The following is a 72,089-nucleotide window of genomic DNA, read 5'->3' as shown; positions in this document are numbered from 1 at the left end:
GGCCTCAGCCTTTTGCACCTGTCTTGGGTCTTGGATACTCTTATGATTCTCTATCTAGGACAGCGTGTATGTTGCTATCTGTGACATAGCTAAACCAATGCCACGCGGGAATATAATTAAATGAACATTAGAATAGTTTCTTTTTTAAGTATATTCACGTCCTCTGGAGAATAGTGGTGAGGGGGCGCTTTCATGTGAATTGACTCTCGAATGGAAGCGCCTCGGGGCACGTTTGTTTGCGCTTCCCTAATTGCTGAATCGTTTGCTGATTTCTGTGTTATTAAATTCCTGTTCAAGCCAAGTTGACCTCTGCTGGTCTCAACAGTGACAAGGGAACGCTATAGGCTGCTTTACGTAGGCTGTAGCCCTATCGCAGTTTCTTCTCAATTTATCAACGAAAGAAGATTATAACCTGGCCTTTTGTCTTTATGGTCAGGCTATGAATATCCAGATAAAACTTCAACGGCAAAACAAAAGGTAGCTCTTCAAAGCAACGTTGAAAAAATAACGAAAAGCAATAGGCTATACATCGAAGGGCACTTAAATATACTGATCATGTGTCCCATAAACAAATATTTTTTTGTCATATTTCCTGCAGCGTTATTTGCTAAATCATGAATTGGTATTCTCAACAGAGACTGGAAGAGCCGGCGATTGGTGAAGTTCATCACAAGAAACATCAAACGTTCTTCCCATTCGAGGATAGAAAAACGGCATAGTTCAGTCGTCCACCATTAGATTTCGTAATTAAAAGCTAACATACAGATAAAACAATGTATGCTCCCTCAGGCGAGGGACTAAGGAGGTATTCGCACAGCCACCGCATGGCAAATAATTTATTAAGGGGTTGGATTGAATAGCATAGTGAAGAGCAGTGATTTTTATTGGTGCATATCATCATATTTACTATTGCAACATTTGTATGAGTTAGGCTAGTATTAGGGTTTACATTTCCTTTTTCGTATAATTTATTTGGAAATAAGGAAAAATAGAACATGTATTAGGAACACATATATTGCATCGAATTACGCAAAGTACAAAATCATTGTTGAAAAAAAACTTTCGGAATAATTGATCATTGTTATTGTACCTTGCCTACGTGTGCTCTGCTGTTTCAGCTATATGCACATCAACAGTATTGCAAACAGCACCCACGTCCAATTTAGCACCAATAAGGAGACATTTTTATTGTATGCATGGATTCTAAACATGATTTATTTATTGCTCTGTGCAAAGAATGGGAGTGCCATTCTAATTCCTTAATAATAAGCCTTTCAACCCTATCTGAATTAATAGTATGTTTCCTCTCATAGCCTATAGTCAGCCATTGCACCCTTTTCTCATGTCGGATCATGCAATTGAGATTATCCTAACATTGACAAAATATTCATAATTTACAACAAATAGCAAGACATAGTCAACCACTTATGCTGGCCTGACTAAAATATAAATCAATGTTGATTAAAATGCTTCCTTTTTCGCATTATTATTAAATTGACCTACACATGTTCACAAGAACTTGAGTATAAAATCCCTAGTGGCCATGCAGACAAAATACAAAGTTGGCAGAAAGAAATTAACTTGCCGAAGTTCCCCGTGTCGCCAAGAAAAAAAGTTTCAAAGATCAATCAATCTGTACGCTCAACATTTGTATGGCTCAAGTAATTTTGTTCTGTTGAAACATTCAGTTTTATTATTCATCTAAATGCATTGCACCCGAGGCCGACCGCCCATATGAAATCAGCTGCACAGGGGCATTATAAGCCAAACAGAACTGCATTGCATATTAATACCAATTATGATATCCACATAAATAATTGGAGTATTAGCTGATTTGTAACCTATAGTTGTGGTAATTTCGTTCATCTAGCTTTTGATAAAGGTAGCCTGGATAATTGTCTTGAGAATGTATTGTTGAGAAGGCCAAGCGGTTAGTTTGTTTGTTGGAGAGGGCCAAGGGAACGGGTGTTAAAAAATAAACGAAGATGTTCAGGCCTTTCATTGCCATGAAACACATTGGTCAGAACAGAACAGACGGGTTACAGAAGGCTGGTTTATTCTCGTTGCCTCCAGGAACCAACAGCGAAGGCCCTCTTTAATTGCTGCTGTATTTGCCAACTGATGTAATGGCGGGGATATCTTAGTCATTATCTTAATGAGGTAACACTTACGCTCTCTTCGGCCCTCTCATTACCACGCCACGTGCGTCACTCTCTTAACACGAATATATCACCAGATCGTTTTTATCCCAAATAATACAAACACTTCTCCAATAATTAGGCGCCCGAGACAAGCAAGGTGACTTAGTTGGATCTTGGATGGTGGTGTGGTTGGCTTTGACTATTTACGCGCACAGTTCAACAAACAGACTAGGAATGGATTGTGTGGTGATTTTTTTTTTTACTTGTCCTATTTTTTTGTGTCCTCCCTCAATTATCGTTGGTTGGATCCTTAATCTTGCCCGGTGGTGATGGCTGGGTGTCAAAGTGATGAATGTAAGATGATGGGTTGTCAACATGTGCGTTTTCAAAGCTGGTGGATTTGGGAAAATAGTAATAACAAGGTTAGATTCAGGCGAAGTGTGAATTGGGATTTATGCAAAGAGGCTGTTATTGTTGGCAGTCGCTGTGGTGTAGGACCAGGGCCAGCTCTAGCCTTTTGAGGTCCCTAAACTAGATTTTGTTGTGCCTCCCCCTCCTGGCAAAACATTTTAGTGGCCCCCCTTTTGACAGTGGAGAAAAACATTTACGTTTTAAGTTCATTTCCTGCAGTTCTACACATTTTGCCATGGGGCAGAGAGAGAAAAAAATTGCAGTTTACAGCACATCTTCTACAATTCTACCATTATTGTCATGGGGTGGAGAGATGTTTTTGTAGTTTTAAATCTAATTTCCTGCAATTCTACACATTTTGAAATAATTTATGCTATCTTAATATGATATCTGGGTGAGAATGACTAACAAAATCAATGGGGGCCCCTGGAGGTTAAGGTCCCTGGGCATATTCCCTGCAGGTTTGGTTCGTATTCGGCCATGATTACTACAAGTTAGATAGTTGGCTAGACTAACTACCAACCTAATTTAAAAAAAGCTTACATGGCTAATTTAGTGACATGACAAGAGAAAAACTGCTAATGCACAACCAAATGTCAAAATTGCACCCGGTGTATTCTACTATTGTTACTCTCGACAATAAATTGAGATCCCGACTGAGTCCCCCACCCAAATTAAAAAAACAATAAAAACAATAATTGGGCCTTGGGCCCCCTGGTGGACGGGCCCCTAAGCGAAAGCTTATGTTGCTTATGCCTGGAACCGGCCCTGTGTAGGACCTGTTGCATACTCTCAAACCATATAGGCCTACTGCCATAGGTGTGAAATGAAACAATATCGTCTAAGTGAATAATTAAAATATTCAGTTTTTGTGTATAGGGTATGTAGCCAATATAATCATAAGGGGCAAGAATCTGCACATTGTAGGTTATGTCATTTGAAATATTATTTAGGCTGGGGAGGGATTCATTTAGGCTTCTGTTCAACAGGTGAAGTGAGACACACACCAGACATACAGTACATCTTAACCTTGTGTGCTCCTTTGCCATTGTTAATCTATGATATTACCAATATTGATATTTTCAGAAACTCCAACATTGTCAAATTGTGTCAGACTGATAAGCATTGTTGAAAAAAATACATCTCCAAATGTTTTTTTTCTATGGACTTACAATGTAACCTTAGTCAGAAAGGAATAAAAGATTGATTAGGAGCAGCGGTATATCTATACCTGAGCTTTCCCTGCCAGCTTCGTTCAATTAGGCCTGACTTTGATTGTGCTGCGGCTAATACAAATTGACAAGCAGGTGTGTTAAGTGTAACATAATAAGGTGCGTTTCAGTCTATTAGTGTGCTATTAGATTTCCACCCCCATCAAGCAGTCCTTCCATCAGAAACGGATTGGTTGGAAATATAATAGGCTCAAATGTAGTTGAAGCCTGCTTGTAATATGACCTTCTGCTGAAACTGTACAGTTTGTCACATTGAGTCAAGTAGATTTTTAAGTAGACTACAATACAGTCAATTGTAATTCGTATTTAAATGGGTCCATATCATAAGTATATGGAACTTGTTTATCTGCAGATGGCATATAGCCTACTGAATATGAGTGTGTTAGTGTCTTCACCATGGTCATAGACATGTAACACACAGGTTGCAACTTAGTCTCATGAGCTATATGTTCCATTTCAATGCTTTGAGAAAGCACATAAGTCATCCTCCATCCCATAAACACAACCTAGTTTCCTAATCTATTCGTTCAATTTCAACGTTTTTCAACATCAATAGGTCTTCCCCAAATCAGTATGGACGTCTCTGACAGTCCTGTTCAATGACGCTGTAGCCAAGTCCTATCATGAGGCTTGAATGGCCTCATCATTTCAGCACATCTCTTGCTCTCTTGTTCTCTTGTTCTCTTGCTCTCCTGCTTGCTTTCTTTCTTTCTTTCTTTCTTTCTTTCTTTCTTTCTTTCTTTCTTTCTTTCTTTCTTTCTTTCTTTCTTTCTTTCTTTCTTTCTTTCTTTCTTTCTCTCTTTCTCTCTCGAGCGCGCACGCTCTCTCGCGGTCTCTCGCGGTCTCTCGCTCATGACAGCTGATGGTGGTGAATCTCCGCTACCTTTCATGTTTTCAAACCCAACCATGCTGTCACATGCGACCGGATGAAGGGGGAAGAGACGAAGAGAAAAAAGTCTGTCAGCAGTGATGTCAAAAGCTTCAATTTTCTCCGGAGCAATTAAGGGTTTCATCACAGCGGAGTGATGTCAGGATTCATTACAGCTCAACAACAGCTAATTGGTTCAAGGTTAAAGAAACAGATCTGACAGCATTATATTTTAAGTGACAGACTCAGTTTCTGGTGCTGGCATTTTTACAGAGCACAGCACTGACATTAAGAAAGAGATGGAGGGAGGAGGAGGGGGTTGAGAAGCAATTGAAATTACTGCACATTAGGAGTGTGATCGGTTAGAACTAACATACTGTATCTACGTAGCTCTCAAAGGGAAACTGCACAGGGACTGGTGGCTGGGTCCACTAACGGGAGAAATGACTAATACTGTAGCAATGAATCATGCACCACTTTCATGGCCAAGTAGTCTAGTACAACTACAAGCTAGATTTACATTGGATGGACGCATGACTACTAACTACCATTTCACATGTGAATTAGAATCCAGAGCAGTTTGACCATGTGTCTGGTGTCTTTCTAACCTATTCGCCCAGAGATTCTTGTCACTCGACCTGCTATCGCTGTTGGCCAGCTACCCATGTCATCCAAAATGTCAAACCTTTGACTCATCTGTCCATATAACATTCTTCCAGGATTCTTGAAGATCATCCAGGTTCTTCCACTTGCTTTTTTGGCAAACATGAGTCGGTTTCTTAGAAAGACATGGGTCCCGTTTTGTCTGACGAAAACACTGCATAGTAAGAACCTCATACCAATGGTCAAGCATAGTGGTGGTAGTGTGATGGTTTGGGGATCCTTTGCTGCCTCAGGACCTGAATGATTGCCATCCTTGAAGGAACCATGAATTCTGCTCTGTATCAGAGAATTCTACAAGAGAATATCAGGCCATCCACCCAGCTTGGTCATGCAGCAAGACAATAATCCAAAGCAAACAGGCAAGTCTACATCAGAATATCTGAAAAGCAACACATTTCAAGTTTTGGAATGGCCTAGCAAAGTTCAGACCTAAACCCCATTGAGATGTTGTGGCAGGACCTGTTAAAGTAGAAGAGTATGCAATTTGGGATGCATACATTGTTACAATGTTCCTTGCCTCTTTCCTTCTTTCCTCATCGGCCTTATTATTATTATTATTAGCTCAGCGCTATCAGCCAGACAATATCATTTAGATTTTTCTTTAAATTAGGGGGCCCCAATCTGAGAAGAAAAATGGAATGTTATTGAGTGAAATTAATTATAGATTGGATCATTCATAATGTGGAGCTGCAGGAACCGTTTCTTTCAAGTGAGCAGTTGTCTACCCTTTGCCTTTCTTTCTTTTCTTTCACTCTCCTCTTAAAGTGGAAAACCTGATCCTTTGAACTGATTGTTTGTTTAACTGCTATAGCAGGTTCCCCAAGGTCTGATCAAGTGTTGATCTAAGATTGGATTTCAAATCGCCTAATGAGAAACTCTTTGGATAATTAGTGGTAGCTGGAATGCTTGTGGATAATTTGAGTACTTCGCCACCACACAGCGGTACGAAGAGGAGGGCGGGAGGGAGACGGGAATGATGATGAAAGAAGAGAGAGATCAGGGTTAATGAACATTATCACGTTGACTTGCTCTCTACCTTTCTGTTTTTATCCTTTGTTCTTCCCAGGGCTGCGTCATTATTGGTGTAACAGAACAATTAGCTGTATAGTTCATAGCAGGGATAGATGAAGGGAGGGGAGTGGAGGGGAGGGGGAGAAGGGAGGGCTGTTGTTGGGACTGTGGTAATAAGACTGTATGAAGGTGTCTGCTGGGGAGGTCCAGCAGGGAATGAGGAGATGACAGTGGGCCTATGGAGAGACGGGGACTCTCCCTCCTCTACCCTTTCTCTCTCCCTCTCCCGCTTATCTCCCTCTCCACCATCTCTCTCTACTCTCCTCCATCTTCCCTGTCTCCCCCCTCTGTTCTCACTCAGCAGTCAGCAGGAGACTATAAACAAGAGCTGTGTCCAGTTTAGACAATCATACAAGTCCTGACTGGTCCCCTTACTCCCCTATAAACCACCAGTAATAAACTGTGGCTGCTATTTTCCTTCCATGATTGATCCATCAGGACTGTGTGAAGATGGGTGAAGACTACTACCCTTGACTTGTGTGGCTAAATTCGATTTTTATCAGGTTTATAGCACAAAGAAAGGATCCGCATTGAGAGGTTGATTTGTTTCTACATAGTGTTATACAACATTATTAGCCATTCATTCAGAGGGTAACGGCACCATTCCGTCATGTTGCATGAGTTGGTGATGCTGCAAGATTTTCTGTTTTGTTCAATGTGAAAAACGACAACCCCATGTTGTTTATCTAATTTCTCTCCAGTCATTGTCTGTTTTCAGTCTGGAACCAAAGTAGTGAGAGAGAGGCCCTTTACTGAAACTAGCCTGTTTTGTGTTAGATTTAATTACATAAAAAATTAGGGTTGACTCCAGTCTCCAGTCCAGATCCATTTCTGGCAAGGACAGAGTGACAAAGCCTGGCTATTAAGTGCAATGAAGGTGTGAAGAGATGGGTGATAAGACGTTAGCAGATACCTGTGAGGTATACAAGCCTGGGCCTGCCACATGGTGAAAAGTGATTCGCGGCTAGCTGGGCTAAAGCATTATTGGCCATGTCCACTTCCCACTCCTACTGCTGCTGTGGGCATCAGGGCGGAAAACAAGTTGTTGATTAGTGCTGTATTGCCAGCTTGCAGCTTTTTCATGACATGCAACAATCAAGGCCTGTAAAGACTAGCAGAGAGACGGTTTCTTTTAATAAACTCACTCACATAAGCTTTACACATCGAAGACACATGCACACACAACACACACACACACACACACACACACACACACACACACACACACACACACACACACACACACACACACACACACACACACACACACACACACACACACACACACACACACACACACACACACACACACACACACACACACACACACACACACACACACACACACACACACACACACACACACACTAGGATATGGGCAGAAAGAATGGTACATCCAATGAAGGACCAGGGTTTGCAGACTTCAGAGTATATGTGGAGCCATAGCTCTGCCCATTGAGAGGCTCCTGCCTCCTAATACAAGGCACGGTAGTAAACTTGATCCTCATTATGGTTCAATGTACTAGTAAACACCAGAGCATTTGTTCCTACTTCTCCCAGCCAGTGGGAAAGAGGACTTACCTCCAATAGACTAGCCTGGAAACAAAACTGGTCCGTCTCTCCGTAAACTATGGGGATGCTCTTTTTATTATGAGGTTTATTATCTTCTCTGTAGCCACACACACAAAGCAATCCCCCTCAGTTGAAGCGATTTGCTGTTCACAATACGTCAGCTTAACCAGCCAGGTCAGGTCAAGTTGACTCAAAGAATAGAGACTTTAGTGTCCCACCCACCCAAGACTGCACAACTAGTCTGCATCCCAAATGGCACCCTATTTCCTACATAGTACCCTACTTCTGTAAAGTAATGCACTGTACAGGGAATAGTGCCATTTGGGACACAATATTTACAGCTTTAAGGCTCACTGTGGTGGATACCAAGCCAAGGCACAAAGTGTCACAGAGACAAAGCACCTCTTGCTCAGTGTGGAGTAAACATCTCATCAAGTGGCTGGTTGCTCATTATGTGCTTCAGCTTATGTCCTTCCTCTTTGTGTTTTTTGGTTCATAGCTTTTTTATAACGTTAAATGTAGATGTTACTTTTCCAAAGGCAACATCATTGTTTAAAGATATTTCCCTATTATTTACCATTCAAGTCTTGCAGTTTTTTGCATTGTCCAAATGGGGTCCCAACTGTGTCAACACTTACACCTATCACACAAGGATACTCAGTCATAGATATTCTATGCCAGAACACGCATATACCATCAGTGGTACACAAACACATACTTTATGGAAGCGCACACATGCTCACGCAAGCCTACTCAGACACGGATCCTCGCGGCAAACTACCCACAATGGCGTCGGTTGAGCGGGATGCAGGGAAGGAAGACGAACATCTGATTTGTCACATTCGAAACGCTAATGTTTAAACCAAAAGGAAGAGCACACAGTAATGTGTTCATTCATCTGCATAAACACCACCTGTCCCGTCGCAGACAGATCCTCAAGCACTAGAAAGTTTACAGGCAGCCTGTGCAGAGCCAATCAGAGTGGGCCCAGCTGTGGTTTCACGAAACCACATCGTTTTCAAGTGTCACAACGCACTGTGAGGACTGCTGGTGGTGCTGGAGAGAGAATATTCTCATTTCATGTCATCCACCAACGTGCAGCGAGTTGAAGAGGCTACACGATAACAAAAAGAAAACAGGGTGCGCTACGTATCACGATTGACATCCACCAGGTAATTTATGCTGCCCCTTTATTTTATTTAGTCACTCCAGCGGCTTCAGTATAGACGCTGAGGAGTTGTTCTTGAAGGGTAATTTGGAGAGCGTTTGGCATATTGGAGCCACTTTTCGCTTCAGAAATTCCCTCATTTGTCTCAGACACAAGCATTCAATGACTAAATTATCAAAATCCCCAACAGTATTGATCAGTTTGCCTTTCTTTTATAATGTTATCTCTGGAACAGCTCTTCAATGCCAAAGACCTTGTTTATTTTGTTGTTGTTGTTGTTTTTCTTATACTGAGGCTGGAATAACACTTTGTCAGTTTTCTTTCTTAACTTCACTTCCAGGAGTTGAATATGTGAATATGCCGCGTTTGGAATGAAAAGTAGAGCTTGCCTCACGACAAACGCTCTTCAATACTCCTCACCAACACAGAATGAGGAGCAGATACTTTTGCACAAGGGACTTTCAGGATAGCTGAACTCTTCCTTTCTGTAAAACTGATGAATAGCTGGGTTGCCAGCTTGAAAGCAGGACCCAAGATAGATAGGAAATCTCATGATCTCCTTTACATGAACAAAATATTAATGCATATGCTGAAATTAAATCTCTTAACACGTTTCCCCGTTCGTAAGGGAAGTTGTATATTGTCCATCATTTTCTGTGTTGTTTTCAAGTGATCAAATATTTAAAAAAAATAAACATCCAAAGTTTTTCCCTGTCTAGCTACAGTATCTCTCCTATTGTCGACTCCAGATCGGGCATTTTGGGGCACTGCATCCATTACCTCTGGGTTCTGCACTTTGTTTTTCTGTCCTTCAAAGACATCACATCAATTACCCATTGCCTTTGATAATAATAATCCAACTAGGACAATCATCTTTTTGTTGTCATACAAGTGTTGTTAAGATAATAGGTCTCTTTCAAGCTGCCTTCTTTCAAGGGTATTGGCTTTTAAAGGTAGAAATTGCGGCGGGCTAAGTAAGTCATCCTCCCGTCGCTGCAGAAATCATACGAGTGATCCGACAAGGAAGAAAGAGAACAATTAGAGATCATTTGGCAAAGAAGCTTTCCATTGCTTTCACTCTAGAGCCCTTTGTCTTTTGTGACCCGTTCTTTAAGAGCAAGGGGGGGGGGCGGGGGACTCGCAGAGAACCAGGATAGGGGCCTCAGTCACAGTCTCATGGCCTCGTCTTTCATCTAGCATCACAGTGAGAGCAGCACAAGTGCCAGTGTCTGCCAAGCCAGCCACTTTAATCAACTTAATGCAACAGATGCTGACGGTGGTGGCGGCTCGCGAGGCCCCAGGTCAGATTCAAAGAGGCCCACCGATGGATGGCGATGATGACACTGAGTGGATGCTTTTACTTTTCACTGCATGGGCTCTGTCTGTGGCTAGGGAGTACATGTAGTAAGAGTCAGGGATGGAGGGATATAAGGTTGGAGGGATGGGGGAGATGAGGGTTGGGTCGTTGGACATGCAGTCAGACAACAGTCAGACAACCTGTCAGCCAGGCCAGGCCATGCTGGTCCCTTATCCTCGTCTGTACAAGGGGATACACAGTCCTTCTGATATGAAGTGTTGGTGATGGACCTTTGTTTAGTTCAAAGGTTTATACCTCTTTATTCCAAAATCCCTTTGTTGAGCCTTGGGCTTGAAATATGTATCACTGTCCCTTTCATTCCAGCCCTCTGAGGGAAAAGTCTAAGCTTGAAGTTTCTCTCCGAGAGTCGGTTTGAAATGGAGAGTCCATCCACACAGTGTCATAATCTGGCTAACCTGATTCCCAGTGCTAGGAAGAGGTGGGAAGAGAAAGGCCAGAAGTGATGTCTGACCTTCGGATATGGAGATACACCAGACCTTTACAACACGATGATACTAACAGGTTTACCACTATGGCTGGTACCCTTATTGGACATATGTATTATTATATTGTTGTTTGCTTTTTTGCTATTTTGATGTATTGCTGAATGTTTTTTCTTCATTTAAGCTTCATGCTGAACTTAGTTTATGCACTCCAGCATATTTAGCATTTATCTTTCAACTCAACCCTTTCCATTTATTCAGACATTTGTGTCAGATAGTGCATCAGTGTGGTTAAGTGTGTGGTGATGTGGTGAGGTGAAGTGCACCATGTTTTGTAAACTGTTCAAATCTAGGCCAGTGTCAGGATCGTTTTTAAGGATTTGAAGTTTGATCCCGCCTTCTCAGAAATCTTAGTTTAATGTAACATTCTGTGCTAACGGAAAATGCAAGAATATTAAAACATTTCACAACCACATACAATGGAAACCACTTTTCTGTCTACCATACCTTCAAAAGCCCACGGTAAAAATCCCTGAGCTGTGTAACGTGACATCGGCATCTCTTAGAAAAATCTTATAATTGAGTCATAGAGAGCTAATGGTGTTTCTGCCTGTCTGTATCTCCTGTTGTAGATTAGACAGACAATTTAATTGAGCTGTGTTAGCTGCCATAGGAGAGGGCAGAGAGACATGCAGAGACACGCTGCTTCCAGGCATGACATTGTTTTGGACGTAGCAAAGTGCTGAGCTCTGCACCTGACCGAACACAGAGACAAGGAGACACTCGACCCCTGAAGGAACTGGGAACTAGCTACCCAGACAGACTAGTGAGAGGACTCCCCTTACCTTATCCAGTAATAACATAAACACGACCGAACTGAGCCGAACCAAGCCAAGCCAAGCTGGCCTGGATCCACATTCACCTTACCTTCTCGAATAACATAGTGTAATCATCCAGAGAGTGACCAAGACCTTGATATTCTAACACAGGGGGAAGATATTTTCTCTGCTTTCACAGTTCTCATCTATTGTATATCAGTACTGTTCTTTAACAACAACATCAACTAAAAGGTAAAGACATGTGTCTTATTAATAATTAATCATTCATATTTTTCTTTAACTTCAGCTTTATAAAGTCATATTTTCTATTCTCTTGAACTGGCATTTACTTTTGTTGTTCCTGGAACAACACAATTGAGGGTTTGTTTTCATCTTTAGCTAGTTCTTCTTTGGGGAGTTTCTCTCACAGGGGTCAAACCACAGATTAATAGGGCTGGGTAATGAGTTCCCTGGAGTAAGTGTCTGGGTCTACACCTCCAACCCCCCCCTTTCCTCATCCTCCTCTCCAGTATCTCCTTCTATCCTCCTGTGATGGATGAATGGATGGTGGCAAGTATCATTCACACTCACACATTTCAAAGAAAAATGGATAGGATGCTCCTTCTGTGGAGACATCAGCTATAATACTGCTGTATTTGCTCAGAGGCTGCATTGTTTTTCTTTCTATTTGTGTTTGTTGTCATCCATGTTGAACTGTCACAGCTGTCGCTCTCTTGTTGTTCGGTGTTTCAAATCCTGCATCCCAAATGGCACTCTATTCCCTATTTAGTACACTACATAGGGGAAGGGTGCCATTTGTGACATAAAGTAGGAAGTACGAGCAACGGGAAGGAATGTTAAGTTGCTCCTTTGTTTTTCTCAGGTACTTAAAGCAGCAGCTTAGTGTAGTTCCATATCTGGTAGATTCCCACCAAGTCTTTGATGTAATCAAAGCCCTTGATGCTCAGACCAGAACGCTGAGATGAATATGAAACCCATCAAGAGCAATATGAATGACAAGGTATTACGCTTGCAGATTGATAAGGCCTAATGGAAGTACAGCATTATGCAATGATACAAGGCTCTATTCCTGGAGGAGCAATAGTCTTCCAGGAATCTTCTATGTAGGAACACTGAATATGTTCTTTTGAAAAGTGTAAAGGCCATGCTGAGGTTGTACTGTGAAATCTTCAACAGACTATTGATGATGATGGAGATTGGGATGCTCAGTAAGGCTGACTGAAGTTAGTGCTTCTCTCTTTTTAGACTGGGAGTGCTTGGCCCATTATGAGATAGCTATATAATGGAGAATTGTAGATCAGTAAGCAAGTAAGCTACACAAATAATCTATTGAAAAAAGGTTATGGTAGCCTCAAGGAATTTCAGTGATGATGTTTAACACTTGACCATAGACTAATTTATATAATGGACCAAGTAAACACCCTCCTTCTGCCCCATTGCACTATACTTGGATTGATCAGCAAAATTCCTCACACATAAATTATGATTAAAATGTAAAAAGTCACCCACACAGTAATGGTAACTTAAAATGTAAAAATCTCTCTGACGAGCAATGCCGTCCTCTGAGATATGTCTAGAATCCTAAACAGTGTAAGATTAAGAGGTTTGGGGAATGAGGTTATAATCAGAGAGGTGGAGTAGACTCCCGTGGTCAGACATCTTTGTCCGGCATCATTAGCTGACCTTCCACGTGTAGGGAATAACCACAGGGAGCAGGACAGATAGGCCGGTCATCACAGGAGATACAGGAGACAGATACTGGGAGGTGATTGCTTTATGCTAAACCATGGCGAGATGCTAATGACCTCTGTGCTTTTGCATTAATGGGGATTGGGCAGAAAGGCTGCAGACTACGCCACCTGTCCGTCATAATGTATGTGTCCCAAATAGTACTTTATTCCCTATGTAGTGCACTATGGGCCCTAGTTAAAAGTAGTGCACGACAAAGGGAATAGGGTGCCGTTTAGGACACAGACATTACCATGCAGTAGAGGTAGAGGTCTATGGAGAGGTTTCTACAGCGCTTAGGCAGTTTAACCAGGGAATGGGTGGCCATTGGTACTCTGTAGAGGGAGAGTTAAGACAAACCAGTATATTAATGAATATAGCGTTGATCACAGATGTTTAAAGTCATCGGTTCATCATCATATTAGAACTGAAACAACTCTTTGTCATGTCATTGTTTCTACCCTTCCTTCTGTCTCATCCATTTATGTGAACCATGTAACTTTTTGTTCTTTGTGACAGGGCCCTTGGTCTTGTCATTCCTCTCTCATGCAATGGCTACTAAAACGTTCAGTAGATAGTTCAGTAGATAGGAATAACTTAATAACACTACCCCTCACACAAAAGACTGTTCTTAATTCTGCCATGTTCACATTGAAAGACCCAATATATATCCTGCAGAGATGCAAAGCCTTCTGTATAATAGCTTATGACCCTTTTTTCTGCGTGTGAAGGGAGATAGCTGATTGTCAATAGATCATTGGAGCCCATCACCTTTCCCTCATGTTGAACACCTGATAAAGAGATTAGAGCCCATCAACTTTCTCTCCTGTTGAACCCTTGATAAAGGGAATGGAGCCAATCACCTTTATCTCCTGTTGAACCCCTGATAAAGAGAATGGAGCCCATCACATTTCTCTCCTGTTGAACCCCTGATAAAGAGAATGGAGCCCATCACCTTTCTCTCCTGTTGAACCCCTGATAAAGAGAATGGAGCCCATCACCTTTCTCTCCTGTTGAACCCCTGATAAAGAGAATGGAGCCCATCACCTTTCTCTCCTGTTGAACCCTTGATAAAGGGAATGGAGCCAATCACCTTTATCTCCTGTTGAACCCCTGATAAAGAGAATGGAGCCCATCACCTTTCTCTCCTGTTGAACCCCCGATAAAGTGAATGGAGCCCATCACCTTTCTCTCCTGTTGAAACCTTGATAAAGAGAATGCAAATCAAGGTAGATACTGTATATTAATGGTCATCTCCCTCGCACTTTGAAACTGGGACCCACCATCCTAATAAATTGTTTGTCTTCTGCTCCGAGCTGATCTCTTCCTTATACGACTCTTGGAGGATTACAATAGGATTTGGAAAGATAATGTAGATCTCTCTGACTCATAGTTTGAATGATGAAGCCCAATCTCGGCGCAATATTTTCAAGTGTCATAAGAGCAAATAGCACGGCACTATGGGCTTTAAGGTATTCTGGTTCGAATCACTTTACTTATCCAATTTATGGTCCACTTTCTCTTATGGTGTCACGTTCGTTATAATAAGTGGACCAAAGCACAGCGTGATCTGGGTTCCACATCTTTTTTTATTAATAAGTGAAACTCACAGCAAAACCAAAACAATAAATCTCAAACGAAACGTGACACTAACAGTAGTGCTAACAGGCAACTATCCATAGTCAAGATCCCACAAAGCACAAAGGGGAAATGGCTGCCTAAATATGATCCCCAATCAGAGACAACAATAAACAGCTGCAAAACCAGCTAAACATTACTTAATCGGCTAAATATCATTTGTGAAAATATCAATTTAACATGCATTTAATAAAATGTTAATGGTGCTGGTACCAAGAACGATAATGATTAGATATTTGGGTATTACTAAAGTTTTAAAAATGAGCTCTGTTTTACTTGTTTTTTTTTGTAATCATTTCGAATATGCTACTGTTTTTTTTCACTTGTGTAACCTTAAAGGCAGATAAGCTATATTGTCTGTGCATCATTTCGTTTCACACTTTCCAATCAAGTGGGGTCACAACTTGTGTGTATGGGTTGACCAAGGTTCGGCCCTACCGATTTTGATGTCAACACAGCTCTGTCCCTGTGCTTGTGTGTGTGGTGTTTGTGTGTGTGTGTGTGTATCTGTGTGGAGCCATCAGGCCCTAAGGGCGGTTGTGCCCGATGTGCCCTCTCATTCAGGGGGTTCAACAGCCAAGGCTTTCTGGGTGCATGAATGTGATGTACACACAATTCAAGGAGCGTTGCAGAAGAACCATTTCTTCAGCTAGGTTTTACTCAGATGTGTTCAGTGTGGACCCATTGTGTTAGAGTGATGTGAAGTGTTTCAAACACACTACACATGTGCTAGTTACAGTACTTCTTTTCAATGTATTTTTCTCATTGCAAGGATACCCGCAAATTCATTGATTAAACTACATTTGTTGGACTGTGGATTGTAATCATATTTTATATTTTTGTTAGAGACAGACTGGCGGGTCTCTCTTCATACTTCTCTCTATCCCTCCATCTTCCATTCTCTCCATGTCTCAGTGGCAGACAGTAGCAGCAGTTAAATGACCGTCGTGTGATTCCTGCATCGTTAGCAGACCAGTCCAGACCCCGGCCTGGAGGAAAGTGTCGCCTTTGAATTCTACTGCCGAGACACAGGCAGGCTGAGACTAAAAGACTCATGCCCCCTTTCTCCTCCTTCTCAACTCCTCTCAACTTGCCCCTTGAAGTTTTATTTTTTTCTCCTACGGTGAAAAGAGAGAGCAGGATCGTGCTTTAAAAAAAAGTTGTGTTGTTTTAATCTGGGGAATGAGTGCTTCACCATGGAGCGGGCTCAACAGAGAGTGCCAAGCAGGGCCGCGGAGTGTATTAATATTTAAATTCCTGTCCAGATAATCAATAGAAAGGGGTACTTCTGTGTGCTGTTACCCTCAGACGGGAGGCGATAATAGGGAGAAAACCTGCTGATTAGCCTCCTTAGAAGCTTTCTGCTCTGTGTAGTACTCAATACTTTAGTAGTGATTATAACCTATTGAGGCAGAAAACTTGATCGAATATAACCTCTTTTGAATTCCTTGTTCCCTCAATGGTGTGTCCAAAAGAGCATTCAGCGGTTCAAGAAACAAAATCACCGCCTGTCTAAATTATTCTCATTTCTTCATTGCATATGGTGTGCAAGAAGAAAATACAGCACCCTTTATGTGGTAACATAATGCTTTGATATGGGTTCCATTGCCATAACGGGCACCAATAGAGAACTTATATTTTAGTCTTCTTTTCAGTGTACATAAAAAAATCCCAGCTTAGTCCTTTTTGTCTTTTGAATGCTTTGAACTCTTTTCAGCCTTTAGGGGGACTTTTTGTGCTTTGGACTGTGGTGTGCATTCACTGTAAAAGCACTCAATGACGCAATAAGACCACAAGCAAAACTGTGAGTGTCTTAAGCGGGACCACACATCTAAAGCATTTGCATAATTTAAGGAGAAAAAAGAAAAAGCAAAAAAAACAATCCTCTTCATTTAAGATTTGAAGAATTGAGGCAACGTTGCATACCTCTCTCGACCTATAGGGTTAACCGCTCCTTCGACGGTCAAACTCTGACCACAAACTTTTGGTCCAAAACATCTTGGTGTTTCACATTTTTTAGAACGCTAGTTTTATTCAAAATAAGCCATCAATTCATATACATTATCCAAGATATGAAATGCATTAAAATGATTGAACATCTTAATAAATCCTAAATGTTTGAGAGAGAAAAGGGTCAGGATTTCGGGGTTTTCGGTCTTTGTCTTGGCTTAGTTAAGGAGTCGTAGATAAAGAAAGATGGAGGGGGCCCTATGCTTGAGTCTGGGGATAATATCTCGTTTGAAGGGCCAGTGGAAAGAAAAGCAGAAGGAGCTGAAGTAGTGGTGGTAAGGATCTTGAAAGAGATGCAAGGCCAATTCTGAACTGCTCAGTTCATTTTCCACCTGACTGGCTGGCGTAATCCATCGCGGCCAGCTGCTAACAAGATTGGGTCTGAAGTTTACCTCCACAATGACATAATCAGATTAAATGCCACAAAGATCAAATAATGACCTGGCTTCAGGGCAAGTTCACCAGGCCCTTGATTGCAATGTGTGGTCCTTGAGATTTATTAAAGAATTAAGTGTGGGTTGTCTCAGAAATTGTATAATGAAAACACCATAGTGGTGGTAAACTACAGTATCTCAATTTGTTGAGGTTGGATCATGTGGTTGGGGCATCCAAAATATCTGACTAAACTAATTTGCTTTTTCCAAATCGGTATTAGATGTTTAGGATGGGAAAAAGTCTTGAAGTAATTTCTGCACAACAATTTAGAGTGATCAAGCCGTTAAATGTGGGGAAGTGTCTGGGGAAGTAGAAAAAGCACATTTGGCAATGTTCCTACAGATTAGCGGTATGCTAGCTGTCTCAAATTGTGATTTAATGATTTGGATTTTTTTCCTTGTGATTTCATCTCTCTCTCTCTCTCTCTCTCTCTCTCTCTCTCTCTCTCTCTCTCTCTCTCTCTCTCTCTTTCACTCTCTTTCTGCCTGCACAGCCCTGTGCTTAAATTGAGTAAGGGGATTATAAGGAGAGGCATAATAATGTGATTGTCTCCCAGCAGATGGTGCGCACTGCTTCACCTTTGAGAGAAGTTAATTAAGCCCACCATATTGTGTCTATCCAGGGGAAAAATGTAGATGAATATTGAGCAATCGAACTTTGTGTCTCCTTTTCAAGCCTCCGTGCAGGGACAGAGGAGGCCATTGAGGCAGAATTATGTACAGAATTAAATTAATTCATGTCCTGCCTCCCAACTCCCTACAACTCCCTTCCCACATCTCCACGGTGCAGCGCAACAGGACTCAGGAAAGTTCAGCCCCCACTAAATGGACCACACCACGGAGTCTGCCAAATTAAATTAATCTAGAAATTAAAATCTGTTGTGAGATATTAAAGGCCCAGTGCAGTCAAAATGTGATTTCCTGTGTTTTATATATATTTCCACACTATGAGGTTGGAATAATACTGTGAAATTATGAAAATTATGATAATGCCCCTTTACTGTAAGAGCTGTTTGAAAAGGCCACCTGAAATTTCAGCCTGTTTTAGTGGAATTTTTGGCCTGCCTGGTGGCATCACCAGGCGGTAAGCTAGTTAATAGGCCAATAAGAAAGAGAGCTCCAAATCTCTCTGCAAAATAATCTCTCTGCAAAATCTCTCAGCTTTTTACCCTCCCCTCTCAGACCACTCCCAGGCAGTCCTAGCAAAATTCTTGCTTGAGTAATTGCTTTGCTAGGATGCCATTTTGTTGACTTTTGACCTTTTTGATTGAAAACAATCACAGTAAGGTAGCCAGAAATGCTTTACTATTGACTTTTAAATGTGTTGGTAGGAGGGGGGTTTGAATCGTTCGAAAGGGCTCTCACTCTGTCGCCGCCATCAACAAAGTACTTTGTAAGTACCTGGCATTAAACAGAATTTTCACGCTAATATTTTTTTTAAATATTGTATGTAAAGAATGAAAATACAAATAAAGATAGACTTCCGTTGACAATATCAATCAAAACCACAACAACGAGTAACAAGAAAAATAGCCATTTCATGTATTCTAAAAAATATCAAAGAAAAAGTGTGCCTTAGAGTTCTAGAAAGAAACCGGTTCAGGGAGCGCCGGTCGGATTACGAAACCAAGTGGAGTCAGAATTACAAAATAGTGTTCAAAGTGCACAACATGGAGGGGAAAGCCAGCTGGGCGCAATATAAAAGTAGGGGTTAAGCTTATTGTAAACTCCCTCTGCTACGTTCCAAAGGTAGATGTTACATATGATTAGAGAGCCCTACTCTGTGGCGGTCTCAGCGAGGTACTTCCGTTCCAGTTGAGCTTTGCTAATTTTCTTAAACCCTTGACCACAGCTACGGCTACTTGTGGCTCTACTTTTTCACTCACTCTATCCTTTTTTTCTTCTTCTTCTTGATCTGTTTTGGGACTGGAGGATGGGGATATTATGGTAAAACTCTTGAGTCGTTTCTTCAAATATTTAATCCTGCTTAGCCGCACACAACATGTGTAAGGAAATTCCAATTGGTTACGAATTCTCACGTTTAAGTGGTAATTGAAAAGGAGTAAAACCATTTTTTTTCCAAACTTAAAGGTGATTCAATCGATTCTTCACAGTTGACTAAGGATATTTTTTACAACTGCACTTTCCTGCAAAGTCCTTCAGAGTTTTGGTAATTTTGAAAATATGCCTATCAATTACTCTGTTTTCCATTTTGTTTGTTGATATCCCACCTAAAATAGATAAGTCAAACAGGTTATTGTGGGTGTGTGTAAGGGGGATTGATGTTAACCAAGTCACTCGTTCTCTTCATTGAATGCTACTCATCCCTTTGAATGTGTTTAAGGAAAGCTGCTTGGCTCTTGGTCTATCTGTCTGTTTGTGTGCACAGTCTATAGAGACCCACAGTGGAGGTGTCATAATACCCATAAAACCTAGCGGTCAAAGAGGGAAACGGTTCTAATTGTTTTTCCACCATTCATTTTTCCCATAGGGAATTTAAAAAACTTAAATTAAGGGCTGTGTATCGCGTAGGCTTACCCTGGCGTGATGTTTTGATAACCATGTAAATCTCTCTCGGACAAGGTGACTTTTAGCCACATATTAGGCTCTATTTACTTTCAGATTCGAAAATGCTAATTAGCATCAAAGTAGACATCATGCAAGACTACAAATCCCTCCAAGCTCTTTCATGTCATCTCTAGCTGACACCTTTGCTAACAGGTTTTGTGTCAATTTAAAACTTGCACAAGACATTTCACAGAATTGTCTATATAATGAAATGTAGCCAATTCATTACAAAATGTACCTAACATTAGATAGTCAATCAAGATATTCTTACCTTTTCCTCGATTCGGCAGTCTCGTCCAGATCATCATGGCATTTGGAGTTCTTTATGTTAGCCACATTCGCAGCTAATTAGCATGGCCTTTTGGGAGGTAAATACAGGAAAATATATTGATAAAAGTAATCTTGTCCTAGAGAGATTTACGCAGTTATCAAAACGTCATGCCAGGGTAAGCCTACATGAAACACAGCCTTTATTTTAAGAGTTTCTAAAATCCCATATTGGAAAAATGAACAGTGGAAAACAATAGGAACCATTTTCTTGTTTGATCGCTAGGTTTTATGGGTATTATTACTCATACTTTGGTACTCTATACTCCATAAAAATGGCCTTCTGGCAGAGATTGAATTATTCCAGACATAAACATATATTTGGAATCTATTTTCCGTAACACTTTAAGTGGATAGTCCCAAATATATGATTTGTAGAATTCAGTAGATGTTCAACTGTCAACATAATTTAAATTAACTAACCCTATCCTTAGCTCTGCTCTGTTAGTTTTCTAAATTATTTTAATCTCTTTTATGTTAATACCTATTAATACCTATCTATGAACTAAAGCTGCCTATTTCCAGTGTATTTTTAGCTAGCTAGGTTCCTCCAGGAATGTGTAGTTAGCTATCACAAGTGGGATGAATGTGACCTTTCCATGTTTGAACATTACAACATATGCTGTCTTACCTAAACCACATAATTCAGTCCAATTAAAACATGGTATCACACAAAACGTGATTATTTCATTTTATTACCAGTAAATACATAGTTTATACCAGAACACTTCAGTAATTTTAGGGAAGACAAAAAAGGAGTACAGACAGTAACGCTTGACCAGCTGTCTAGCATATGTTATTGTCCCTCTTTTCTTTTTAGCTATGGGCATAAAATACACATGAAATGAAGAGCAAAGGCCGGGGGAGCATAGAGGGCTAGGCTAGATGGTGAGATAGATAGGCTAGATCTCAGCAATGACCATCCTATTTGAGTCATTGAGTCACGCTCTCCTCAGTCCCAACCCTCATTAAAACATAGAAGGTGAAGAGGTCTACAGGGTGGCCGTCCCAGGTTAGACATCATGCTGCTCTGTCAGCAGTAAATTGACAACATGGAGTTATCCAAATCTCTAATTGAAGTTCTGTTATCTTCAGTTACTCTGGCTAATGATAGAGGAGAAACTTGAAGGCTGGTCTCTTGGCTATATAGTTTTAATGAGACCCCCTTTTCCTTTAAAGACCACAAAATGCCACCAATTTAAGTTCTGCCAATTTCCTCAACTTCTCTCTTGAGAAGCACCCATGGAGAGGATGACATCACATTGGTGGCCGGTAGCAGATCAAGACTGCAGACTCAGACGGCTGCAGCTAAAAAGGACCCCAGCATGGGGGACCCTCCTCCCTCTGTGAAGGAAGAGAACACTAGATTAAAATCATCCAGGAATAATGGCTTTCTGTCATGTGTTCATCTCATCATGATGCTCAAACTTTTTATTAAAATAAAAAATAGTAACTTTATATGGCCACCATAACACTTAGTTTGAGAGGAGACATGTATGCGTCCCAAATGGCACCATATTCCCTATATAGTGCACTACTGTTGTACAGTGCTCTGTTAAAAGTAGAGCACAATAAAGGGAACAGAGTGCCATTTTGGACGCAACCAGGATTGTATAGAACACAGGAGAAGATAGGAGAAGACTAAATATGATATATGCCACTGAGCAGACGTTTTTATCCTAGCTTCACTTGATTTTGCAACAACAGGGCTGTTGGTAAAAAGGCCATATTTTTCTATTGCACTACAATCTCATTCTGTATCCTGTGCATACTGCCTCTCTCTCTCTCTCTCTCTCTCTCTCTCTCTCTCTCTCTCTCTCACTCTCTCTCTCTCTCTCTCTCTCTCTCTCTCTCTCTCTCTCTCTCTCTCTCTCTCTCTCTCTCTCTCTCTCTCTCTCTCTCTCTCTCTCTCTCTCTCTCTCTCTCTCAACTCTCTCTCTCTCTCTCTCTCTCTCTCTCTCTCTCTCTCTCTCTCTCTCTCTCTCTCTCTCTCTCTCTCTTCAACCCCCTGTCTATCTCCAAAAATGAACATTTTGCAGAAAAAGTAATCAGCTCTTTAAATACAAAAGGCATGATGTTGGACAGCTGGACCGATTTGATTTATGTTTGATTCAAGAGAGCAAATAAAATAAATTTTGCACACATCACCAGGGTGGGGTTCACTTCATTACTTACATTTATTATAAATGCAAATTTGAATTAATATTTTGTGTGGTGGTCTAAAAAACTCTCCTGTTCAGAAATAAATTAGGCATTGCATTGTGGGAATTGGCTTTGCCATGTTAGCATGTTAGCGTATTAAGGCTGCTTCGGTATTCACCCATAACAGTTGTTCTTCCACTCAAAGCTCTTCTCGCTCTCCACTACTGAAACAATAGGACCGAGGAGAACTTCCCTGAACACTGCCCAACTGTCTAGCCAAAGCATCATGAGGTGATGAGGTGAGGGATAAATCCCAAATGGCGTCCTATCGCCTAATGGCACCAAACACAAATACACACTCACTCACTCACTCACTCACTCACTCACTCACTCACTCACTCACTCACTCACTCACTCACTCACTCACTCACACACACACACACACACACACACACACACACACACACACACACACACACACACACACACACACACACACACACACACACACACACACACCTTTACACTCATCTTATGCTACTCTGTTCTTTATTTTAGTGTTATTATTATCTATCCTGATGTCTAGTCAGTTTACCCTGCCTTCAAATACCTTATACTCCTGCACATTGATATGGTACTGGTACTTCCTGTATATAGCTCAATTATTGTGTATTTTATTCCTCTTGTGTCACTAGTTTTCTTTTTCTATTAATTTTTAACTCTGCATCGTTGAGAAGGGCTCGCAAGCAAGCATATCATAGTTAAGTCTACACCCGTTGTATTTGGTGCATGTGATAAATAAAATTTTATTTGATATTGTAACTTGCAGTATTCATATTTGTGAATTTATATTTGCCTAACAAACAGTACTTAGAGGACTGTTTTGTTGGCAGCCATGTTTTGAGAATCAGAGGATCCCTGGTTTTGATATTATATATTTCTGTTGTTCAAAGTGCTTCTGAGTAGTCAGATGGGGGTGTCATGACATTGGCCTGGGGGGTAGGTTTATAACAGTCATAAATACCTCTTCCCCCTTTTTCCTCTCTCTACCCTACTGAGGTTACATTTGCAAAACCCTTGGTTAACATAGAGATTCTGGGAACATCAGTAGGTGGGGGGAAATGAACTATATTATGGTAATCCGAACAATTTAACATATGCGGTGGTACTTAATGAATATGATGTCAGTTCAGTTGTCATCTGAGAAATTCTCATCAATGATAAGATGACATAAACTCTACAGTGGAAAGTCTACACATCAGAGTTATCGGATTCACATGGAATTGTTGTTCAATTTACATTTTTGAATATGAAATTATTTGTGAGGGGATGAAATGTGATTTTAGCTTCTAATATGTGAGATGTGGGTTTTCATAAGATAGGGCTGCTCACTCAGTGGCCCGCCCACGTGAAGAGACAGAGCTTGTAAACTATGAAACACACCCCTTTTCTCCCTTCCTATATAAAGCCTTGACTACAATAGAACTTCCTGTTCCGGGGATGTAGGACGATGGTCCTATGTCAGAGTGGTTCAGATAATAACTACAGAACGAAGCCAACATCAGCGTGAGCTTTGGTTGCGAATGGTATGAACTTTAAACTCTTATTCACTACAGAAGTGATATCTCCTAGCCGTTGAGTTAGCAACCGCAGCTGCAAACACAGGTTAGGAAGGAACAGACAGAGTATTCCGTCTACCACACAACGACGTCACTACAACGTATCCAATTGACCACCAGAGACATTCTTCAAAGGAATCGGTTAGGCAACACGGCCTTCCATCTATCACCAACCTACCGAAGCGCAGCTCAGAGTAAATATTTATTGCATTTTCCTTTTCCAAATGGGCGGTAATTTAGAATGCATAAGATACTGTATTTACGATAGCACAGCTTCTTCCCTTTGTTCCTCAGTCTTCCCGCTCTTTCACTCAAACCCAGCCCCTTTTCTTTTGTGTAACAAGCTGTCATATCGGTTCCGCCCGCTAGGGACGTTTTCCTTTGTGACATAATTTGTAATCAAGTTATGATTAATTATGTGTATGTGTAATTCTGTGTGATTAGTTAGGTATTTAGTAAATAAATAATTAAACCCAATTTTGTATTGCTGATTCAACTTGTTAACCAGGGTTCGTGCAGATAAAAGAATTTACAACTTTCAGATGAGACTGAATTAAGATGGCGATTGATATTGATTGATATTGATGTAAAATATTACTAGGTATTTAAGAGTTTATTCGGAAGATAACAGCTCTATAAATATTATTTTGTGGTGCCCGACTCTCTAGTTAATTACATTTACATGATTAGCTCAATCAGGTGATATTAATTACGGAGAAATGATTTTATAGAATAGCATAGAATAGTCATATCACTTAATCCGGCATAGCCAAAGACACGACAGGGGGATATTGTAATACAATGTTTTTGAATTCCATAATGTAGTAGTTTATATTTTAAGGTTGGGAAGTTGTAGATAAATAGAATAAATGCAGAGCTATTTGGCTTTCGGATCACAACCTCCCTTATCGCACTTCTCCCCTGTCTCCCCTTTTTGCAGAAATGGCAAGAGAAGTGCACATTTGTAGCTTGCAGGTTGTAGTGGACTGGGGGTACAGATTGAAGCTATGATATATGACATGTGTTGCAAGCAGTCTGTGTATGTTTCTCAGGGACCTGTCACAGCTCCAGCCTATGCTGCTAAAGACTCGGTTATACTCAGCATAGTTTAATCCTCCATTTAAAATGGGGTGTATGGGCTAACATGCAGTGCCTGATATTATTCTTGCAATAATCACAACCTTTTTCCAAATTAAAGTTGAATCTCGGTTCTTTATAAATTCAGTTCCAAATACTAAACGAGTTAAAGGCCAAATGCAGTCGCTTTTATCTCAATATCAAATCTCCAGGTAACAGTTAAGTACCTTACTGTAATAGTTGTCCATTAAAATGGTCAACATTTTTGCAAAAAAAAAAATTCTAAAGAAGTAATTTTGCTAGGACTGTCTGTGAGTGGTCTGATTGGGGAGAGGAAAGGCACCAAAGCGGTCGACGGGCATAATGGGAGGGATATGTAATCTGAAAACTAGCTCTTATTGGCAGAGATATTTGTTATTGGTTTACTAATACCGCCTGGTGATGTCACCAGGCAAGCCAAAACTCCACCCATGCAAAACCTGCTGATTAGAAGGTCCTGTGTTGATTGTATTTTCAACCAGCAACTATTAGGAAATAACAATTATCAAATTTTTTCACACTATTACAGTGTTAATTTCATTAGCTGTGGTACAATATGTGTCACGCCCTGGTCTTAGTATTTTGTGTTTTCTTTATCTATTTTGGTCAGGCCAGGGTGTGACATGGGTTTTTGTATGTGGTGTGTTTTGTCTTGTTTTTTTTTTCACATGTATTGGGATGGTAGCTTAGTGGGGTGTTCTAGGTGAATCTATGGCTGTCTGAAGTTGTTCTCAATCAGAGGCATGTGTTTATCGTTGTCTCTGATTGGGAACCATATTTAGGCAGCCATATTCTTTGAGTGTTTCGTGGGTGATTGTCCTTATGTCCCTTTGTCCCAGTGCTGTGTTAGTTTACACCAGTATAGGCTGTTTCGGTTTTTGTTACGTTTATTGTTTTGTAGTGTTTGTGTTTAGTGTGTTTTTCATTAAACATGAATCTCAATAGCCACGCCACATTTTGGTCCGATCCTTGGTACACCTCGTCGTCAGAGTAGGAGATATGATACAAAACAAAGGAAAAATCATATGTTTATTGCACTGGGCCTTTTAGCATTGGTCAGTAGTAATGTTATATTGATATAAATAATCTCTGGGTAACAATTAAATACCTTATTGTAATAGTTTTCCATTAAAATTGACAAAAATGTCTTTTTAGCAAAAAAATATTTCTCAAGCAAGAATTTTGCTAGGACTTTCTGGGTGTGGTCTGAGTGGAGAGGGGAAAATGGAAAACTAGCTGTTATTGGCAGAGAGGTTTGGACTCTCTTTGTTATTGCTCTATTAACCAATTTACCACCAGGTGATGTCCCCAGCCGCCAATGTAAACAGGCTGATTAGAAGGTCCTGTGTAGATTGTATTTTCAACCAGCAACTATCATAAAATAACACTGATTAAACATTTTCTGACTTTTACAGTGTTAGTTTCAACAGCTGTTGTACAATATTATTTTTATTTTACTAGGCAAGTCAGTTAAGAACAAATTCTTATTTTCAATGACAGCCTAGGAACAGTGCCTGTTCAGATTTGTACCTTGTCAGCTCAGGGATTTGAAATTGCAACCTTTTGGTTACTAGTCCAATGCTGTAACCACTAGGCTACCCTGCCGCCCCAATATATATATATATATATATATGATACAATACACAAGAAAAACAGAATTTTGACTGCACTGGGCCTTTAAAATGTTATAAATATATTTTTATTGACCTATTTGCATATACGTTTTCTACTTTGAAATAATTTCGCTGATTGCAGGAAAACATAAGGATATCCTTATATACGTATATAGCTGTACTCTCCAGTGCATTAGCCATACACAATTAAGCAGCCTAATTATTCTCTGTTACATGTTAAGCAGGTTCTGATTGTCCCCCAGGTTGCTAGCCCTCTGATCCCATCTGATGGCTGATGATTGGGTTTGAGTTAGTCATCCAAGGTCGTGTCATTGCTAGGAGCCTCGTTGAGCTTAAACCTTGTCCAACTAACTCTAACTCAACAGTTAAATACACATGCACACACATTAAACAGCAGATAGCACACACACACACACACACACACACACACACACACACACACACACACACACACACACACACACACACACACACACACACACACACACACACACACACACACACACACACATCTACACATCCCTATACACTCTCAAACAGTGGTTCCTTCCTCATAGGCTCAGATGTGATGAATTCCAGAACTTCTGCAAAATAAACAAAGCTTTTACAGCACACCATCTCTTCCCCTGGTGCTGCCAGCCTAGCCTAACCTATATTTTCTAGCGACACCCGGGTCCTGGCTATTTATAACAAGCAAGTCGGGGGCCTTTCTCTGTTATGGCACGGCAGGTTGAGAGGAAGGGAGAGGGGGGCACATCCTCTGGAATGCAGTCTGAAGGTGTCTGACGTGGCTCTGAGGGTACAACGGGCTGTGTCCCAAATGACAATCTATTTCCTTTGTAGTGCACAACTTTTATGGGGCCCTGGTCAAAAATAGCACTCTATATAGGGAATAGGGTATATTTTTTGGGATGCACACAACCTGTATACATGACATTCTACAAGGCTATCTCCATCCATTTTGGCACGGCAACCTCTAGGCCGGGGGGTTAGGGGGTTAGGGGGATAAGAGGTTTGGGGGTTAGTGGTGGAACTGGATGAGGGCATAAGGCTCTAGATCTCCTCTGCACCACCATAGACTCAGGTCCATCTTGGAGGAGTAGCTACAGTAAACAGAGATCTAGCAGAGCATCTTCCTCCTTTCTCCAGAGCCCCGGGCCCGCTGATGCTGAGTAAGACCAAGCAGCAGTAGGATGCCCTGGCTCTAATACTCTCAGACAGTAAATGTCATCTGAATTTAAATTACACTAGGCCTGCTCACTCTCATAACCATGAGAGGCTTCTTCCTTAACCTATATCGGGATGCCAACATGGCCAGAAGAGCCTGTGGGGGGGGGGGGGAAATGTTTTTGCTCCAACCAGGGAGGAGGGCTCTGATGGAGTTCCAAATACACCCTATTCCCTACATACTGCACTACTTTTGACCAGAGCCCTATGGGAATAGGGTGCTGTTTGGAATGCAACCTCTGAAAGCGACCAGCTCAGTATTTCTGGTGGCAGATCTGGAAACGTGCGAAGGATCCATCAGGCAGGCATACAAGGTGGCTAATTTAGTAGGATTCAATTAGGATGATCATTAGCGTTGTGGACAGATGTGTCACACACCCTCCCCTCTCCTCTCCTCTCCTCTCCTGGCCAGTGGAGCGTCTCAGTATTCATTAGAGTAGGGAAGAGATGATGGAACAGACTAGGCTGGCTGTGCTGTTATGCTTCATACCCACAGCAGCTGTGTCAACATCACAATTAACTTTCATTTAGAAGAACATCGGTTACACTGATAACAACACTGTTTGGCTGTATGGGAGAAATGTGCATTTTGTGTTCACATAATTGGAGAGCTATGTACATAGACAAAAAAAAATATATGTTATACATTTACGTAGATGACAAATATAAAGGTACAGTATATTATACAAATCTCATTCAGACATTTGTAAAGAGCATAGTCCATAGTCCAAAACGAACAAATAGAAAAGATGTACTAAAATATTACGATATGTACAACTGCATTCAAATCAAATGTTATTTGTCACGTGCTTTGTAAACAACAGCTGTAGACTAACTGTGAAATGCTTACTTATGGCCCTTCCCAACAATGCAGAGAGAAAATGTAAAAAAAAATACATATGTACAACACCACTACACTTATATTACAAATGATGTAGACATGTTGTAAAATAGCACAGTCTAAAGTCTAACAGTGTCAATGTGTTGACCTTTATTTCCCATTTCCTGAGGTGTTTCTTCTTCTCTGGTGTTTTTAGCCTCTCCTCCATTCTCCTCCAGTCTTCACCTTGCCATGACTTATCCCTGGTATGTCACACGATTTTGTAGTAACCCAGATAACATGGATTCCATGAATGCCTAGAAAGCCAACAACTGTTGTGTAAACTGCCTTTTCTATCTGAGTAGGGGAGGAGTCCTACTTCAGATTGTAAATAAAACACAGGTACATTTTCAGGCCTTACATCCACTTAAAAATGCCATAAAATATGTTATGATTCATTGCCAATATCAGGGCCTGTTATAAGGTAAGTGAAGGGTTGCTTATTGGCTATTGTATGTGGTATGATGAATTAACCATCACGTTTGGCATTAGCACCAAAATCCAAACCAACTTCTCGATGTCGGTGTTAGGGTTCGATTTGGCATAATGTACAGCACGTAAAGTTTGAAGATAAGCTCCAATTTGAAAATGATTCTGGAGCAGTCAGAGATGGGAGAGGAAATGATATTAGATGTCAGCAGCATGGAATCACCTTTAGCTGAATGAACAGTAATAAGCTAAATGACGTTTTCTCACTGACTGCTCACTCGTCCAAGGCATTTACAGAGGGAATCTGCAGAAGTATAGTAGATGCATTTCTCAATGTCAACTGTCTGTTTGTAATAGATAAACAATAGCAGGCAGTGGAGTTATGGGCAGATGTTTCGTCAAGCGTTTCAGACATGGATGTCTTAAAGCGAAATGAGCAAGTTTCTCTTATGGTGCATTCATTCAGTGTGGGGGACATTTCTCAAGTCTGGATTTATTTTATCACAGGCCATCCACATCAGATGCCATTCCTACACAAATAAAACTTGGATTCCTCCATCTGTGCTCGCAGGAGATGGAGAGAAACGTCTCTCCTCATAATGCTCCTCAGTAATAGCATTGTGGAGTGGGAAAGAGCGGAACATTTATTAAGCTATTTATAAATGGAGCTGGAATATAGGAGCGTCAGATGGGATTCCATTCCTATTCCATGTGTTCCAGCGGTGTTTCACAATGTTCTACAGGAAGGCCATATTATAACCTATAAACATCAAAAAACATTTCAAGAAGGCTTCCCGAAGCGATTGTGTTCAGGAAAATGCATTCGTGACACCCTTTAGTTTGAATTCCAAAATGTATTTGCTTAAGCCTTGTCTCTGGAGGTATTCACATCTGTCCTAGAGTTCCCCATCCTATGAAAATTGTGGCGCTAGAAATGTCAAGATGGATCTGAACTCCCTGTCTCCTCCCCCCATCCTAACCCCCTCTTAAAACCACTTATCCATGCTGAAGTGCACTCGGTCCGTAACTAGATGTAAAGGCTGTTGTTTTGCTCCTGCCGTTTGGAAGAAGAGAAGCCGTGATGTCCAAAGCATTGAGTGTAAAGCTCACTTCTCCTTGTATTTGTAATTTTCTGTGCAAATATGTGTTTTGCTTACAGAAGGGGAAAATGTTCTTTGGCGATCCAAGCATGAAGTGGAAAAAATATGATTCTGATGGAGCATGAGTGGTCAGTTAGAGATGTGTGTGTTTTCCTTTCCCCATTTAGACTACTGTGTCCTCAGGTCATTTTTTTATTCTGTTGACTTCCCTTCTTCCGTCTTCCTTCCTCCACCCCATGCCATGATTTCTGATCACGTTAAGGTCTTCTTTGTGAGCAGACACATAAGGAAGCCTAAATAAATGTGGTATTGGATATCAACGCAATAGTTGGTTCACTTCATCTTTGCGTCTATGACATGGGTTCCTTATGCTTTTTTTGGGAGGGGATTGGACAGATCCATACTTTACAAAGTATTTGCAAATTGACCGCCCAGGGTGGAAAGGATGATGCCAGCACGTAATGGAGAGCTATAGTGTTGTCATCGTACATATGTTTTAAGTAGCATACGATCGGGTGACTCCAATGGCACTTGATATGTTCCTGTATGTACAGTATGTAGGTGGCGTATAATCTTCTTTGCCAGTGTGGATGCAATGCAAACACTCTGCCTGCAGACCTGGCAGCCATTTTACATTTTGCACGTTTCAATTACCCAGACTCACTCAACATCACTCAATTACCCATTTTCACAAACCCTGGTGTTTAAAAACATTTATGGAGTTTGTAATTGCACGAAAACATTTAGGTTGAAATAAAAGCACAGTGAAAACCGAACTGTTCCCTTTGGGGCCAGTGGCATAACCACTTTAGTCACACAAATTGAACTTGGTCTACTCCTAAACCGACATGCACATCTCTCTCCATCCCTCAGGTGTTTAGGCCCTAAGCGTTCTCCAAAAAGAAAAGGAGCTGGTGCATTTATCCAAGTGTTCTTGTTTATTAGCAGCATTAGTGTCCCAACATTATTATAAGCACAGCGGAACCACATTAAGGTAATCAGATATATGTTTGTACACACCTACTCATTCCAGGGTTTTTCTTTATTATTACTATGTTCTAGATTGTAGAATAATAGTGAAGACATCAAAACTATGAAAAAACACATATGGAAACATGTAGTAACAAAAAAGTAGCCACTCTTTGCCTTGCACTCATGGCATTCTCTCACCCAGCTTCATGCGGTAACCTGGAATGCATTTCAATTAACTGGTGTGCCATTGTTAAAAGTTAATTTGTGGGATTTCTTTCCTTCTTAATGCGTTTGAGCCAATCAGTTGTGTTGTGACAAGGTAGGGGTGGTATACAGAAGATAGTACTATTTGGTAAAAGACCAAATCCATATTACGGCAAGAACAGCTCAACTTTGCACAGAGAAACGACAGTCCATCATTACTTTAAGACATGAAGGTCAGTCAGAAGATAAGTTCTTTGGAGTTACCAGGAAATGGATCAACTGTTCAGAGTAGACAACGTGAATCATGCCTTCATGATTGAATTGCTGCAAAGAAACTACTACTAAAGGACACCAATAATAATAAGAGACTTGCTCGGCCAAGAAACTCGAGCAATGGACATTAGATCGGTGGAAATTTGTGCTTTGGTCTGAATTTGAGATTTTTGGTTCTAACCACCGTGTCTTTGTGAGTCGCAGAGTAGGTGAACGGATGATCTCCGCATGTGTGTTTCCCACCGTGAAGCATGGAGGAGGAAGTGTGATGGTGTCGCGGTGCTTTGCTGGTGGCACTGTCTTTGACTTAATTAGAATTCAAGGCACACTTAACCAGCTACCACAGCATATACGCTATCCCATCTGATTTGCACTTAGTGGGACTATCATTTGTTTTTAAACAGGACAACATTCCAACACACCTCCAGGCTGTGTAAGGACTATTTGACCAAGGATAAGAGTGGTGGAGTGCTGCATCAGATGACCTGGCCTCCACAATCACCCGACCTTAACCCAATCGAGATGGTTTGGGATGAGTTGGACCACAGAGGGAAGGAAAAGCAGCCAACAAGTTCTCAGCGTATGTGGGAACTCCTTCCAGGCTGTTGGAAAATAATTCCAGGTGAAGCTGGTTGAGAGAATGCCAAGAGTGTGCAAAGCTGTCATCAAGGCTAAGGGTGGCTACTTTGAAGAATCTCAAATATATTTGGATTTGTTTAACCCTTTTTTTGGTTAATACATGTTTCCATATGTGTTATTTTATAGTTTTGATGTCTTCACTATTATTCTACAATGTAGAAAATAGTACACATAAAGAAAAACCCTTGAATGAGTAGGTGTGTCAAAACTTTTAACTGTTACTGTATGTGTGGCATGCAAGAAGAGTATCCAAACATCCATTGCAGAGATGCACTGTAATGTTGAGTTTTTAACTGTGTGAATGTGAAGGTATTACAGCATTAAAGTAGGTATCAGAGAGAGTAAAGTCCGAAAAACAGGGTAGCAGTAGCTTTTATTCTCTGTCCTCCTAATGTGACAGCCGGGCTACGTCTCAAATGGCACCCTATTCCCTATGTAGTGCACTACTTTTGACCAAGGTCTATAGGGCTCTGGTCAAAAGTAGTACACTATAAAGGGAAATGGGTGCCATTTGGAAGGCATTCCTGGTGTCGTGTCGTGGTCGTCTCTGATTACCTGAGAGCCTGGTGGTATAGGTGGATGGTACCCTGACTAAACAGCTCCTCTCCGGCAGGCCCTGGCAGCTGAGACAGGGGATGAAGACAGAACAAACACACTGTGACAATCTCGTCCTCCTTTTCTTTCCTTCTGGAGCTTTCAGTGTTGCCATAGCATTGGTTCTGCAGGTTAATGCCCTCATACATCATGACACACACACACACACACACACACACACACACACACACACACACACACACACACACACACACACACACACACACACACACACACACACACACACACACACACATACACACGCGCGCGCGCACGCACGCATGCATACTCACACTCACACCCACACAGACACACGCAACACATGCACACGCACCTACTCCCACACAGACACACACACAGACACACACATACACACACACCACACGCATGCCACACGCACACGCACTCACACTCACACAGACACGTACCACACACACATGCACACTCACGTACACCCACACAGACACACACACACACCACACACACAGGTTAATGCCTCTGTACAGCATGTCAGCAGCAGCAGCTTCTCCTGAAGAAGGGCGCACGGCTGTGACTTGATTCTACGCGACGCCTGGCCTGTTAAGTTTGGAAAACGTTCTACTAGATCTGTACCAGAGGAGGAAAATATACCCTCCTTTCTAATTGTGTCATATGCTCACAGATATAGGTTATATTGCTCAAATGCGCAAAATGACACATTAAGGTTTTTGTGTCCGTAGGACACATAATGTGTAAAAGCAGGCAGGCTTGTATTACACTGTAACAGATTGGCGCCATTTCCTTTATTATTTTCTTGTCTTTCCTCTCAGTGAGCTGATGTCAAACAAGGTCATTGACATTGTGAAAGGCCATTATAATCCCACACCATCAGCATCATATGGTTGAGGAATTGAGCTCCTTTCACAGGTACTTATATTAGTTTAGTTCAGAGCAAACAGAGGGACCTTTAGAGAAATCAAGGAGGGAGAAGGGAATCATTGGGTTTACTTGATAGCTACCTACACAAATAGCTAGCTAGAACAAAGTGTTAATAAGATAAATTCATTAAAAAGATTAAAAGCAATAAAGGAGTTGTTAATCTAGGGAGAAGGGAGTTGTTAATCTAGGGAGAAGGGAGTTGTTAATCTAGGGAGAAGGGAGTTGTTAATCTAGGGAGAAGGGAGTTGTTAATCTAGGGAGAAGGGAGTTGTTCATCTAGGGAGAAGGGAGTTGTTCATCTAGGGAGAAGGGAGTTGTTCATCTAGGGAGAAGGGAGTTGTTCATCTCGGGAGAAGGGAGTTGTTCATCTCGGGAGAAGGGAGTTGTTCATCTAGGGAGAAGGGAGTTGTTCATCTAGGGAGAAGTGAGTTGTTCATCTAGGGAGAAGGGAGTTGTTCATCTTGGGAGAAGGGAGTTGTTCATCTAGGGAGAAGGGAGTTGTTCATCTAGGGAGAAGGGAGTTGTTCATCTGTTTGATGTGTATTTCCAATTTGTTGAACAAATTCACACCATTCTGTCCACATGAGCTGGGAGATAAAATGAGTGAATGCTCTTCAGTGTCCTACAGCTCCATTTCCCCTCCCTGTCCCTGTACTGTGTGGCTGAATGTCACATCCCAGTATGCTTATTGGGAGAAATGGCTGCCTTTTAGACTCCACATTAAGGCCATTTTGGACGAGTGGCTTTGTGAAGGTCTGCAATTCTCAGGGTTTGCCGCGCAAATGCACCCATTTATGGATTCACTCGTTTGGCAGGGGAAGCAAGTCTTCATTTTATCCTAAGTAGATTTGGTATGGTTGTGTGGCACAGAGGCAAAGGCCAATTTGCCTCGACTGCTCAACGTCTTCGGCTGACCATGCGCCTGCCGTGAATGGACATTTAGTCTACATATGGAACTGAACTGTTCATAAAGAATCGTTGTTCATGTGCTTTGCTGAATGTGAAATTGCATCCAAGTTGTTCATGGTTGCTCTGTTATTATGGTGAGAGTAGGAAACAGTGTAAAGTGGACACGAAATTAAGCCTTTCATTGCTTGTCATCATCTATCCAGGGTCAGTATCTCAGCTGGGTTATAATCATGTTCATGTGCTAATTTAATTGAATAGAAGGAGCTTAGGTAGGGTTCTGATAGAGCTGCCTGCCTATCTTCGGCCAGTGAAATGCCTGCCTGTGTCAGTCTCCCCCTAGCCCTTGGGCCGGGGCGTGTACATACAGTAGGCTAAACCATACACACACACATTCACAGGAGGTGGTGTGAGGTGATGATGGCTAAAGCATCCAACGAGCAGAAAACAAGAGCCCATTGGTCCGCTGCACACGTTACCTCACACTTTCTAGCCATGTATGCCACACCCCGTTAAAACCCAATGGATTATTACTGAAATTGTTAAAAAGGCATGAATACGTTTTATTCATACGCATGTATGAATAAAAATATATTATCTTCACTGTTTGCATTGAAATTTACTGAAGTTCATTCATTCAGTTATCAAAAACAAGTTATTTCACAGTTATTTTATTTTTATAAACTGTAAATTCTGCATCAGAAACGTTACAGTTTTGTATTTAGATATGTCTCTAGTTGAGTAATGGATTTATAACATTTGTGTCTTTGTGTCAAAATCAAAGTGTTTTTATTCATTTTCTCTCATGGATGTTTTATCTCTCCCCAGTGAATGCCTAAAAGGCAGTCATGCTCTGTATTCTCCCTCTCTCAGAGCTGACAGCTTCTGAACATCTCACAATGCAAAAATACATCTGCTTTAGCTGGTTCTGTTTGTTACTGATGTTTGTCAATGCAGAAGTTGTCGACAGAAGGACAAAAGCAAATGATGGTTTTGAGCTGCAGTGTCTAGGGAATCCATCTGATATTCAAAAGGGAATGTATCTGAAACACAATTAAAACAGAAGACAACATATTAGCCTTTAAATGGGACTACTATACAGAGTCAAATTGCTTAAGGGATCAAGCCTATAGTATGTCTTGTCAGAGAGATGTTGTACGTCGCTCAATGTTCATTCCTGAGGTCTTTGATGGCCGGTGGTCTCAGCAGTGTGTGAGGTGTAAATAGAGAAATATATGCCGGGGCACAGTCCCTCAGATCCAGCCATGATTAGGTTGCTTAACAGTTTAGAGGATGCTTTGAAAGTGAGATTCCTCCTCCCTTTAACTCATTGTCACGTTGTTTTTCAGGTCTATAGATCCCTGCCTTAATCTGTTTAGCTCGACTCAAATTGGCGACGTTCGTTAGTCGACACCTCCTCACTTTAACACTGGGAGATTTCTGTTTGCTCCTACTCCGAATCCCCCTTTCATGTAACTTAACATGCCATCTTGGTCTCTCTGGGACAATAATTGAGTTTAGGGAGAGGTTTAAAGGACGAAGGGTAATACAGATGAGATTGCATCTCTGTGATTAGCACACAGCTCCAGCCCGTCCCACAGCCTTCTGTGTCCTGCCCAGGATTAGGACATTACGTAGAGAATGACAGAGCTTTTTGGCACTTTATACCCTCTCAATAACATTCTTTCACATATTAGGTTAATTCCACCCCTAGGTAGCTACTTTATCATGCAGAAGACCTTAATCCAGTGCTGTTGAGTCCATCTCGACCTGGCTTTGATGCCCCCCCCCCCCGTGTGGTGTGTGGGTGCACTGGGCTGTGCTGGGGCCTGTGTGTAAGACAAAGCACCCGTGACAGGGACAATGAGACACAGCAGCTCAACCCACAACAAAACAAGAGAGGCTTCATCTGTTGGAGTGGAGAGGAGAAATAGGAGGTGTCGCTTGTTGAAAAAACATGATTAACCCCCCCCCAAAAAAACAAAACATCAAAGGATGAAGGAGTAAAAATAACAAAAAAATGCCACGACAAGACTTAACACCTCTTCACAAACAAAAAATATCAGTTTCAATTTCAAAAGTGTGTTTTTTTTATGTTGTCGTCCTGAAGAGCTCCTCCCCTCTGATCTCCTTGTACACCACTTTATCTGAGAAGCACCTATGACCTCCTGTTGAAAAGGCCCAGGAGATATGATGAGCGTAAGCCGGCAGTGGTCTTTAGATGTGGGATTGCTGCTATCTATCCCCTATGCAGGGTATTTGTGGTGTCGTTGGCCAAGCCTTAGCCATCCCCTGGCTTCTGCTTCTTTCCATGGGAAAAAAGATTAGGAGTCAGTTCTCCCCCTATTACACAACCACTCACAACCACTTTTGATGATCGAAAAACTGTTCCAATTTATTGTGAATCCCCCCGAAAAAAGCATTCGGAGAAAGATGGTGGAGTGGTGCGGTTTGATGACGTAACCTTATTTAGGTGGAGATCTACTTGCTTCTGGACTGTTCACTCAAAGCATACAGTATACCTTCACAATATGTTTACTTCAATAAACAATAATATAACAAATATAATTTCTAGAAGTGACCCACTTAACGTATTGAAAAAACAAACTTCTAAAGATCTGACAAACCGTTCAAGAGGTGCCATTTTAGTATATTGTAGGGCCAGGGAGGGCCAGGGATCTATAGGGTCAGGGAGGGCCGAGGAGTTGTAGCGTCAGGGAAGGCTGAGGTGCTATAGGGTCAGGGAGGGCTGAGGAGCTATAGGATCAGGGAGGGCCATGGAGTTATAGGGTCAGGGAGGGCTGAGGAGCTATAGGGTCAGAGAGGGCTGAGGAGCTATAGAGTCAGGAAGGGCTGAGGAGCTATAGGGTCAGGGAGGGCTGAGGAGCTATAGGGTCAGGGAGGGCTGAGGAGCTATAGGGTCAGGGAGGGCTGAGGAGCTATAGGGTCAGGGAGGGCTGAGGAGCTATAGGGTCAGGGAGGGCTGAGGAGCTATAGGGTCAGGGAGGGCTGAGGAGCTATAGTGTCAGGGAGGGCTGAGGAGCTATAGGGTCAGGGAGGGGAGGGCTATAGGGTCAGGGATGAGGAGCTAGTTGGGTCAGTGTCAGGGAGGGGGCTGAGGGAGCTATAGGGTCAGCTATAGGGAAGGGCTGAGGAGCTATAGTGTCAGGGAGGGCTGAGGAGCTATAGGGTCAGGGAGGGCTGAGGAGCTATAGGGTCAGGGAGGGCTGAGGAGCTATAGGGTCAGGGAGGGCTGAGGTGCTATAGTGTCAGGGAGGGCTGAGGAGCTATAGGGTCAGGGAGGGCTGGGCTATTGGGTCAGGGAGGGGAGCTATAGGGTCAGGGAGGGCTGAGGAGCTATAGTGTCAGGGAGGGCTGAGGAGCTATAGGGTCAGGGAGGGCTGAGGAGCTATAGGGTCAGGGAGGGCTGAGGTAGGGTCAGGGAGGGCTGAGCTATAGGGTCAGGGAGGGCTGAGGAGCTATAGGGTCAGGGAGGGCTGAGGAGCTATAGGGTCAGGGAGGGCTGAGGAGCTATAGGGTCAGGGAGGGCTGAGGAGCTATAGGGTCAGGGAGGGCTGAGGAGCTATAGGGTCAGGGAGGGCTGAGGAGCTATAGGGTCAGGGAGGGCCATGGAGTTATAGGGTCAGTGAGGGCCAGGGAGTTATAGGGTCAGGGAGGGTCGGGGAGCTGGGGCTAGAGCTGGGAATCAGGACTCCCCAGCAGCAGCAGACAGAGAGAAGGGTATGTGGGGGGAGAAATCCCTTAAGAAGACCATAAGCTTGAGCAGAGAAACAGAAAGGGTCTGCTACTGCTGCTAATTACCCAGAAACCACACAGAAAGGGCCCACTGTCCCTTACTGAAGAGGTTCACATCCCTTCCTCCACACATAAAAGGCGTAGTATGAAAACATTTCGCGGGGGACAAAGGAAGGAAGATTACCATAATCTTTTGGTTTGTATCCCCTGTAAGCTGTCCATGTGTGAGTCTCTTTTCTCACCTCTTTCTCCTCCTCCTCCCTCCTCCTCCTCCACCCTCCCCCTCTCTTTCTCTCCCTTCTCCTATGCTCACTCCTCTAATGTCTGGTTTTAAGGAGTAGGCACGGCGGGAATTGGCTTTGTCGCCTAAGCCCGACAGTTGTGTTTTTTCCCGCCTTTCTGTGATCATCCCTGTCGATGCTGAGCTGCTGTTTGGGGTAATCAGACAATGGCAGGCGAAACGAGGTGTCAGTGCGCTGACAGACCCCTCTTCATGTTATGTCATTGTTAATCCCCAGCCCCTCAGCGTCCTGTTCCTTCCTTCTCCCTCCTTCTCTCTCCGCTACTTTCATCCCTCCATTCCCAGTTGAGGGATAGGGGTAAATAAGACGCCTTCATATTTCTACATATCAAAGCTCCGCTCTCAAGCTCGGGCTGTTTTCTCCCTAAGTGGCGAGGGGGATTGTACAGCACACAACTCAGAGCGAGAACTTTTATAAAATGAGGACATCACAGCTAGCAGCGGAGGCAGCAGAGACAGCTGCTGTTGCATCGTATTGGCTCCTTCCATTTCTCAGTCTCTCAGTCTTCTCAGTCACAGGAAGGAATCCTGCACCAACGCCAGACACACAGACAGGAAAACAGCTGGTTGGTTGGCGTCTTGTAAATGCTGATGCCTTTTCTTTCCATCTCTCCTGCCATCCAAGGATCACTCCTCCGGAAGTCTGATCCTTTCAGCTTGCTGTCTGTCTGCCTGCCTGACTCATAGACCCTCTGAGCAGCACCTCATGGATCTCATAGGAGAGATAGTAGGGTGGAGGGTGGAGGGGAGGTGAATGCTTTAGCGTTGGTGATGGAGGAAATTGTTTCAATTAAGAGGCAGAGAGTGACGGGCGACACTGGGAATGCAGTCTCTCAGTGAGAACAATGGAGAGTGTGAGAGAGTCTAACGGCAATCATTGTCTGTCACTTTCATATTGAATCTTCTGAAAAGCCCAAGCCACATGGTGATGGAGTCGAGAGAGTACTGTATGTGGGATCCTTCCGTGTCTGAGATGAACGAGCCATAAACTGCTTAGCTTTTCACATTCTCACAGGGTTATTTTCTCATTCTCTCTCTCTGTCTCTTTCACAAGCCTCTCTCCCAGGCCTCTCTCCCTCTATCCCTCTCGCTCTTTCCTGCGCTCTCATTCTCTCTATGCTCCCTTGTTCTCTCTCTTGTTTTCTCGCCATCCGTCTCTCTCCTGCTCTCTTGTTCCCTCTCTCCGTCCTTCACAGGCTTCTTTCATTCTCTCTCTGTCTCTTTCCTGCTCTCTCGTTCTCTCCATCTCTCTCCTGCTACTTTTCACCTGAAAGTGACAGAGCACTTGCTGGTTTTAGTAAAATCTGACGTTTAGAGCATTTAGGTGACTTCCCTGCAGATGTAAAAGGCGGAACAGTTATTCAGTTTTTCATTTACATATTTCCCTGCTGACAGAGGCGAACTAAGTTACAAATTGAGTATTTTTGCTTTCCCCTGTGTAGTTCAAGGAAAGCTCTGTAGCTCAGTTGGTAGAGCATGGCACTTGACACGCCAGGATAGTGGGTTTGATTTGCAGGACCACCTATACGTAAAATGTATGCACAAATGACTGTAAGGCGCTTTGGATTGGATGCCTAATTAGCTAGAATAGTAGGACCACAAATTATTTTGGAAGATAAGACCTTGAATTATGTATGTTTGGGTTTGTTTTGGTGTGCTGCATGTGCACCACTTGCATTTGAATGTTCTACCACAGGTCCGATCCTACAATCCCATTCTGGGTGCTGTCAGGCTGCGCTTTGAGGCTGCTCCTCCTTGTCTCAGTATGAGTCTGAGGTATCAGAGGGTTCAACACGGGTGCTCCTGGTAACGCTCACTGTAACTCTGTTTATACAGCCTCCCCATCAAGACTCCTCGCTCTACCCTTTATATGTTACATGGAGGAGCACAAAAGGCCCCGGTGAGACAGCACTCCCCTCCTGCTGCTGTAACAAGTATGTCCCCTGTGTGTGTCAGGATCAGAGAAAAGGCATGAACTAGTCCTACACACCTGTTTTACCAACCTTACTGTAGGATGGAACTGGTGTCATTGACTTGGGTTTAAATTGAACCACATTTAAATGGTTAAATATAGTGATAGCACAATCTCCTATAAACGAGGAGTTGGCTGTATCTGGCCTTAAAGCTGCAACACTTGCAACACAGTTGATTTGGAGCTACTGCTAAGAGATGGAAGCTACAGGATTTGATACTGGCGGATGTAAAAGGATTTTGGATGGATTGAAGCTACAGCCAGCCGAGTGGACGCTAGAGTCCATGGCTATCTTGTATCTCCATTCCAGCCAAACTGCATCTCTTATTTAAACTGTGTTCATTTACAGAACTCAGAACTGGGCATGCTGAATTTTTTATCCAAGTGGTAGATTCCTCTGACAACAAACACTAAAAGGTGTGTTTGGGTGAAATCCTACAGTACCCTCGAGCCTTGTTCCTGAGATACTGCTCGACAGAGAGTATATCCTCAATCCTAAACCTAAGCAAAACATTTTGGCTTTGGTTTCTGCATATATAATCATGCTATACCAAAATAAACATAATGTTCAAAAGCAGAGACTCTGAGATCATTGAGTGCTTTTGAAATCTGTAGCCTATCTCTGCTGCTCTGTATCAGCTCAATGGACAGCACCCTATAGCAAGGTTGTTTTGATAATAAATACACACTACAAGATACAATATGTACAAAAGTATGTGGACACCCCTTCAATTTAGTGGATTCGGCTATTTCTGCCACACTTATTGCTGACAGGTGTACAAAATCAAGCACACAGCCATACAATTTCCATTGACAAACATTGGCAGTAGAATGGCCTTACTGAAGAGCTCAGTGACTTTCAACATGGCAAAGTCGTAGGATGCCACCTTTCCAACAAGCCAGTCGTCAAATTTCTGCCCTGCTAGAGATGCCCTGGTCAACTGTAAGTGCTGTTATTGTGAAGTGGAAACGTCTAGGAGCAACAACGGCTCAGCCTCGAAGTGGTAGGCCACACAAGCTCACAGAACGGGACTGCTGAGTGCTAAATCGTCTGTCCTCGGTTGCAACACTCCCTACTGAGTTCTAAACTGCCTCTGGAAGGAACATCAGCACAAGAACTGTCTGTCGGGACCTTCATGAAATTGATTTACATGGCCGAGCAGCCGCATACAAGCCTAAGATCACTATGCGCAATGCCAAGCATCCGCTGGAGTGGTCGCTCTGGATAAGAGCGTCTGCTAAATGACTTAAATGTAAATGTGTAAAGCTTGCCGTCATTGGACTCTAAAGTCATGAATCAAGCTTCACCATCTGGCAGTCTGACGTTTGAATCTGTGTTTGAGAACTCTACCTGCCCGAATGCATAGTGGCAACTGTAAAGTTTGGTGGAGGAGGAATAATGCTCTGGGGCTGTTTTTCATGGTTCGGGCTAGGTCCCTTGTTCCAGTGAAGGGAAATCTTAACGCTACAGCCAGGGGTGCAACTTTGGTTTTAGAAGTGGGGGGGAGGGGCATAATTTAGTGGGGGGGTCTATGGGTACTCCCCACTTGGGCATCTAAAGCTCATTTCCTGCATTTCTACACAATCTAATATGGCCCATGGCCGTTCTATCTCTCTATTTAGAACAATAAAAAGTAACAAAAATGCGCAGTCATCAAGCTCGGTAAAATATCATTATTAAATATGTTTAAGTGATTGATCATAGTTGCATAGTTGCATAAAAGCATTTCGCTGCACTCACAATAACATCTGCTAACCATGTGTAAGTGTACAATATAATTTGATTTAATTGTGTTGTCCCTTTAACCAATAGCCTAACAAATGAACAACTTACAAGAAAGTACAAAGACTTAACTTTTGATTGTCTTTATTAAGACATCCTCTGTATCAAATTTCAGCCAGACCACCCAGACAGCCCGAGCCGCCTGCACACCTGACCCCCACCAGTCTCATCATTAAGGTAGTAACAGCAGTTGCCTTGCCAGCTAGATCAGTCAACTTAAGAGTAAGCAGTTTCTCCTCTGCTTGCTTTTACAACTCTGAGAAAAAGCGCAACATCTCTTCTATTTGAATACTTTCTGATTTCCATTGTGGCATATTAGCTGGTTTGAGCTAGTTAAATAGGCCAAGGCTAATAACACTAACGCTTTTTACAGCTAGCTAAGAAGCTAACTAAACTCGGTAGTGGGGGGATATGAGGCAGAGTTGAGTGAAGTAGCTTTATAAATCAAAATCAAATATCACAGGCGGGTCACGTATTCACTTATCCTACCACAGAGATGAGCAATGAGACAGATATTTCCCACTGATTTTTATGGAAACCCAAAGAAGTCATACCTAACTGCCCAGTGGCTTTGCATAGCGCCCCTACAAACACTGCGGTGTGCCCTGTCCATTGTGCTGACACAGCTCAGCGGGGTCCATACTTAGCACTCTTCATGAAGGGTTTATTGTGTAAACTACTGTAGTGTGCTAGTACATCTAACCGTAGCCGATGTGGGACGGCTAGCTAGTTAGCTGTGTGTGCATTAGCAGAGTCCGTCACAAAAAAACATAAATAAAATAAAATAAAATTGTATTTCTCAAATGCTTACTTACAAGCTCTTAACCAGCAATGCAGTTCAAATAAATATAGCTAATAAAATATTTATAAAATAAACTGAAATTTTAAAAATAGAATCAATCAAAAGGTAACACATAAATGCATATAACAATAACGATACTATATACAGCGGGTACCAGTACTGAGCGTTGGACTAGTAACCTGAAGGTTGCAAGTTCAAACCCCTGAGCTGACAAGGTACAAATCTGTTGTTCTGTCCCTGAACAGGCAGTTAAGTTAACCCACTGTTCCTAGGTGTCATTGAAAATAAGAATTTGTTCTTAACTGACTTGCCTAGTTAAATAAAGGTAAAATAAAAAACTAAAAACTGAGTCAATATGCAGTGGTACATGTTAGTCTAGGTAATGTGTAAAATGACTATGCATACTGTAGATAATAAACAGCGAGTAGCAGCAGTGTAAAAACAAAGGGTGTTCAATGTAGACATTCTACTTATGGCTTGGGCTAGAAGCTGCTAAGGAGAGTTCTGGTCCAAGACTTGGTGCTCCAGTAGCACTTGCCTTGTGGGAGCATAGAAAACAGTCTATGACTTGAGTAACTAGTAACTAGTCTATGACTTGAGTAACTAGAGTCTTTGACCATTTTTGGGGCCTTCCTCTGACACCGTGTAGTATATAGGCAGGAAGCTTGGCCCCAGTGATGAACTGGACCGTATGCACTACCCTCTGTAGCGCCTTACGGTCAGTTGCCATACCAGGCAGTGATGCTACCGGTCAGGATGCTCTCAATGTTACATCTGTAGAACTTTTTAAGGATCTGGGGAGGGGAAAAGGTTTTGTCGTGCACTCGTCACAATGACCCGCTCAACTTTAGTCCCGTCGATGTTAATGGGGGCCTATTCGGCCCTCCTTTTTCTATAGTCCATGATCAGCTCTTTTGTCTTGCTCACTATGAGAGAGAGGTTGTTGTCCTGGCACCACAGTGCCAGGTCTCTGAGCTCCTCCCCATAGGCTGTCTCATTGTTGTTGGTGATCAGGCCTACCACTGTTGTGTCATCAGCAATGACATGCTTGGCCACACAGTTGTTGGGGAACAGGGAGTACAGGACGGGACTGAGCACGCACACCTGAGGGGCCCCAGTGTTGATGATCAGCATGGCAGATGTGTTGTTGCCTACCCCTACCACCTGGGGCTGGCCCATCAGGAAGTTCAGGATCCAGTTGCAGAGGAAGGTGTTTAGTCCCAGGGTCCTTAGCTTAGTGATGAGCTTTGTGGGCACAATGGTTTTGAACACTAAGCTGTAGTTAATGAACAGCATTCTCACATATGTGTTTATTTTGTCCAGGTGTGAAAGGGCAGTGTGGAGTGCGATTGAGATTGCGTCATCTGTGGATCTATTGAGGCAGTATGCGAATTAGAGTGGGTCTAGTCTATCTGGCATGATGGTGTTGAGGTGAGCCATGACCAGTCTTTCAAAGCACTTCATGGCTACCAGCGTGAATGCTACAGGGCGGTAATCATTTAGGCTGGTTACCATCACTTTCTTAGGCACAGTGACTATGTTGGTCTGTTTGAAACATGTAAGTATTACAGACTCGGTCAGGGAGAGGTTGAAAAACACTCTGACGTTTCCAAAACTGCAAAGATATTGTCTGTGAGTGCAACAGAACTGATGTTACAGGCGAAACCCAGATAAAAATCCAATCAGGAAGTGCCGCATTTTTTGAAACCGCTTCATGCCAATGACTCCTTATATGGCTGTGAATGGGCTACGAATGAGCTTACGCTTTCTACGTATTTCCCAAGGTGTCTACAGCATTGTGACGTCTTTTTACGCATTTATGCTGAAGAATAGCCGTAAGGGACCACATTGAGCAAGTGGTCACATGACGGCTCCCGCAGAAAATCTTGCGTAAAGTACTGAGGTAGCCATTTTTCCAATCGCTTCTTATGAGAAACCAATTGTCCTGACGGATTTATTATCGAATAGATATGTTAAAAACACCTTGAGGATTGATTCTAAACAACGTTTGCCATGTTTCTGTCGATATTATGGAGCTAATCTGGAAAAAAGTTTGCCGTTGTAGTGACCGCATTTTCCGGTCAGTTTCTCAGCCAAAGGTGATGAACAAACGGGAGCTATTTTGCCTACAAAAATAATATTTTTGGAAAAAAGGAACATTTGCTATCTAATTGGGAGTCTCCTGAGTGAAAACATCCGAAGTTCTTCAAAGGTAAATTATTTAATTTGATTGCTTTTCTTATTTTCGTGAAAATGTTGCCTGCTGCCAGCAGAGCCTAGCATAGCATTATGCCATGATACACTTACACAAATGCTTGTCTAGCGTTGGCTGTAAAGCATACTTGTAACGGTTTTCTTGACTTGAAGGAGAAGCGGACCAAAGCGCAGCTTGTTATTTTGATTCATGTTTAATAAAGCACTTCACATGAACAAACTAACAAAACAAGAAACGTGAAAACCAAAAACAGCCCTATCTGGTGCAAACACAGAGACAGGAACAATCACCCACAAACACACAGTGAAACCCATGCTACCTAAGTATGATTCTCAATCAGAGACAACTAATGACACCTGCCTCTGATTGAGAACCATACTAGGCCGAAACATAGAAATACCCAAATCATAGAAAAACAAACATAGACTGCCAACCCCAACTCACGCCCTGACCATACTAAATAATGACAAAACAAAGGAAATAAAGGTCAGAACGTGACAGTACCCTCCCCCCAAAGGTGTGGACTCCGGCCGCAAAACCTTAACCTATAGGGGAGGGTCTGGTTGGGCGTCTGTCCGCGGTGGCGGCTCTGGCGCGGGACGCGGACCCCACTTCACCATCGTCTTAGTCCGCCTTATTGTCCGCCTCCGTGGCCTCCTAACCACGGGGACCCTACTAAATGACACCACTAGACAGAGGGGTAGCTCGAGACAGAGGGGCAGCTCGGGACAGAGGGGCGGCAGCTCGGGACAGAGGGGCGGCAGCTCGGGACAGAGGGGCGGCAGCTCGGGACCGAGGGGCGGAAGCTCTGGACAGAGGGGCAGCTCGGGACCTGGGCTGAGGGGCTCTGGCGCCTCTGGGGTGAGGGGCTCTGGCGCCTCTGGGCTGACTGGCGGCACTGGCGGCCCCCGGCTGACACAGTCTGGTACAAGTTAACATGACAGCTGTGAGTTGGGGAGGAGTGAGCAATTTGGGGTCGAAGTCAGGTCAGATGAAGTGAGGAAGAACAGATATCACTAAGGTTCTGTCTTGCAACATAGATGCATTGGCTGTTCAGATGTGTAGGAGGAGGCCCAGCATAGGAGAAAGGGTTAATTATCAATGCTTGTGTGAATATGTCTTTTGTGTTATACAGCTGTATGACCCAATGGGTGAATAAACTTGGTGCGGCAGTGGGTGCTGCGGAGCCCGTTTCCTCCCCGACACAATGCCCCAGCTGCGCATCCAGGCTGCTCAAACGTTGTCTATGTTTGGCAGCACATACCTGTGTGAACAACTTTTTTCTTTGATGAACCTGAACAAAACATCACACAGAAGTCGACTTACTGCTGAACACCTCCACTCAATTCTGAGGATTTCCTCAGCTCAGAGCCTTACCCCGAACATTGATGAACTTGTGGAAAGATGGGACACCACCAAGTATCACCCTCAACCTCAAACAAGTGAACATTACTGTGCAATCACATATTTAGAGTTTTTACTCAGTTCAAGTTTAAAAGTTAAAGTTTAATATTTGTTTTCACTGCATGTTACTTCTCCTTAAACAAAGTGTTGTTTTTGATTAATAGATTTTTGCACTTTATTTTATTGTATTTCAATCCAATTATATTTTAAAAATATTTCAGTTGAGTGGATGATAGAAAATTGCTATTATTGTTTTTTTCTTTTAAATTTAGCCCACTTTTTAAAATGAAAATATAGGCTACTGATGGTGCCTTGAATACTGGTTTCTTTCATTTAATGTTCATTTGTCTTTTGTGTCTGTTGAAAATTAAAAGAAGGAGGAGCCCAGCATAGAAAGGGTTAATTTGGAATATGTCTTTTGTGTTTACAGCTGTATGACCCAATGGGTGAATAAACTTATTGTCACTAATCGTAGAACCGGCCCGCAGACCAGCAAGCCGGCAGCCGTCCGTGAGGTTTACGAGGTTCATGTAGAACCTAACAGACAATACTATCGAAGGTAGTGGGGGTTTACCTACTTGTTGGCGTATTCTTACAAGGCACCCCGCCCTTCTCCCTCTTTTAATCTGTCTTTTCTTCACTCTGATGACAGGGATTTGGGCCTTATCTTGACAAAGCAGTGTATCCTTCGCGTTGGTCTCATTAAAGAAAAAATATTTGTCCAGGTAAGTAATTGCTGTTCTGTAATCTTTGTCCCAAAGCTATTTTCGGTCATAAGAAACGGTAGCAACATTATGGATAAAATGAGTTACAATAAATGCGAAAAAGCTATCAAAATAGCACAGTTGATTAGGAGCCCTTCCCTCCGGTGCCATTCAAATCGTATTTTAATGCTAGTAAAAAAAATACTTTAAAAAACTAAAGATGCCAAAATGTAGATAACTTTGTAGATTTATCCATGGTTCTGGATGACAATGTAAATACCAAATAATAAATCCTGCTGTACTAACTATACCACCAGCTCTGGAAAGTACATTAGTTTGATCTTATTCTCACTAGTTGCACCCAAATTATCTGTCATACACTGTTGAACGCAGCAGTGGTAAAAAGGGAACTGGTAAGTGGCATAGTGGGATTTTGCTGTAAAAGTGTTTTCGCCATGAGTGAGTCTTGGAGTCGCTTTGGAAAGTGTATATATATGCACACACACACACACACACACACACACACACACACACACACACACACACACACACACACACACACACACACACACACACACACACACACACACACACACACACACACACACACCACTAATATATTTTCATCGTTCCCAAACAGTAATAAGAGTGAACAGAAGTTCAGTGTTTGGGATCCATCTGAATAAATTAAACTCAGTATCCATAATTGAGATGCAAATGCATGGAAAATGGTTGTACATCACATTTAATTTCAGTGACAAAGCATTTTAGAGCCGGCGGGTGGCTTGTATTGTGTCTTAGCTGAAGTTGGGGTGGTGTAGGCCTTGATTATGTGACAGTGTTAATTGAACTGATTTAGTTTGTAGCAGGAGGACCCCTGGGAATTGCTGTCCGAAGGTGTTGGGTGTTGAAGTTGAGAAGCTTTTTTGAGTGCTCTGCTGTTGCTTTGTTCTGGGTGCTAGAGTAGTCGTGTGTGTGTGTGTGTTTCTCATGTATGGCTGCTATTTTCATCAGAACATAAGCACTTTTATGCTTTAGTGTACAATAAAATATTTTGAATGCTATAAAATGTATAAATATGAAGACTGTTTTCTATTTGTTTTCAAATTTTTGATGATGATCATTTCAAAAACATACTGTAATAGGGCATAATGCAAAAAGTCAAATAAGGTACAATATGTTTTATTTGAGTTTAACTGTTGTTTTCACTGTAGCTCCAGCTAATTCAGCCAATTGAGTTGTAATCCTTGGTTACTAAATGGAACCTGTGTCTCCTGATCACTATCAGTTGAACCTCCCTGTATCTGTATCCGGTGTAAGTACAACCATAGTATTGATGTGCAGTATGGCTTTGTGTAAGCACATACAAAAAGGGAGAGTTGACTTAAACCTCAACAAAAGACAGTAAGCTTGAGGTGAGTGAGGGGGTGTATGGGGCGGGAAGGGAGTTTTAGTTGTGGTCACTAAAGCACCCTATTACCTCTATGGAGTACTACATTGTACCACAACCATATGGGCCCTGGTCAAAAGTAGTGCACTGTAGGTAATAGGGTGCCATTTGGGACACAACCTAAGTCTACTGTCACCAGATGGGGTGTTTTGTTGGTTGGATCTCTGTCTCTTTGTAACAAAACAATGACAAATTTAGCCCTTTACCCCTCCCTCTCCCTCTCAACCTTTATTGTTCGGCTGGTGACGAGATTGGGAAGGCATTTATTGTATCTGCAGTTCTGTAGTCTTAGATATGTGAGCGTGCATTGTGTCAGATGGCACTCAGTCTCACAGTCTGGTCAAGTCTGTGCACTCTTATGTAGACTACCGTATACCCCCTGATCAAAGGATAATGCACAGACTGTCGCTTGCTCTCCCCTGGGCCCTGACAGTTGGAGGGAAGAGTCTTGCATAATTGAAAAATCCTAGCATAAAGAGTTTTGCTGGTGCACAGGATTGTTGTCGGTGATGACTACTGTAGCATTCACCTCAATAGAACACCTAAAAGGCATCGGTTAATGTGTGTCAAGCAATGCATTAGTGTCAATACCAGTTTGTATTGTTGTGTGTACTTCTTTCACCTGTTGTTGTGCTAGCTGATTAGCTGTTGTTGTCTCACCTACTGTTTTAGCTAGCTTTCCCAATTCAACACCTGTGATTACTGTATGCCTCGCTGTATGTCTCTCTCAAATGTCAATATGCCTTGTATACTGTTGTTCAGGTTAGTTATCATTGTTTTAGTTCACAATGGAGCCCCTAGTTCCACTCTTCATACCCCTGATACCTCCTTTGTCCCACCTCCCACACATGCAGTGACCTCACCCGTTACAACCAGCATGTCCAGAGATACAACCTCTCTCATCATCACCCAGTGCATGGGCTTACCTCCGCTGTACCCGCACCCCACCATACCCCTGTCTGCGCATTATGCCCTGAATATATTCTACCATGCCCAGAAACCTGCTCCTCTTATTCTCTGTCCCCAATGCTCTAGGCGACCAGTTTTGATAGCCTTTAGTCGCACCCTCATACTACTCCTTCTCTGTTCCGCAGGTGATGTGGAGGTAAACCCAGGCCCTGCATGTCCCCAGGCACCCTCATTTGTTGACTTCTGTGATCGAAAAAGCCTTGGTTTCATGCATGTCAACATCAGAAGCCTCCTCCCTAAGTTTGTTTCACTCACTGCTTTAGCACACTCCGCTAACCCTGATGTCCTTGCCGTGTCTGAGTCCTGGCTCAGGAAGGCCACCAAAAATTCTGAGATTTCCATACCCAACTATAACATCTTCCGTCAAGATAGAACTGCCAAAGGGGGAGGCGTTGCAGTCTACTGCAGAGATAGCCTGCAAAGTAATGTCATACTTTCCAGGTCCATACCCAAACAGTTCGAACTACTAATTTTGAAAATTACTCTCTCCAGAAATAAGTCTCTCACTGTTGCCGCCTGCTACCAAACCCCCTCAGCTCCCAGCTGTGCCCTGGACACCATTTATGAATTGATCGCCCCCCATCTAGCTTCAGAGTTTGTTCTTTTAGGTGACCTAAAATGGGATATGCTTAACACCCCGGCAGTCCTACAATCTAAGCTAGATGCCCTCAATCTCACACAAATCATCAAGGAACCCACTAGGTACAACCCTAACTCTGTAAACAAGGGCACCCTCATAGACGTCATCCTGACCAACTGGCCCTCCAAATACACCTCCGCTGTCTTCAACCAGGATCTTAGCGATCACTGCCTCATTGCCTGTATCCGCTACGGAGCCGCAGTCAAACGACCACCCCTCATCACTGTCAAACGCTCCCTAAAACACTTCTGTGAGCAGGCCTTTCTAATCGACCTGGCCCGGGTATCCTGGAAGGACATTGACCTCATCCCGTCAGTTGAGGATGCCTGGTCATTCTTTAAAAGTAACTTCCTCACCATTTTAGATAAGCATGCTCCGTTCAAAAAATGCAGAACTAAGAACAGATACAGCCCTTGGTTCACTCCAGACCTGACTGCCCTCGACCAGCACAAAAACATCCTGTGGCGGACTGCAATAGCATCGAATAGTCCCCGCGATATGCAACTGTTCAGGGAAGTCAGGAACCAATACACACAGTCAGTGAGCAAAGCTAAGGCCAGCTTCTTCAGGCAGAAGTTTGCATCCTGTAGCTCCAACTCCAAAAAGTTCTGGGACACTGTGAAGTCCATGGAGAACAAGAGCACCTCCTCCCAGCTGCCCACTGCACTGAGGCTAGGTAACACGGTCACCACCGATAAATCCATGATTATCGAAAACTTCAACAAGCATTTCTCAACGGCTGGCCACGCCTTCCGCCTGGCTACTCCAACCTCGGCCAACAGCTCCGCCCCCCCGCAGCTCCTCGCCCAAGCCCCTCCAGGTTCTCCTTTACCCAAATCCGGATAGCAGATGTTCTGAAAGAGCTGCAAAACCTGGACCCGTACAAATCAGCTGGGCTTGACAATCTGGACCCTCTATTTCTGAAACTATCCCACGCCATTGTCGCAACCCCTATTACCAGCCTGTTCAACCTCTCTTTCATATCGTCTGAGATCCCCAAGGATTGGAAAGCTGTTTAAAGGGGGAGACACCCTGGACCCAAACTGTTACAGACCTATATCCATCCTGCCCTGCCTATCTAAGGTCTTCGAAAGCCAAGTCAACAAACAGGTCACTGACCATCTCGAATCCCACCGTACCTTCTCCGCTGTGCAATCTGGTTTCTGAGCCGGTCACGGGTGCACCTCAGCCACACTCAAGGTACTAAACGATATCATAACCGCCATCGATAAAAGACAGTACTGTGCAGCCGTCTTCATCGACCTTGCCAAGGCTTTCGACTCTGTCAATCACCATATTCTTATCGGCATACTCAGTAGCCTCGGTTTTTCGGATGACTGCCTTGCCTGGTTCACCAATTACTTTGCAGACAGAGTTCAGTGTATCAAATCGGAGGGCATGCTGTCCGGTCCTCTGGCAGTCTCTATGGGGGTGCCACAGGGTTCAATTCTCGGGCCGACTCTTTTCTCTGTATATATCAATGATGTTGCTCTTGCTGCGGGCGATTCCCTGATCCACCTCTACGCAGACGACACCATTCTATATACTTCCGGCCCGTCCTTGGACACTGTGCTATCTAACCTCCAAACGAGCTTCAATGCCATACAACACTCCTTCCATGGCCTCCAACTGCTCTTAAACGCTAGTAAAACCAAATGCACCCGCATGCCCGACGAGCATCACCACCCTGGATGGTTTCGACCTTGAATATGTGGACATCTATAAGTACCTAGGTGTCTGGCTAGACTGTAAACTCTACTTCCAGACTCATATCAAACATCTCCAATCGAAAATCAAATCAAGAGTCGGCTTTCTATTCCGCAACAAAGCCTCCTTCACTCACGCCGCCAAACTTACCCTAGTAAAACTGACTATCCTACCGATCCTCGACTTCGGCGATGTCATCTACTAAATTGCTTCCAACACTCTACTCAGCAAACTGGATGCAGTTTACCACAGTGCCATCCGTTTTGTCACTTAAGCACATTATACCACCCACCACTGCGACTTGTATGCTCTAGTCGGCAGGCCCTCGCTACATACTCGTCGCCAGACCCACTGGCTCCAGGTCATCTACAAGTCCATACAAGGTAAAGCTCCGCCTTATCTCAGTTCACTGGTCACGATGGCAACACCCATCCGCAGCACGCACTCCAGCAGGTGTATCTCACTGATCATCCCTAAAGCCAACACCTCATTTGGCCGCCTTTCGTTCCAGTACTCTGCTGCCTGTGACTGGAACGAATTGCAAAAATCCCTGAAGTTGGAGACTTTTATCTCCCTCACCAACTTCAAACATCTGCTATCTGAGCAGCTAACCGATCGCTGCAGCTGTGCATAGTCTATTGGTAAATAGCCCACCCATTTTCACCTACCTCATCCCCATACTGTTTTTATTTATTTACTTTTCTGCTCTTTTGCACACGAATATCTCTACCTGTACATGACCATCTGATCATTTATCACTCCAGTGTTAATCTGCAAAATTGCAATTATTCGTCTACCTCCTCATGCCTTTTGCACACAATGTATATAGACTCCCCTTTTTTCTACTGTGTTATTGATTTGTTAATTGTTTACTCCATGTGTAACTCTGTGATGTCTGTTCACACTGCTATGCTTTATCTTGGCCAGGTTGCAGTTGCAAATGAGAACTTGTTCTCAACTAGCCTACCTGGTTAAATAAAGGTGAAATAAAATGTAAAAAAACCTCTCAACAACTCTGCTGATCAAGGGGAAGGCTGATTGTGAGAGAGAAAGAGAGAGTTAAGGAGGGTCATGGTTCATCAAGAACTGTGACTTGGAGTGAGAATTGGTTCAGCCCCTTAGCCCCCATGGCTATGTCTTGCTAATGGGGAGGGTTGGTTGTCAAGGACTGTGATCAGTGAAGTTGTTCTACCTTGAAGTGAACCTACCCTCATATCCAGATAGCTGAACCAGCCTTTAGTCTCTGGGATGAGGTGCAGTAGGGGGGTCAGGGAGGGGCAGTAGGGGTGCCTAGCCAGAGCCACAGAGCCATCTAGGGAGGAGAGAGGACAGATCAGTATATCACTCCAGTCCACTCACTACGAAGTAAGAGCCCATAGATCCAAGGAGCCTATCCAGCCAAGGAGCTGGGATTACCAGACCTTCATCATTAAACTGATAGTTGTGGAAATTAGGATTAGATTAGGATTAGCACTATGCTCAGATTACAGCAGGAATAAAGGTTATTCATTGGTAATTATACCCTAATGCACAAATAACCACATCTCGACAGGTTTGTAATTGGTTAAAGCTGCAATATTTAACTTTTTGGGCGACCTGACCAAATTCACATAAAAATGTGAGTTACAGATCTGTCATTCTCATTGAAATCAAGTATAAGAAGCGGTAGTTCTGTTCAATGTGTACTATTTCTATGCTTCCTGTTCTTTGCATTTTACATTCGGTTTTGTACACCAGCTTCAAACAGCTGGAGATATTTCTGGTTATGGAAAATACATTTCACAGCAATTCAGACTGGACAAAAGTTCTCTACACTATACTTTCTTGCTTTGTCACATAAACTGAAATTAGGTGAACTATTAGAATTTCAGCCGCCAGGAAATAGCGGAGCGATTTCTGCATAGTGCACCTTTAAAAGATACCACATTGTAATGCCTTTCGCTGGAGACAAATATAACTTTCCCTTTTGATACTAGTGGTTTGTCAATGTTATCAATTATCATTCCAGCAATGATCTTGGCCCCGTCTGTTCTCCACACATTTGTTCCCTGTCTCCATCCATACCAGCCCAGCCACAGTTGGGTTTGTTGAGATGAAGTGAGATTAGATGAATAATTCAGCAGTCGAGAAGCAGCTTCAGCACCAGTGGGGCCTTCATAGCTGCCAACTCCCGCTTACTGTGGCCATTAAGTTAACAAGCAATATTTGTATTTATCAGCAGGTCTGGGTGGTTAGCAGCATTCAAACTCCAAAGACGCAGACAGACAGACAGAAGAGAGAGAGGAGGGAGACACAGAGTCAAGGCAGCAGGTTGATATGTCAAGAAAAACTGAGGTGAAGTGCTGACACGCCAACGTCTTAGCAGATAACGCTTAAATCGTTTTTCCTCCAAAACATCAGCAGTAAAGGTTCAAAGAGATATAGCCATAATACAAATTTTCGGAGTAAGTAGTGGTGTTTGAAGTTATTTTATGGGATTTTGCTGTAAGGCCCAGAATTGATTTGTAGAAGGGATAAAAGGGAGATACTATATCGTCAGAGCTTTGTCGGAACAATCTTAGCATCCATTTGTAGTTCCGCCAATATGCCTGCAGGCTATGTAGGTGGGGTGAGGGGGGCTTGTTGGCATTGACATTATATAGCAGAATGAATTGTGCTGAGTTTACACCTCCTGCTGTTTACGCTCTGCTCTTTCATAATCTTTCATGAACCATACAATGTTTTATTTAATGTCCTGGGTCAGAGAGAAACTTGAGAAAAAACATATTAATAATGAAACGTATAGTACTGGGGAGGAAGAGAGGGAGAGGAGGATAAGGAGAGGAGGAGAAAGAGATGGAGAGGGAAAAATGGATTTGAGGCTTCTCAGCAAACAGGTCAGCGGGATCTTTTCAAGTCTGCAGCTTCAGTGCAGTCAATAGTTTAAAAACTTGTGTTATTTCTGAATGTGAGGCTAGCTCGCTTGTATTTTTCTTCCTACATGACAAATGCCTTGCTGTCCAGTGCCTTGCTGCTGTGGTTGAAAAAAGGCTATTCTAACATAAAAGGCAAGAAAATAGAGTTTCTCAGGTCCTATACGGTTAAAACAATCCATATGGTTTTACCAAAGATAATTTAAATAAAGAGGCCCAGAAACTGCTTCTTCAATCGAGTTTGGAGTATCGAATTACAATACATATAGAATTGTGAGAATCGCAGGACATTTAAGTATCTAAGTATCGTGAAAATATCATATCTTGAAGTCCATGGCAATTCCCAGCCCTGTTACATACACAATCTTACAAGGCCCAAAACTGCTTCTTCAACACACACAATACATATAGAATTGTGAGAACAGGACATTTAAGTATCTAAGTACGTAAAAATATCATATCTTGAAGTCCACAATTCCCAGCCCTGTTACATACACAACTTACAACACACACACACACACACACACACACACACACACACACACACACACACACACACACACACACACACACACACACACACACACACACACACACACACACACACACACACACACACACACACACACACACACACACATGTAATACAGTATCTGAGTTCCCCACATCTCTCCAGGACATTTTAGGTCTACCAGATGAAAGAGTCAGATCTCAGAGTCTTGCCACCTTCAGAGGAAGGTCCAGGGGCTGTGTGACTTATTTATGACTCTCCTGGTACCTGGTGCGCCCTGTCCTACACTCTCCTCCCCTCCCTCTCCCTGGTCCCCTCCACTTCCATCTCTCCTCCTGCCCTATGCTCCCGTCTCCCCTGCTCCTTCTCCACCTGCACATCCTGCTATTCTCCCCTCTCCACCTCCCTCTACCCCTGTGGTATACCCCTCCTCCCTGTCCTATATACACTCTACCCCTGCGCCCTCTCTTCTCGCCCTTTCTTCCTCCCTGTTCTATGCTCCTATCTCCCCCTCTCCTTCTTCACTCTCCCTCTCCACACTATAAGCAATGTAGACTCACAGGGCTGGCTCCGTTGCTTTCATATGATGAAACTCCCCCTATTCCTGTCCCCCATCTCATCCTATGTAAAAGATGTGCCTGTCGTGATAAGGTGTGCCTGTGCTAATAATTGGTGTGTAGGGAGAGAAAAATGTGTTTATGTGAGTAATTGAGATGCCATTAACACCTGATGCAGCTGCTCCACTAAGGAAATAGCACCCCTCTGGTTTATCTGGGTCACTGCATGCTATGCATAGAGGTCCTATAGTGCTTCAACATTTACCAGATATCGAGATTAGAGAGCCATGTAAATAGATCTTTCAGTTTTGGCTTGATTTTATATTTCTATTATTATATTTGTATCTTTCAAAATGAGGTGCCAGTATACATAGAGTAACTTTCTCAAAACCCTAAGGCAAGGCATGTTTAAACTTCATCTTTTATTTTTTAATTAACCTTTATTTAACTTGGCAAGTCAGTTAAGAACCAATTCTCATTTACAATGACGGCCTACCCCGACCAAACCCTAACCCGGACAATGCTGGGCCAATTGTGCACCACCCTATGGGACTCCCAATCACGGATGGTTGTGATACAGCCTGGAATCGAATCAGGGTCTGTAGTGACACCTCTAGCACTGAGATGTAGTGCCTTAGACCCATGGGACCGCCAATCACGGACGGTTGTGATACAGCCTGGAATCGAACCAGGGTCTGTAGTGACGCCTCCAGCACTGAGATGCAGTGCCTTAGACCGCCAATCAGTAGCCCCAGGTAAGATGCATTTGTTCTAATGCTGTAATAAGACATAAGACCTTGGTTCAATGTAAACAAAGGCATTGTGGCATTGCACCACAGTTTATTGAAGTACAATGTTAACAGTTGTAATATTCCGTACACTGTATAGTACTGTATGATAATCATCATAGAGACTAAACTTTTCACATACTAAACAATCAGATGGCTTGTTTTTTGTTCAACACAACATCCTTAAATGTGCTGGTATAATTTAGTACTCTAGTACTCTAGTACTCATGGTTTGCATTCTACAGGGAAATAAATAAAACAATTACAAGTATCTCTTTGTTTATCATGATGGGTACATATTGTGTACATGATTTAGCCTGAGTGGTGTTAGCTAGCATTCCTGGGATGGGAGGAAAATTCTTCATATCTATTTGAACTGCTAGCTAACATACCCAAATATTTTATGCTAATATTCCTTCAGTTACATCACTCAAGACATTGCATGCTCTAAGCTTTATCTTTTAAAACCTCTTTTTAATCGACCGTGCTAAAATGTTAATTCCATATGCTTACTCTAAAACACACTCCCTTCTATTTTCTTTGTCAGAGGCTTTTTGTACGGGAAATATGTTACTAATGGGTTATGAATTAATAACCACCCAAACTGAATTTGATTTTTATACAAGGTGATTCTAGAAAGCCATGCCACACAGAGCCGCCCACCGCATTTTCAGCATTTTCTGGACGAGTGCTTCCTTACATTTTCCTTGGTCCTATAATGCATCCTTTGTCATCATCCCCATCGTCCCAGCCAGTAATGTAACTCCCTAGGAACCTCTCCTGGTGTGATTTACTTACCAAAGCCAGGCCCATTAATTTTCTATTATTGTGAAAAGATGATTTGTGTTTTGGGGGCCTGTCTGTATGTTTTATGTTTTATTTAGTTCCTCAGCCGGGTAACATGAGGAACTGGCTAATGGAACATAGTCACACAGGCCTCATTCCCATTCTGACATTTAACTACTGAGCCGCTGTGCACTTGTTAATGTGTCCTCCCCAAGCACCTTAATTCAACTTGAAATTCCTAATGGAACTCACTATCGTTGGTGGTGGTGGGTCTTCAGAGACGTCGAGGGGAAGGGAAGGGGTGGGGGCGACAGCAACTTAACACGTAAATTCACTTGCCTGAGTCGTGGGCTGTGTGTCTAGCGACTTAAATGCTCCAGTGGTTGTGTGTCTAGAGGGAGACTGGAGAGAACATCTTCTGAAATAACCTTTCCGAGTCCTGACCTGCTTTCGTAAGGGGGGTGTCTTTTTCTGATCCCATATTTGTTTGTGATAGACACAGTGATATAAGATTAGACATGTTGGTACCAAATCACTTCAGTTGATGACTAGTTACATTTCCTCAACAACAATGCAGTTATTGTCTTTTATGATGCCTTTTGATACCTTATGATGGCTAGACAGACATTTGTTTCAATTTTAGCCATGCTCTGCCACAGCAAACAGTCATTACTATATTAACAACATTATGTTTATATCATAAACATCACTATAATCCAAACTACAAACTGGAACTAGCACATTTTCATTCCGCTGGTAGAAACGGGAAGTTTCGACTTTCTGTGTAATTGTCTGCTCATAGTGAATCAAAAAGTCTGCCATTCATACCAAATGCAGTTTCCTCTTGTTAAAGTACAGTGCATTCAGGAGAGTTTTCAAACCCTTGATCCACATTTTGTTACATTACAGCTTTATTCCTTCCGGAGACACCTGAAACCCCACCTCTTCAAGGAATACCTAGGATAGGATAAGTAATCCTTCTCACCCCCCCCTTAATGATTTAGATGCACTATTGTAAAGTGGCTGTTCCACTGGATGTCAGAAGGTGAATTCACCAATTTGTAAGTCGCTCTGGATAAGAGCGTCTGCTAAATGACTTAAATGTAAATGTAAATGTTCTAAAGTGGATTATATATATTTTTAAACTCCTTAGCAATCCACACAAAATACCCCATACGTTCTTAGAAATGTTTGCTAATTTAAAGAGAATGAAAAACAGAAATACCTTATTTACGTAAGTATTCAGACCCTTGCTATAAGACTTGAAATTGAGCTCTGGTTCATCCTGTTTACATTGATCGTCCTTGTGTTGTTTCTAGAACTTGATTGGAGTCCACCTGTGGTAAATTCAATTGATTGGACATGATTTGGAAAGGCACACACCTGTCTATATAAGATCCCACAGTTGACAGTGCATGTCAGAATAAAAACCAAGCCATGAAGTCAAAGGAATTGTCCGTAGAGCTCCGAGACAGGATTGTGTTGAGGCACCTATATGGGGAAGGGTACTAAACAAATTCTACAGCATTGAACAGGAACACAGTGGCCTCCATCATTCTTAAATGTAAGAAGTTTGGAACCACCAAGAGACTTTCTATAGCTGGCTGCCCTGCCAAACTGAGCAATTGGGGGAGAAGGCCCTAGGTCAGGGAGGTGACCAAGAATAAAATAGTCACTCTGATAGAGCTCTAGAGTTCTGCTGTGGAGAAGGGAGGACCTTCCAGAAGGACAACCATCTATGCAGCACTCCACCAATCAGGCCTTTATGGTAGAGTGGCCAGACGGAAGCCACTCCTCAGTAAAAGGCACGACAGGATGCTCTCAATTTTGCATCTGTAAAAGTTTGTTATGGTCTTAGGGGCCAAGCCGAATTTATTCAGCCTCCTGAGGTTGAAGAAACGCTGTTGCACCTTCAACACCGCACTGTCTGTGTGGGTGGACCATTTTATATTGTTGGTGATGTGTATGCCAAGGAACTTGAAGACTTGTAACCTTCTCCACTACTGTCCCGTCGATGTGGATAGAGGCGTGCTTTTTCCTGAAGTCCACAGTCATCTCCTTCATTTTGTTGAGAGAGTTTATTTTCCTGGCACCACTCTGCCAGGGCACTCATCTCCTTCCTATAGGCTGTCTCGTCATTGTTGGTAATCATGCCTATAACTGTTGTGTCGTCTGCAAACTTGATGATTGAGTTGGAGGCGTACGTGGCCATGCAGTCATGGGTGAACAGTGAGTTCATGAGGGGGCTGAGCAGGTGGGGCCCCTGTGTTGAAGATCAGTGAAGTGGAGGTGTTGTTTCCTACCTTCACAACCTCGGGGGCAGCCCGTCAGGAAGTCCAGGACCCAGTTGCATAGGGTGGGGTTCAGACCCAGGACCCTAAGCTTAATGATGAGCTTGGAGGGTACTATGGGGTTGAAGGCCTAGCTATAGTCAATGAACAGCATTCTTATATAGGAATTCCTCTTGCCCAGATGGGATAGGGCAGTGTGCAGGGTGTTGGCGATTGCATTATTTGTGGATCTATTAGGGCGGTAAGCGAATTGTTGTGGGTCTAGGGTGGCAGGTAGAGGTGATATGATCCTTAACTTCTTCGATATAGGGGGCGCTCTTTTAATTTTTGGATAAAAAAACGTTCCTGTTTTAAACAAGATATCTTGTCACGAAAAGATGCTCGACTATGCATATAATTGACAGCTTTGGAAAGAAAACACTCTGGCGTTTCCAAAACTGCAACGATATTGTCTGTGAGTGCCACAGAACTAATGCTACAGGCGAAACCAAGATGAAATTTCATACAGGAAATGCCCCAGATTTTGAATGCGCTGTGTTCCAATGTCTCCTTATATGGCTGTGAATGTGCCAGGAATGAGCCTACACTTTCTGTCGTTTCCCCAAGGTGTCTGCAGCATTGTGACGTATTTGTAGGCATATCATTGGAAGATTGACCATAAGGGACTACAATTACCAGGTGTCCGCTTGGTGTCCTCTGTCGAAATTATTGCGCAATCTCCAGCTGAGTCCACTTTTCCATTTGGTTCAGAGGAGAAAGGCAACTGCCACGAATGATTTATCATCGAATCGATATGTGAAAAACACCTTGAGGATTGATTTTAAACAACGTTTGCCATGTTTCTGTCGATATTGTGGAGTTAATTTGGAAAAAAGTTTGGCGTTGTAATGACTGAATTTTCGGGGTTTTTTCTTAGCCAAACGTGATGAAAAAAACAATTTCTCCTACACAAATAATATTTTTGGAAAAACTGAACATTTGCTATCTAACTGAGAGTCTCATTGAAAACATCCGAAGTTCTTCAAAGGTAAATGATTTTATTTGAATGCTTTTCTTGTTTTTGTGAAAATGTTGCCTGCTGAATGCTAGGCTTAATGCTATGCTAGCTATCAATACTCTTACACAAATGCTTGTGTAGCTATGGTTGAAAAGCATATTTTGAAAATCTGAGATGACAGTGTTGTTAACAAAAGGCTAAGCTTGTGAGCCAATATATTTATTTCATTTCATAGGAGCTAGAAGCAGAGCTGCCATGTCTGTTGGCGCCATCTTGCCAATCAGCTCCCAATATCCTCTCGTTGTCCCTAAACCATTACGCTAGCCGGTCCCATTTGGTTGACACCTTTACCAACAAATACATGTTGCTCTAAGTAAGTCCCTTCCGCAAAAATGTTTAAATTCTATCACCACAACCGACTTTCCAGGAGACGTGCATTACCAGCAAATATTCTGCAAGAGGATCAAACAGTTGGTGGTTAATGCTAACTCAAGATAACTGGGTATTCAACAAGAACGTTATCTGTTTAAAGTAACATACAAAAAAATGTTGTATGAACAGTGTACGGTAGTACTATTCAATGTGTCTGAGTGTGCCTCAGGTGCAGACACACACAAGAGCAGAGAACAGATTTTTACACCAGATAATGTGTATTTCACCTAAAGATATTTGCAGACATATTGTCTATTTCAAGTCTTTTCTCATTGATTAAGACAGGTGGGTGCCCACTCCAAAGTTCTGCATGGAATGATTCTTGAGACCTGTCTCGATCAATGAGAGAAGTCTTGAAATAGACAACATGGCAGTGTACACATTGTTGGATTAATTCATGGAGCAAAAATTTATTTTAAAACGGAGCATTTTCTAAATACAAACTGACCTTCTGCAACTGGACACAGATATTTTATGAGACTCTTCTTTCCCCAAATTGAGGACAAAGACGCCATCGCTAAGATTCATAGAAAATTCTCTGTGCTACACCAAACAGTACCTATCATTTAATGGATATAAAATATCTATGGTTAAATAACATTATCAGGTGTAACGATCGCAAAGAAACATACAGTAAGAAAATACAGTCTGATAAGTGTAGTAAAGTTCAGGGAATACTTGCATAGCTGTGGGAGGAGTGTTGTCATGATCAAACTGCCATTCAGCTCCTCATGAGTCATCTGCTTGAAATCTAGCTTAATGTATAATCCCCCGGGATACTGTTCACAGGATACAGTTCTGCTACAATGACACACAGGCAAAGGAATTATGTTCTGCATCTAGAATCCACTCCAGGAAGAAACCCAGGCAGCACAGTATTGTCTTCAAGACCAACATTTTTATTTTACTCTATTGTAGTTTGAGTGACAGTTGACCTGTGCCAGCATAACATCAACATTAGGTTAGACTAGTTGAACATGCATACACGTGCACAGGCACAAAAATTCCACATATATCTAACCTAATAGAAAGTACAACAATAGTTAACCTAATAGAAAGAAAAATGGCATAACCTTCATCCTTTGCAAAGTGACGATACCGTACAAATGTACCTAGGTAGGTCGGCAGACAGCATCTACCTACAGCCATGTCTACCAGGCATGATTGTTTCTCCCCACTGTTTGTTATTTACATCTGTTTGGAACCCTATCTTGCAACATGCCTATAATTTTGTTTGATTGAAATACATCCACGTTCATAATCATAAACAATGTCAACCCTCATCAATTATGTTACATAGCTAGCTAGTAAAAGTTAGCAGGCGCCAGGCTAACTAGCTAGCCAACTCCAGTCATGTGCTAACGTTTGCTGGTAAAGCTAGCTTTCGTTGGCTGGTTGTACTGTTGAAGTAATCTGTTTAGTAGCCATATCTTCGACTAAAAAGAGAAGAGGTTTTATAATCGAGATACAAAATATCTGATTGTAAAACTGCCATAGAGTTCTGTTATACTCACAGACATCATTCAAACAGTTTTAGAAACTTCAGAGTGTTGTCTATCCAAATATGCTAATAATATGCATATATTAGCAACTTGGACTGAGGAGCAGGCAGTTTACTCTGGGCACCTTATTCATCCAAGCTACTCAATACTGCCCCCAGCCATAAGCTCATGAGTAATTTCAGTCTTCATAAAACAGTGGCTATTTATAAATAATTGAAATAATCAAAGCTCAAACTTGACACAGTAATAAATAAAAAAGTACAAGGAGCTCAGTTTTATAATAACATAGATTTGTTTTATTGTTATTCAATAATTACACGTTGTTACCTGGCGAGGAGTCCATGTGTTATCATTGTGATTTAACAAAAATGTGAACCACTGCTTTGAAAGACCAGAGTCAGTGTGCTGCAAATTAATAACAGCATAGCTACAGCGTGTACACAGAGAACGTACATGTACCTGTTGTTGCCTTTTGCAGTACACATAGTAGACCTACACACATTCTCCACATTCTGCATTAGGTGCTAGTTTTCCAGTTCACCACTGTAACACATACCACCACATTCCATTTGCCCTTTCTAAATATTGCAGAAGTTGTTCCTTTCTTTTTTACAAAATGAAGACTTCAGTGATCTGTATGCCCAGGAGTCAGGTCTCTCCAGAGATGTTTGATTGGGACTCGACCCCGCCCGGTGCAACTGTGTCTTGGACTTTCTGACGGGCTGCCCCCAGGTGGTAAGGGTAGGAGACAACCTCTCCACCCTGCTGATCCTTAACACTGGTGTCCCACAAGGTTGTGTTCTCAGCCATCTCCTGTACTCCCTGTTCACCCATGACTGCGTGGCCATGCACTCACAAACTTTTACAGATGCACAATCGAGAGCATCCTGTCGGGCTGTGTCACCGCCTGGTACGGCAACTGCTCCGCCCACAACCGTAAGGCTCTCCAGAGGGTAGTGAGGTCTGCACAACGCATCACAAGGGGCAAACTACCTGCCCTACAGGACTCCTACACAGCCCAATGTCACAGGAAGGCCAAAAAGATTATCAAGGACAACAACCACCCGAGCCACTGCCTGTTCACCGCGCTATCATCCAGAAGGCGAGGTCAGTATTGGTGCATGAAATCTGGGACCGAGAGACTGAAAAACAGCTTCTATCGCAAGGCCATCAGACTGTTAACAGCCATCACTAACACTGAGTGGCTGCTGCCAACATACAGACTCAATCTCTAGCCACTTTAATAATTAATAATTGAATGTAATAACTAGTAATCACTAGTCACTTATGTAATCACTAGTCACTTAAACAATGCCACTTTATATAATATTTACATACTCTACATTACTCATCTCATATGTATATACTGTACTCTATACCATCTACTGCATCTTGCCTATACCGTTCGGCCATCGCTCATGCATATATTTATATGTACATATTCTTATTCATTCCTTTACACTTGTGAGTATAAGGTAGTTGTTGTGAAATTGTTAGATATTACTGCACGGTTGGAACTAGAAGAAAAAGCACTTTGCTACACTCGCATTAACATCTGCTAACCATGTGTATGTGACCAATAACATTTGATTTGATTTGTACATGTCATTTCTCTGATGTCCTGGAGTCAAGAGTTGAAGTTTCTCTTCTTCCTCTTGATCACAAACCAAATTGACCCAAAGAGTTCCAACAATCAAGACATTATGTAGCCTGCTTCCAAGTAAGACATCTCCATGTCTTCTCCTTCACACCCCTCCATACTCAACCTGAACCTACACACGTCTAATGAAATACACTGACAGTGGTTTATCAGAGACATACATCTCTGTATTGGATGCAGTAGTAGTGATAATGAGTGATTGGTTCATCAACACAGTGTTAGCTGTTTGTTTGTAACAGGCCTCCTATGAAACAAGCGGATTGACATTTCTTTTTTGAAGCATGGGGGACAACATTCCTACATACCTTTTTCAGAAGAGTTCCAGATTTCTCTGGCAGGGCAGAGTTGGGCTTTTTACTCAAATGTCCAGATCTCAACATCCTGAAGAACAAAGTCCTCCTTTTTGGACAGCATGGGGTTGCCAAAGGTTTTACAAGGGTTACTTTTGCTGTGGTAGGGGTCTCCATCGAGCCACAGACTAAACTCACCCCTGGGGAAGAAAAGAGGATAAAGAGATAAACAGTTGACTATCATGAATGACTGAGTACAGACAGAGATTGAGATCATTTTGAAATGCAAAGTCTAAATATTTACACACAATTAAATATTCTTGATAGATTTGTAAAACAAGAATTCATTAACGAGTCCTATTTCTGCTCAATAACAACAAGTGATGGCTTAAATCTGTCCACTTACCCTCCACCACCAAATGCTAGGGAATCCATATCTCCTTTGAGGAAAAACATGTTGTCACCAGTCCATTTGAACACCTGGAAAGACCGTAAATGCATACGAGCACAGCACAGGACTCACAATGCATGCAAATATATTAGAGAAAGGGAAGTTTTTTTTAAAGTACCTAAAACTGGCAGAATATCTTTAACTTATCTATTGTAAAAATGAATATATTGGGCTCCCGAGCGGTCTAAGGCGCTGCATCTCAGTGCTAGATGTGTCACTACAGACCCTGGTTTGATTCCAGGCTGTATCACAACCGGCCTTGATTAGGAGTCCCATAGAGCGGTGCATCATTGGCCCAGTGTCGTCTGGGTTTGGTTGGGGTAGGCCGTCATTGTAAATAAGAGTTTGTTCTAAACCTTCTCGCAGGGCAAAGACCCTAAGCACACAGCCAAGACAACGCAGGAGTGGCTTCGGGACAAGTCTCTGAATGTCCTTGAGTGGCCCAGCCAGAGCCCAGACATAAACCCGATCAACATCTCCTGAGAGACCTGAAAATAGCTGTGCAGAAACACTCCCCATCCAACCTGACAGAGCTTGAGAGGATCAGCAGAGAAGAATGGGACAAACTCCCCAAATACAGGTGTGCCAAGCTTGTATCGTCATACCCAAGAAGGCTGTAATCGCTGCCAAAGCTGCTTCAACAAAGTACTGAATATTTATGTAAATGTGATATTTCAGTTATTTATTTGCAAATTTGAAATGTCCATATTTCCCCAGGGTGAAATTCCCCTTTAAGATGATAATTTGTCTTATGTAGTGGGAAACTTTTTAGCAGAATTGCTAATCGTGGAGACTGTGGAGGTGAACAGGTTAACCAGAGTTGGACAGCACATACAGTACATACACCTCTATGATGAGTGACAGGACTGGGCATGCCAATGAGTTGGTTATGAATCAGAGACTCAACACTCACTAAATATTACTGATAATGATGACAGTGTCTCGTCTGCATGAGGACCATGATGTTATGTAGCCATGAGAGGCTGTCTCTCTCTCTCTCTCTCTCTCTCTCTCTCTCTCTCTCTCTCTCTCTCTCTCTCTCTCTCTCACTCAGGGTTAGGTAGGTTGCTTTCTAAATGTAATCCATTACAGTTACTAGTTACCTGTCCAAAATTCTAATCAGTAACGTAACATTTGGATTTCCCAAACGCCCGGTGAACAGGTCTGGGTTCCATAGCCGCAGGCAGAACAGTTGAAACTGGAGCAGCAGCACGACCAGGTGGACTGGGGACAGCAAGGAGTCATCATGCCAGGTAGTCCCGAGGCATGGTCCTAGGGCTCAGGTCCTCAGAGAGAAAGAGAGAGAGAAAGAGAGAAAGAGAATTAGAGGGAGCAAACTTAAATTCACACAGGACACTGGATAAGACAGGATAAATACTCCAGATATAAAAGAGTGACCCTAGCCGCCCGACACAAACTATTACAACATAATTACTGGAGGCGGAGACAGGAGGGATCGGGACTCAATCATAGGACCTACTGAAGAGATGAGTCTTCAATAGAGACTAAGGTAAAGACCGAGTCTGTGTCTGTCACATGTATAGGCAGACCATTCCATAAAAATGGAGCTCTATAGGTGAAAGCCCTGCCTCCAGCTGTTTGCTTAGAAATTCTAGGGACAGTAAGGAGGCCTGCATCTTGTGACCATAGCGTATGTATGTATCGGCTTCCTATTTCGCAACAAGTCTCCTTCACTCACGCCGCGAAACATAAAACAAACTATGCAGTCTATCACAGTGCCATCCGTTTTGTCACCATAGCCCCTTATACCACCCACCAATGCGACCTGTATGCTCTCGTCGGCTGGCCCTCGCTACATATTCGTCGCCAGACCCACTGGCTCCAGATCATCTATAAGTTAATGCTAGGTAAAGCTCTGCCTTATCTCAGCTCATTGGTCACGATAACAACACCCACCTGTAGCACGCGCTCCAGAAGGTATATCTCACTGATCATCTCCAAAGCCAGCACCCCTTTGGCCGCCTTTCCTTCCAGTTCTCTGCTGCCAATGACTGGAACGAATTGCAAAAATTGCTGAAGCAGAAGATTTTTATTTCCCTCACTAACTTTAAACAGCTTACCGATTGCTGCCGCTTTACATAGCCCATCTGTAAATAGCCTACCCAATCTACCTACCTCATCCCCATATTGTTTTTATTTACTTTTCTGCACACCAGTATTTCTACTTGCACATCACCATCTGCACATCTGTCACTCCAGTGTTCATTTGCTAAATTGTAATTATTTCGCTACTATGGCCTATTTATTGCTTTACCTCCTCACGCCGTTTGCACACACAGTATATAGACCTTCTTTTTTCTATTGTGTTATTGACTGTACGCTTGTTTATTCCATGTGTAACTGTGTTGTTGTTTGTGTCACACTGCTTTGCTTTATCTTGGCCAGGTTGCAGTTGTAAATGAGAACTTGTTCTCAAATAACTTACCTAGTTAAATAAATGGTTGTTTGTTTTAAATGTACGACAGGACCAAATCGGAAAGATACTGATTATGTAACGATGTACGCTGAGAGTCAGGAAGCAAGTTCAGGGAGTGAATACATTTAATAAATAAACAAACACGCAAGAAACACAAACAGCACACCAACATGCAGAAACAGTGACGACTGGGGAAGAAACCAAAGAAAGTGACATATGAAGGCCAGGTAATCAATGAGGTGATGGAATCCAGGTGAGTGTCATTATGCACAGATGCGCGTAACGCTGGTGACAGGTGTGTGCCATAACGAGCAGCCTGGTGACCTAGAGGCCGGAGAGGAAGCACACCTGACAGTACCCCCTCCCAGACGCGATGACGATCCCGGGGATCATGAGCGGACTGGTCACCTCTGCTAAGGCGCGGGAATCTGTCAATCCGGCTGAGGCACGGGAGCATGACAACCTAAAGCGCCGGAGAGAATACATACGTGACAGTACCCCCTACCCGGTGCGTTCGGCTCCAGCCGCAGGACGCCAACCAGAAGGACGATCCCGGGGATCCAGAGCGGACCGGTCGCCTCTGCTGAGGTGCAGAAACCTGACAAACAGGCTAAGGAGTGACAACCTGATGAGCTGGCTGAAACCTCCCTGGTTGCCTCGGTTGAGCCACGGGAACCTGTTCACCCAGCTGAGGCATGGGAGCCTACAAACCCACTGAGACCTCCCTGGTAGCTACGGCTCCAACACCCGGACCCGACCTCAACTCCAACACACACACAAAAAATAACACTCCATGATGCTTCCCTTTGTTGAGTCGTCATTCTGTAACGATGTACGCTGAGAGTCGGGAAGCAAGTTTAGGGAATGAATACATTTAATAAATAAACAAACACATCAAGAAACACGAACAGCGTACCAACATGATACAGAAACAATGACGACTGGGGAAGAAACCAAAGAAAGTGACATATAAAGGGCAGGCAATCAAGGAGGTGATGGAGTTCAGGTGAGTGTCATTATGCACAGATGCGCGTAACGCTGGTGACAGGTGTGCGCCATAACGAGCAGCCTGGTGACCTAGAGGCCGGAGAGGGAGCACACGTGACAGATTACATCCCCAACCCTGCTATCTCCCCCTCTCCCTCTCTACCCCCTTCCCCTCCCTCTCCCCCTCCCTCTTATGGCCAGTGGGCCACTACTTTCTACCACAGAAAACTGTTCAGACACTCCAGCACAGATCTGATCTGAACACAGTTTCCCTTTACAACTCTGACCCTAAACAGTCACAATTGTACTGTTTTAGGTACAGTGGAATATTGCTATTAATAAGATGCCTTTATTTCTCATTAACATACAGTACACTGTATTTTACAAAACATTAGGAACATGAGACAGACTGACCAGGTGAATCCAAGTGAACGCTATGATCCCTTATTGATGTCACTTGTTAAATCCTCTTCAATCAGTGTAGATGAAGGGGGGGAGATAGGTTAAGAAGGATTTTTAAACCTTGAGACAATTGAGACATTGAGTGTGTACAATATGTGTGCCATTCAGAGGGTGAATGGGCAAGACAAAATATGTATGTGCTTTTGAACAGGGTATGGTAGTAGGTCCCGTGTGTATCAAGAATGGGTCACCACCCAAAGGACATCCAGCCAACTTGAGACAACTGTGGGAAGCATTGGAGTCAACATGGGCCAGCATCCCTGTAGAATTCTTTCGCCACCTTGTAGAGTCCAGGCCCTGACTAATTGAGGCTGTTCTGAGGGCAAAAGTGGGTGCAACTCAATATTAGGAAGGTGTTCCTAATGTTCTTTACACTCAGTGTAGGATGGGACAGCGATCTGACTGACACAGTAGTACTCAACATGGTCCCATTAGAATGTCAAAATAGTGACATTTAGCCATTGTAGTTAGACTGTATGTCACCTATGCTGACTAATTAGTATAAACTGGGTGTGAATGCATTGGTCGGGCCTTAAGATAATTGCAGAGACAGAGGTAATCTTTGTGCGGATGCAGCGCTGGATCATTTAAAGAAATGGAGGCTGTAAGGACGTGGTGACAGTAGCAGTAAGGACGTGGTGACAGTAGCAGTAAGGACGTGGTGACAGTAGCAGTAAGGACGTGGCGACAGTAGCAGTAAGGACGTGGTGACAGTAGCAGTAAGGACGTGGTGACAGTAGCAGTAAGGACGTGGTGACAGTAGCAGTAATGACGTGGTGACAGTAGCAGTAAGGACGTGGCGACAGTAGCAGTAAGGACGTGGTGACAGTAGCAGTAAGGACGTGGTGACAGTAGCAGTAAGGACGTGGTGACAGTAGCAGTAAGGACGTGGCGACAGTAGCAGTAAGGACGTGGTGACAGTAGCAGTAAGGACGTGGCGACAGTAGCAGTAAGGACGTGGTGACAGTAGCAGTAAGGACGTGGTGACAGTAGCAGTAAGGACGTGGTGACAGTAGCAGTAAGGACGTGGCGACAGTAGCAGTAAGGACGTGGTGACAGTAGCAGTAAGGACGTGGTGACAGTAGCAGTAAGGACGTGGTGACAGTAGCAGTAAGGACGTGGTGACAGTAGCAGTAAGGACGTGGCGACAGTAGCAGTAAGGACGTGGTGACAGTAGCAGTAAGGACGTGGTGACAGTAGCAGTAAGGACGTGGCGACAGTAGCAGTAAGGACGTGGTGACAGTAGCAGTAAGGACGTGGCGACAGTAGCAGTAAGGACGTGGTGACAGTAGCAGTAAGGACGTGGTGACAGTAGCAGTAAGGACGTGGCGACAGTAGCAGTAAGGACGTGGTGACAGTAGCAGTAAGGACGTGGCGACAGTAGCAGTAAGGACGTGGTGACAGTAGCAGTAAGGACGTGGTGACAGTAGCAGTAAGGACGTGGCGAAGGACGTGGTGACAGTAGCAGTGAAGGAGGCGTGGTGACAGTAGCAGTAAGGACGTGGCGACAGTAGCAGTAAGGACGTGGTGACAGTAGCAGTAAGGACGTGGTGACAGTAGCAGTAAGGACGTGGCGACAGTAGCAGTAAGGACGTGGCTATTAGCAGTAAGGACGTGGTGACAGTAGCAGTAAGGACGTGGCGACAGTAGCAGTAACGACGTGGTGACAGTAGCAGTAAGGACGTGGCGACAGTAGCAGTAAGGACGTGGCGACAGTAGCAGTAAGGACGTGGTGACAGTAGCAGTAAGGACGTGGCGACAGTAGCAGTAAGGACGTGGTGACAGTAGCAGTAAGGACGTGGTGACAGTAGCAGTAAGGACGTGGTGACAGTAGCAGTAAGGACGTGGTGACAGTAGCAGTAAGGACGTGGTGACAGTAGCAGTAAGGACGTGGTGACAGTAGCAGTAAGGACGTGGTGACAGTAGCAGTAAGGACGTGGTGACAGTAGCAGTAAGGACGTGGTGACAGTAGCAGTAAGGACGTGGTGACAGTAGCAGTAAGGACGTGGTGACAGTAGCAGTAAGGACGTGGTGACAGTAGCAGTAAGGACGTGGTGACAGTAGCAGTAAGGACGTGGTGACAGTAGCAGTAAGGACGTGGTGACAGTAGCAGTAAGGACGTGGTGACAGTAGCAGTAAGGACGTGGTGACAGTAGCAGTAAGGACGTGGTGACAGTAGCAGTAAGGACGTGGTGACAGT

Source organism: Oncorhynchus masou, chromosome 24, assembly GCF_036934945.1.
Source record: "Oncorhynchus masou masou isolate Uvic2021 chromosome 24, UVic_Omas_1.1, whole genome shotgun sequence".
Taxonomy (NCBI): Eukaryota; Metazoa; Chordata; class Actinopteri; order Salmoniformes; family Salmonidae; genus Oncorhynchus; species Oncorhynchus masou.
Note: the sequence above shows the minus strand (reverse complement) of the source record.